Source organism: Gymnoscopelus braueri (assembly GCF_963280865.1).
Source record: "Gymnoscopelus braueri genome assembly, chromosome: 22".
Classification (NCBI taxonomy): domain Eukaryota; kingdom Metazoa; phylum Chordata; class Actinopteri; order Myctophiformes; family Myctophidae; genus Gymnoscopelus; species Gymnoscopelus braueri.
This window is the reverse complement of record NC_137624.1, coordinates 36,323,252-36,395,340: the sequence shown is the minus strand read 5'-3', so window position 1 is coordinate 36,395,340 and position 72,089 is coordinate 36,323,252. Positions and strand designations below refer to the sequence as shown.

Sequence of the window (72,089 nt, the reverse complement as noted above, 5' to 3'; positions counted from 1 at the left end):
TTTTCCAACCAGGGACAAAATCTCTACGGGACGTACTGTAAGGCTTGCTCCTGGGACCCAGGGTTGAAGATCAAAATGTTCTGATACTTTGTCATGTGGAAATACAGTACAACCCATTTCACTGGCATCTATAATCCCTTTCTAACTATGACCTCTAACACTCTTGAGCCTAAAACAAAAAGATCAAAACGGGTGAAGTTATTAGAGAGATTGTAGTGATTGATTGATTGACTGATGTACTTTATTTAGTAAGACATGAGAACAACAGTACGTGGAAGTACAAATTCACAATACAAGGTCTACTAAACTGGAAGACTCATTAAGCACTGAGGGTTGTTTAAGATGAGATCCCCATGCACACAAATCATGATGACATATAAGAGACAGACAGATATACACACTACTATACAGAACGTCATACAATCAGCTTACAGGTTACTGGTATGAAGAGTGAAAAATATGTACAAGAGAAGAAAAAATCACACCCAGTGTGAAGTGGGCGGTGTCTTGCTAGCTAATCACAATACTGAATGTATTGTCCTGAATAGACTGTGATTGGCCAATCACGGTGCAGGGTTAACCAATCATGTACAAAAAATAAATACATTTATTGAAACACTCTTTATGAAAGTCATATTCCGATGGAAGCTCACTTAAAAGAATAATGTGTTTTTTTTAATACCCTTTCCACCCACAATGTGTGATTCACTTAAAAAAAACATAAATGTGTTTTTTTTAAGTGCATAGTCCTATTTATAGGGCTATGCACATGTGTCATGTTTCACTAGCCAATCACAGTCCTGAATAGACTGTGATTGGCCAATCACGGTGCAGGGTTAGGGGGTACACTGGTGGCCAATCACAGCGCAGGATTGGGGGTGCAAATATCCAAACCTCACAAAAATGGGGAGGGGGGGTTGGGGGTAGGTTAAGACTTAGACAGGGGCCATTTTCGAATTGCAGCCTCCTGAAGGTGTATCTTTAGGGCAGTTTTGAAAGTGAGTAGGGTTTTACACTCCTTTACTCCTTTTGGTAAAGGGCATTCCACATTTTTGATGAATAGCATGAGAACGAGTTCATTCCCTTTGTTGAGCCAAATCTGGGTTGAACATGATTCGTGGAGCTGCCTCTGGTGTTATGATCGTGGACTTCGTTAACGTTTTGGAAGTATTTTGACAAATACAGGGGGATCCCAATGTTGTGGTGTATCTTAAAGATCAGAAGTTCATGAGATTTAACCAAGAAAATCCAACAGCTCTTTGAAATTGTCAACCACCATAACAACTACTTACCTCGCTAGTCGCTACATGTAATAGAAAAAATCAGAACAGAATACTGACCTGCTTCAACCCTCTACAGATTACTCTCTTACCTGGAATGATTACTGTAATTGTTCAATAGTGTTGAGGAAGAACTGCTAAGAAGGAGAAATACCCCTTTGTATTTCTCCTCGTCATTCCTGTGTGCTCAGGTGTGTCTCCAGGTGTCCATGCGGAGAAAATTAAGACATTTGGATCATGACCAATCCAACAACATGAGTGACCCTGGGCCTTGCTCCTTGGTCGCACACTGACCAGCACAGTTGGATGTGGTGGGGTGCCACTTTTAGTCCATGGGCCTGGTGAAATCTCGGTACCATTTAAAGAGGAAAAACATCTATTATCATTTTGTTCGTCTGAAATCCAGGAGTGATAAAATACGTGTGATAGCAGTTTCAGAAGAGTAGCCGAGTACCGTTTTAGGGGTATACTCTGAATATGCAAAGCAAAACAACAATTTCCCCCGCTCTTTGTATGTAAATAAGTAAAGAATGCTAAAAGAAAATTCACCAATGCTTTGTTTTATAAATAAAATAAAAAACAGATGACACCAATGGAAAAGGCATATTTTATTCCTGCTATTAGATCAGAGGAAAACATGACACACGAGAAGCCATTGTGGTGATAAGGATTCACATCACCACACATCGGTTTTGCACATATCCCTTACAGCGGTGTTTCCCAAACAGTGTAGGGTCAGGACCCATTTATGGCTTGTGAATAAATATCCCTTTATTTTTCGTTGCCTACATTTTGTTTTTAATCATTTCATTTTTCCCATTTTTTTTTTTTTTAAATCCCCAAAATAATGTCATAAATATAAATAAAAAGTCAATAAATTTGATTTTTTTTTTTTTTAAGCAGTGAAAATAGCCAATCAAAAAGGTCACAGCTTGTATCTGCTATTTTCACTAGTTTGGGTCCTGGGGAGACATCAAATTTCTCTTTTGGGTCTCAAGCTAAAAGGTTTGGGAACCACTGCCTTACAGTGAAGTAAACAACACTCAAAACATGGGGATAAACAAGTACAGTACACTATTATCAAAAACGCAGCCACATTACTAGGGAAAACTTGGGTCTTTCTCTCATTGTTTTTGCTTAATGGTTCTGACATAACCGTATTTCAACTGTGTACTAGTGTCAAAACATAGCATACTGCTGGTGTATGTGTAGTGTTTTATTACGTATATTTAAATGCTGGCTTCTGTGCTTTCAAATGCTTGATAGTGTTTCTTTACATTGGTTCAGATATTTGAGTCCTGCTGCTTTTTACCCTGCAATGCTGTTGGGTGGAAACCTTGCATGTTGCATGTTAAGGAAATTAGGGGTCAAAGAAAGACATCTGGGTTCCAATGAATTCAATGGACTTCCGAGATTAAGTCACAAGATCTAAATAATCTTCATAGGTTAAATATTTATAAAACAGGGTGCCAAATTGATGGCATATTATGGAGATAGGTTTCCACCCGACAGCGACCATGCTACTTGAAAGCTGGAGTGAACGCGTTCATTTCTACTAGATCAGTGGTTCTCAACCCCAGGGGGGTCCCCACGTGATTTGGGGGGGGGGGTCCCCACAGGTGACAGTTAAGTGACCATAATTTTTAATTAAAATTATAATGAAAAGAAAAGAAAAAAAGACCATTACTGCATCAAAAGCAATCAACAAACTATACTATAAAACTGGTCAGACATTGGCCAAATTGCTAAATAATGTAAGAAAGAGGCAAACATTGTGAAAATAGTCGATCTACAAGCTCACAACGCCTCGCAACGGCTATTTCCACAATATTTATCTGTGGAATCGAGTCAAACTGAATGTAATTCAGCCTCAACTCCTACATTCCAAGTGCTTGTCAGGGTGGGGGGGTCGTCAGTTCAAATAGGATTAATTGGGGGCGGGGTCACGTCCTGAAAAGGTTGAGAACCACTGTACTAGATTACTAACCAGTGAACACCAGTCTGAAGATCCACTGATGCAAGAAGAATGTGCAAACAACCATTAACAAAGCATTCCTGTACACAAACCAGATGACAAGGCAAGGCAAGGCAACAAAATAACACAAAGACAAAGGTAACACATCGCTGACTGAGTACTGGCCATCTTATCTGAATGACAAATGCCAAATCATGGCTCTGATGACAATTACATCTAATTTATATGCGTGATAAAAATAACAGATTTCTTTCTAGATTTTCGTCTAGAGATCCCGTCATATAACAAAGTATGAATTAGGCTTTACTCCCTGAATCAAGATACTTTCCCTCAATAAGGCTTGGGCAGAGCATACCACAGTAGAGTTATAAACACAGACATTCAATAGCAAAAAAGCATTAAGGATAGAAAGTTTAAAAAAAAATCAATTTAGTATACTGTAGTAATTAAGCTCACACTCGCATACAAGTGTTAATTGATAATAAGGAAACAAAACATGTCAGTTGAATGCAGAAAAGTGAGATAAAACCCAAGCTCTTCTCATTTGAAAGGTTTTGTTACACCCGGTCCCATTTGGTTTAAGGTTCCGTGTTAGAACCTCTTAACTAAAGATGCAATGAAACTCAAGGAGCAACGGATGCAAATTAAAGTGTATAACAAATAAAATAAAATAAAAGTCTTGATCTTTGGCTGTACTGGATACATTCCCAATAAAAAATGTCTTAAACATACATTTACAGTCATACTGGAAATAACTAATGCCGAAATGTTACAGTGTGTGTGTGTGTGTGTGTGTGTACAGTATAGATACCGTTTATGTATGATTTCATGTATGTGTGAGATTATATAATATAATTTCACAATGCCATTATGTTCTATTCAGATTCCCTGAAAGGCTCATTAGTTAAGAGGATGCCACTCCCACCGTAAAAAAATGACCTATCACCATTGACAGCAGCACAAACATCAAAGGGAAACATAATAAATACAATCGATAGGAATAAAGAAAATTAAAAAGGAAAACAAATACCTTCCTATTAAAACATGCCCATTCAAATTGAGAAACTCCACATTGCGTACCAAACCGTTTCTTTAAGTCGTCGTCTATCTAAATGGATAACACTAGACCAAAACAACAAATACTGTATTCAACAGTTTAAGTAATAAATAAAGTTAGCGACATTGCTACATGACAACAGGTAATGCCTAATTCACGCTCCGTCCGCATGGCGGCGGCACTCCTACCTCCAAGCTCGTAGGTAGGCTATTTTTGGCGAGTGACGCCACCAGGCGAGCAAGTACGAATCAGGCTTAACCCATTCAAACCGGGAACGCATCTGTGTCATTTTAAGATTTCTTTGGCCATTAGAAAAATAGCAGATCTACAAGCTCATAGCGCGGCAATTTTTTTTTTTATCGTGCAAAACTTTGAATGTATATTTTTTTAGAGCAAACATTTGTTAAATGTCTCAACAAATGTCTTAATTTTTCTGAAAAACTATTGCTGCTATATTAGTGGTGCTAAAACGTTTTCATGTCAAGAACCCCACAAAATTATATTTGTTTGCCCGCCGAACCCCATCAAAATGTTTTGTTCCAGGAACCTCCCCCCCCCAGAAGCAAAGATTTGAGTCACAAACGTTCGCTTTAAAAATATATATATTCAAAGATTTAAAACAGCAGATCTACAAGCTCATAGTGCGGCACTCGGTGCCGCGCTATGAGCTTGTATATCTGCTATTTCTTTAATAGCCAAAGTATAAAATAATGGTTTAAGTGGTTACACAGATGCGTCCCCGGTTTCAATAGGTTAAGGAGGATGGAAAGGTGGATGGATGGATGCAGGTATGTAGGTAGACAGACTGACGGAAGGCGGTTAGGAAGGAGGAAACGTCTCTCTCTCTCTGTGACGACTGAAGCAACGAGAGAATAACCCGGTGCAAAGCGGGCGGACGCTTCACTCGGGAACCCCGTCTATCGTCCCCGTCATCTTCTCTTCATCCTCACGTTTGCCGTGGTGCAGTCTGGCGTAGGTCACTGCATCACCCCTGAGGATACGAGAAGTGTGTGTGTGTGTGTGTGTGTGTGTGTGTGAGAGTGTGAGGGGTGGGTTGGGGGTTCAGGAGCAGCGATAGTAAAAAAGAAAGAAAAAGGTTATGTAGAAGGAATAAATAAAATTTGTTAACAATAAAGAGCATGTACGACAGCTTTGGTTAAAACACAATATTAATCATTATGTTATTACTGCGTCCTGCTTTTCACAAGTTAAAATGCATGTTGTAGACCCATTAGGCTTGTTATTAGAACCTCCAAGCATTGCAGGGTATTGCATGTCTTATTAATTGATATAGGGTGTGTTTAGGATAGGAACCCTCATGGGGAAAAGAAAACCAGGAAGACCCAGAAACAGCTGGAAAAGGTCTGTCGAGGCGAGAACTCAGGGAAAAAGGAACATCTTGGAAGGAAGCAGAGAAGATCGCCCCAACACCGAACTAGCTGGAGGAAATTCATAAATGACCTATCATGCTCCCCTAAGAGCAAAAGGGTTTAAGTCAGGTAAGTCAGTGTTTAGGATGAGCCATTATAACATTTTAGAGTGGGGTTTCTGAAGCAGGAGGGGGAATTGAGAGAATGGGAAATTCCAAAATCATTAATTTGTTTGAAAACATTCAAATGTCATGGCACGCACAACTGCTGATTTTCATGATAACCACATGAATCCTGAGGTCCCTATTATGAGCATGTCACATTAGGCCAACATTCGGTGACGATAGGTGATCAATTATACAAAAATAGCAGATCTAAAAGCTCACAACGCGTCGCGATGTGAGCTTGAAGTTCTGCTATTTTCGCTATTTGATGTACAATCAAGGATATACCGTTTAAGTGGTTACGATCTAATTGAATTATTGAATGTGTTTACTTAAGCAGAGCACTTACTTTTTGCCCAGAGAGGCAAGGCCATACAGGACTCCTGTGGAGAAGGCAATGGCATTCCCAAACAAAGTTGTCAAGGAGAAACTCAAGAATATGGGGAACACCGCCATTCTGCAAATGAATGACAGTCAGACAGACGGACAGACAGACAGGAACAGAGCAAAACAATTATGTCAATTCACGTATCATGCTTCAAAAATGAGTCATAACTCACGTAATTTGTCATATTGTGAGAAATGTACAGTCAAATGTGAGTGAGAGGCATGAACCTTGGCCATTGCAAAAGGTGTAGCAGGGTGCAACAGTAAATCGAACTATCGATTTATCGAAAAATGATCAATAATAAAATAAAATCGATTAATAATCAATCCCTATTTTGGGCAAGTCATAGATGAAAAGTAAAATGAATAAATAATACAAATTGTGAAAATAGCAGATCCACAAGCTCATACAGTATCTTTGAACGACACCATTGTGCAAAACAAAGAATTAAGTAACTACATTTAACTTTATTTTTAAGTGCTTCTCGATTATTCGAAAACGTAATCGATAACATCCTTGCTAAGAAAATACTCGATGGTTGCAGCCCTAAAAATGGCGTGTTCTTCTTCTTTCTTACCCACAGTAGAAGATGGCTTTCTGCCAAGGTCTGAGTTTGTCTGCACGTGCTGCTACTGCGTTGGCAAACTCTACGAACTGGCAGCAGAATGGCACCTCACACAGGAACAGCACACAGGCATTTAACCTGCAAACAGGAGAGGACAGGAGAACAACTGTGAACCGTCTTCTGGTGCAAATATCCCAAACGTGCATGTGCACTCAAAACGAGACTGAACATGTGCATGGGCAAATCGTCAGAAACGGTGTACCTCCATATTTCATAATTTTTTATACTCGTCATCTCAGTGTCGCACAAAAGTAACAAAAATAGCAGACCTACAAGTTCAGAACGCGTCGCAGACCAGAATTTGGGATGCGTTGTGAGATTGTATTTTCGCTTTTCTTTGTGTGTGTGTTTCAATGACAAGTCCAAAATAGGGATGCCAGGTTGACAGTGGTAAAGTCAGTCTGTGGGTTTGATAAATGTTTAACCAATGTAAAGTATTAACAATGAGCTTGTGACTAAATAATAACTACATTGGATCCCATTAAAACAAAGCCCCCTCCCCATGGTTTTGGATATACAGTACAAGCAAGGTTTCTGGCCAACAGTGATGAAATATAATGTATAGGACACATTTCTACACATACAATTAGCCTGCATATTAGCATTTGATTGTTGTTCAATGAAATAGACTTGACAATGAAGAACTTACACCATCCACACTCCAGCAGCAATGTTTAAGGGGCTGAAGGTTACACAGTTCCACACTCCCGAGGTGGCACATGCTATGTGGTTTGGATAAAAAATATATATTAGCAATCCTCATCTGAAAAGACTAACAAAAGTTTTGTTCATGTACGGATTGTCATTACAATCAATTTGGCATGAAAAGAAAGGTTGGAATCTTCAGTTATTTTGAAAGATGTGGGGTAGTTTCAATACTTAATAATAACAAAACCCAATGTATAATCAAAACACTGCACTTGAGTCTTTATCTAACACATACCGTATATGATCTAAAACTGTTGAACAGGCCAAAAACCTCATGATTAACAATGGCAATAACCAATCACTAGATGCTGCAACATTCATAGATAAAAGTGTTCCAAAACATTTGTGCTGAAATAGTTTGTAATAAATCAGGTTGCATATGCGAAGAGGAAACAAAACACAACTATGCATTACATTAGCATCCCCTCAACACATGGCCAGGTCTCTCTCTTGTAAAAGAGAGTTCTGATCTCAATGGGATTTCCTAGTAAAATAAAACAAAATATATAAATATAAAAATAATAGAATACAAGCAACGTTACGGTGTCATATGGGAGTCCAGATCATATAGGATATAGCATATATGTATATATATATATATATATATATATATATACATATAGCAAAAATAGAAGATCTACAAGCTCACCATGCGTTGCAACGGGTTGTGAGCTTGTAGATCGGCTATTTTTGTCGAACGTTCCCCCCAGAATAGGTATCAAGTGGTTAACAAAAGTGGCATTTTAAGTTTTAAGCATATTTTGATTATCGCGATAATATCATTAATTGCAATTATTTTTGACACAATAATCGTGACATGTAATTTTCATATCACCCCATCCCTAACAGGGAGAGGCTTTTCCTAGCTCTCGGGCACACAGAAAACTCCTCAGTGTTAATTAATCCATTTGTAACACTAAAGACTGTAAAGATTGGTTACATATTTGTTACAGTAAATACACTGTGACTCATACCATGGATACCAGAGCTCTTGAAACAGAGCAGCTGTGTGAAGCAGAATCTGTATTTCCCACGGGATTAATAAAGGTCTGCCTTGGTGATGTGCTGCCTTTGTCTGACTCTAAATACTGCCAGCGGGGTTCAATTAAAGAACTATGACATGCTTTTCCCATAAAACATCTAGTATCCTTCTCTCGCTCTCTCTGTTCTCATTTTGTCACATCTTGTCACAAGATCTTGTGAGGGTGACTGGCACGCCAGCGTCATAAACATTAAAAAGGCCATGTCACCCATGACTAACCTCCGGAAAAGCCTTTTTTCTATTTACTGTTCAGTGCTGATATCCGGTCTACAGTCCGCCTACTGTATCTGGTCATCTCCACACACACATATACAGTATACATGCACAACCAGACGGTTTCCGCATCCGCTCTAGCCCGGAGATGCACAATTTGCACATTGCAAAGTGAATTGGTCCCAGTCTACATAAGACTAACCCATGACTACTACTACATCAATCACATCTTTATTAGCAGACCCAGGGCCAGAGAAATAAAATAAAATACAAGACCTGAGATAATAATAATAATAATAATAATAATAATAATAATACAAATACACGGATGAGATTAAAATACAAATACGTATTCGACAATACATATTTACAAAACAAATGTTCCCTTTGGCACACCCATAGGGTTAGATTAGAGAGCGCCAACTATGGTGCCATTTACAGTTTAATCTAGAACTTAAAACATAAATAAAATGACTAATAAAAAGTGCTTGAAAAGAAAACACATTTTGACATTCAGGAATAGATGACAAGCCACAAACACAAACTAGCACTCTTCTATAAATGAACAGGCGTGGTTTTAGACCACATAGATAGCAGTCTAATCTTTTAGACTGCGAGGAAAAAAAAGAAAGTGCACTGGGAATTTAATAACAACTGAAATGTCGGAATTTTTTGCACTGTGAATAAAAAACATTATAAATATAAAAATGTATTTAAAAAAACATATCTATATATAAATAAGTTATATATATTTTTTTTTTCTAAACTTTTTTTTCTTTTTGGTCAACTACTACTTACATATTCCTCCCAGAACTCCAGCTATCTTGCAGAGCCATCGGTACCACCATGTCATGCCATCATCATCGATGGCCACAGCAGAGGCAGCAGAGTCGTTGGAGGTGCTCATGGTGATGGTGATGGTGGCTGCAGCAGCCTGACCTAAAGCTAACTGTTAGCAACACTATGGTGGTGGTGGCTGCAGCAGCCTACTGACCTAAAGCTAACTGTTAGCAACACTGTCAATAATTCAGATGTCACACAGAGACAGTGTCAGACACTGTAGTCACAGAGAACCACCCAGAAATAGCTTACTCACTGGGTCTGTGTGAGCTTTACATTAACCTACTTTTCAAGGCACTTTATATTATATTATAATTTGATATATAATACAAATAATAATATATATATATATAATATAACTAATATAATAATATAATATTTATATTATTTTAAAATAATATAAAATAAACGCCTGGCAGTAACGTCGCGAGGTGTTAAGATAAATGCTCTAAAAATAAATAATTAAATCTTTTGTTTTGCTAAACAAAGAGCTGCTGACGTTAGCTAAACAAAGAGCTGCTGTCAGTCCCACCCACCACAGCTGGTACAGTTGTGGCTGCTATGCTAACTGACATTAGCATTAGCAACGCTACCTATTAAACTACAAGCGGTTGTTTTCACTGACCACGACGCGTCGAAGCCGTAAACGTCTCCTCCTGCTCTCGCGCACACAAACATGCCCTGTTGTTACTAAACCACTATTAATATGCTGTTGGCATTAATCCTATTACGAGCGGTATTTGCTTTTGTGGTAGCTAATGCTAAATGCTAACGGCTCGCTTGTTGTTGTCTAGTTGGGAGGTTGGTTGGTTGTGACGTTCTTGTTCCTGTGTGGGAGGAGCTTCGTGCACTACGTCATCGTTTGTTTACATGTGTGAGGTGTGGTGCAGGAGAACAGGGGCACATGGGAGAACTTCTGGTGGAAGAATAAAATACACAGATTTTTTTTCAACGTTTTCAGGCCAAGGACCCCCTAGCTGAGAGAGAGATGAAGCAGGGACCCCCTACTCTATATTGTATGAAATTGTGTTTCAGATTAAAGTTTTTTTTTTTACTTAGTCTGCTATTTTTTCCCTCTACACCTATAGCCTCTTTGCCAAAAATAGCAGATCTGCGAGGCGTTGAGAGCTTGTAGATCTGCTATTTTCGGCTAATGTTCCCCTCAGAAAAGGACTTCTAGGGTTCAAGTGGTTAATGTAAAAAAAATTAAATCCTATCACACAAAGATTTGGCGGACCCCCTATAGTAGCTCTGAGGACCCCCTTGGGGTCCCGGACCCCCTGTTGAAGACCCCTGACTTAAGTAAAAGTATCAATACTACAATATATAAATATAAATACTGAATTCTGATTCAAAATGTACTAAGTAAAAGTACAAAAGTATTGGTATAAAAAATGTACCACAAGTATAAAGTACTCATTATGCAGAATGTGAATGTCCCATTTGGAAATACTGTTTTCAGTGTACAATATTATTGTACACTGAATCATAACAATGCACCTATAACGAAAAAACATCACATGGATGCACCTGGGACGTATCATCAGTGTTGTAGCCTGGGGTCATAGGATGTTTCGGGTCTCGCAACATACACCCTCACCCAGGTGACCCAGCCAGGGTTGATCAAGCCCCGACTTACGTCCCAGGTAGCTACCCACGGTCAGTCCTAAATAGGGAAAGACAGGGCCACTCAATACGCTTGTCCGAAACTACTCTGCCAGGAATGGGGGAGAGCGGAGGCTCTGGCACGTGGAGGGGCTAGGCTCTGTGGATGGCCTCCTGGCCAGGCTCCTCCTCCGTCTCACCAGGTCCAGGACCTGAGCGTTGCACCAGACTCCCCCGCTCCAAACTTTTCATTCTGGTGTGATGGTGTCTTGGCCCGTGGTGGTACTGCAGGCTCCCTTTGCGTCTTGCTTGAATGGTCCTCCTAAAGGCCTCACCGTGGATTTGTTGGGCTTCTTCCTCACGGAAGACACAGACTGGGGCGCCAACCCAAACTGCTCCCGGATGCCGTCTACATTCCGGCTGTCATTATTAATGATTAGAAATGGGTTTTACTTTTACATATCGTCACTATTGGGTAGAAACCAATGTCCACAACTGTTACTTTTCATGAAATGGAAAATAAAAAAAACTGTGTTCTTATGGATTGAATGTAGTTATTTAGTCACAAGCTCTTAATAAAATATATAATACATAAGTTAATTGGTTTAATTATCTATAAAACCAGCAGACACACTTAACCAATTTTGTCCAATCTGTATGATAGAGTATGTTAATACAATATAACTTGTAAGATTGGGGTGGTTGTATGTTGTCCCCCTGCTCTTCTATTGAGACATTTAGATCATGTCAAAGGTCATGTCTCACCTAGACACAGGATCTGACACACATTTTGACCTGATAGTCAAGATTCAATTTATCCCCTGAGCAAGCAGGCACGCTCTATTAGCTCAATGGTAAATATGTCAGCACTTGCGCAGTAAACCGGGTTCAAATCTGGGGTAGAAGAGGAAAGTTACAAAGTGCAGCTTTAACTAAAGCTGTCAAATAATTGCAGAGTAAAAAGTGCAATATTTGCCTCTGAGATGTGGAGTAGAAGTATACAGTACCGAAAAATTGACATACTAAAGTAAAAGTACCTCAAAATAGTACTTACTGTAAGTACATCACTGCTAGTAGGACATAAGGTAAACAAAAAAGAAATTCAGCTTTAACTACTTCTTTACGGGCAAAACATTTTGGTGCTGGGAAAAGTTCATTATAAAACCAAGAGTGCATCAGTCAGCAGAGTTTTCCTCCCTCCTTTTTTATTATTAAATATATTATACAAGTTTATTCATTTATTTACAATCTAACACATTTTCCCCCAATCACTTGCTGCCATTAGTGTATCATCTTGCAGAGTTTTGTGCAGAGTGGATGCCAGCACCTGCTGACCACTTATACAGTAAATAGGTGCATTTCCAAATCTGAGAAAAGGTGTAATTAGTCCAGGGGCCAAGCCAGATTTTGGTACCACCTAAGGTGGCCGTACATTTTTGGTATTTTTGTATTCCTACATGTCTCTAGTTTATATTTTGGTATGATACATCTTCCAATTCAGTAGCTTAATGACAGTAATCACTCTAAACCGGCTAATGTATCCGGTAGGAGACACAAAGTAGAATCTTTGTGTCTCCTACCGGAAATACACCCGGGAATCAAATTATTGCGACAAAAACCAAAATATATCCATGTATTCAAGGCTTCATGGGGTGTGCAATTGATAGAAAATAAATCATTTTTTGGGTGAACTCCTCCGTTAAGTTTCCCAGGGGGACTCTCTACCCATTCAGCTATGACCACCCTAGACCGAAGGAGGGTCAACTTTTACAAGCTTATGGAAAGCAGTCTTTTTGCAAACACCAAAAATCTGAGAAGTTATCAATTGCACACCCCATGAAGCCTTGAATACATGGATATATTTTGTTTTTTGTCGCAATAATTTGATGCCCGGGTGTATTACCGGTAGGAGACACAAAGATTCTACTTTGTGTCTCCTACCGGATACATTAGCCGGTAGGTAGTGATAACTGCCATTAAGCTACTGAATTGGAAGATGTATCATACCAAAATATAAACTAGAGACATGTAGGAATACAAAAATACAAAAACTTTACGGCCACCTCAGGTGGTACCAATTTGTGAAAATATCAGTGTTGGCCCCTGGACTAAATTATTTTTAAGGTTTCTGCCTTTGTACAATCGTACATTTAGCAGCACAGCCGATAATACCTTGAGAGAGATTGTGCAAACTTAATGTGTGAGGCCAGAAAGAAAGTAGATGGGGAATTTCTGCCTAGAGAGGTAGATAGAGTTGGAAAAAAGTCAATTACGGTACTGCTACATCTCAATAATCAACTCTTTTCAGTCCTGTGTATGCCAGGGGACTCCATGGTTCTAATTGTTAGAGTCAAGCCTCCGTCGCGTGATGGCGTCTTACACGGGGGAAAATAGCCGATGTACAAGCTCACTTGTCGATCGCACTGCGACACGTTGTGAGCTTGTAGATCGGAAATGTTTTTGCAAAGACCCAGCAAGCAGCCCCACTTCACTCAGACAGAAGACTGGATCGTAATGGCGTCAGAGTCCTTCGGCTGATCCTCCTCTCCTCCATTACTGGTTGTGGCTTCCTCTTCGTGGTGGGTGTGTGGCACAGCATATAATCCAGACTTTTCCCGGTCACCTGACCAGCCTGCTCGAGCTGGGACACGATCTGCGCCACTCTTTCCATGTACGGTCCGTGCTCACTGCGCAAACGCAGCAGATCCACCTGGATGGAAGACAGAAGTCATCAATTAGCCAGACAGACATTCTTCTCGCCCACCCTGGCCATTCTAGGTAAAATTCACGGTTAAATGTGACTTTTGGGTGCCATGGGTTTTGGAATACCAGTGCTTGCATGGGCAACTTAAAGTTGCATCTTAATCAGTTTTGGGCATCATAGTTGGAGACATTTTAGAAAAAAAAGTAATGAATATTATTATTATTACCATAATCATTATTATTGGTTAAAGATCAATGACCTTTCGGTAGAGTTTTGGGTTGTGTTACCTTGTCGATCAACTTGTTGATTTTACTATTGGGATTCTTAATGTTATACTGTACATTGTCAGAGTCCACTTTTTTTCCGTTTGTTTATGTGCCAATTCTAAAAGAGTGACTTTGAGAGCTGTTTCACCACGCAATGTAAGTCAATGGGGAGAATATTTGAGAATATTTTTGGATGATCTATTTCTAAAGCAACAGAGCAACTATTGAAGATAACGCGCCGACATTTTGAGTTGTATATCATGGCAAGGCAACTAACTACACAACCTAAACTTCTACCAAACCTCTACCAAGTTTCACTTACAACTTCCTGAGAGAATTCAAGCTTCTTCACAAAAGCTGGACTTTTGGGCGATAAGGCTGCATGCAAGACAGAAACACCGTCTCTCACTGCACCCGACATTGCTGAAATCACCACCTATTCAAAAACAAACAAAAACAAACAAAAAGGAGCTATCAACTAATGTTGATTAACAAGACCAGGAGACCTGGTTCTGCCAGACCCAGACTTCACATGACGTGTCAGCCTGTGTCTATGCCCATGTATGGACGAAAGGGGGACAGACTTTTATGGCTGGGGCCTAAGGACAAAGTGACCAAAACCTGTTTTTTGCCCATGTATGGAGAAAACAGGTACAAAACATGCCCATGTATGGACGAAAGGGGGACAGACTTTTATGGCTGGGGCCTAAGGACAAAGTGACCAAAACCTGTTTTTTGCCCATGTATGGAGAAAACAGGTACAAAACATGCCCATGTATGGACGAAAGGGGGACAGACTTTTATGGCTGGGGCCTAAGGACAAAGTGACCATGCCCATGTATGGAGAAAACAGGTACTGTACAAAGCCTCATGTAAGCCATACCCCCTGGGTCCGGCAACCAGACCCCCTGGGTCCGGCAAAAATCAACTAATATTACCATACCATGATGCACCCTTACCTTCAGATTTTGACATACTTTGCCCTCTGTACTTATTATCTGTGAATATAGTGATCGTGCCTGTTCAACATCATTCTGGGGAAGAAAGAAAAACAAAGGGGGGGGGGGCATTTTAGTATTTTATATATCTTCATATATATATGAACACCATGAAAGAGGATGGACCCACCTGTCTAAGTGCTAATGCCACGGAAAAAGAGTAGGCATGTCTGGGGATAAAGAACCCTTTGGATTGTCCCTCCTCTAGTAGAGTAGAGCAAATTCTATAGGTTTCTGGAGAGTTCTGAGAAAAAATGGAAATCAACTCATCAATCAATGGACTGAAACAAAAGATAATACTTAAATATAATTCTTTCACTGGCTGTTCCCAGATAGGACATGGTGAGGCGGTGTCTAGTTATTATGCCACACATAGTTGGAACAAATCCATAATCCATAATATCATACTTTGTCGCACAACGGTGTTTATCGGCGATAATAGCCAACCTACTGTACAAACTCACAAACGCGTCGCTTCACGCCGCGTTTCGAGCCGCGTTTCGAGCTTGTAGATCTGCTACTTTTAATTATTTTGTGTGATGCTGTAGTATGCCCGACAGCAACGATATATAAGCTTCATAGTTTTTTCAGAAAACTGTTAGGATTTAGAAGGCATTCGTAGAATCGGCCTCAGGTCTTAATGGGTTAAAAAGAATCTCAGCCTACCTGTGAAGTATGTTTATTAAAAGGATCCCAGAAGTAGATGTTACCATTTCAGAAAAAAAACAAAACAATTGACATTACTTGATTTACCAGTTTATAGCAGGTGGCGCAGGCCAACATGTACGTGTCCTTGTTGAATAACACACCTTGGTTCTTCATCTCTTTTACGACATCAAGTGCCCCTGCAATGAATAGTGTTCTCTGTATTATACAGCACATAGAATCACATGAAGTATAAATACTGAAGTAATGAAGCACTATTTCTATTATGCACTGTTTGTTCAGTGACCGTTAGCCTCTCACTTACTCTCGTAACATTCTTTTGTGAATAACATGTCTATGGCAATGTTGAAGGAGGTTGGGTCGTTGAAGAATCCTTTCATACTCTGTAATTAATCATATATAATAATACAAATGTATTTGTATAGCAGTTATCTTAACAAATGTTACACAGTGGTTCAACGATACATTGAAAGAGAATAAGCAGACTTAATAAAACACAAGTCATAAAAATACAGTATACAGGGAAGCTAAAACCAAAATAATTACAAATCAGGACAGGACATAAACAAAGGTTAGAAAACAGCAATAAAATGTTGGCATTATCCAGCATCAGCAAACATTAGCAAGTCATTTGTGACCCTGAGGAAAGTGGTAATACTGTGTGTCTGTGTGTGGGAGGCGCGCTCACCTCAGTGTGTACTATGTAAACAAATGGGCCCCTACAATGGATTTTACTGTACATTAAAGCCGCAATCCATAACTTTCATGTCCTATCATGGGATTTAAACCCAGGTTCTACTGTTGGGTTGTAACAAGAGACAGCACCAGCATAGGCTAAATTGCATTTTGACTTTGATGCAATACCAAACATCTAAATAAGATTAGAAAGATTAGACTACTAAAAAAACAAAACGTAGCAGACCTGTCGATCTGAAAATGTCTCTGAACGTTTGCACCCACAATAGGGATGCTAGGCTTCATGTGGTTAAAGTTGCGATGTACCTGATCAGTAAGTGTTGCGGCTGCCATCTCCTCAACTCCCAGCTCATAACACAGTCTCATAAAAAGTGGACCAAACTTAAATTCTCCAAATGCCAGGTTCCGGTTCTCTTCATGATACCTGGTGAAGGGAACATACAGGAAATGTTTGCCCCATAGCAACAAAAGATCCACAGAGAGGCATAGTCTTAAAGTGCCTCCATCCTCATTTCACAAAGTCAAGAAATCTGAATCTCGGCAAGGCTTACTATAGTATGGCGGGATCCATGCCTCTGCTTTTGATCCCCCCTCTGGTCAATCATTTTATGGCTAGCAGGGTTTAATTTTCTTACAAATCGATCCCTGATTATTATCAACCTGTTAGCAGTACTGGCAGTCTCTCTCTCCATCAGTTTGCAGTGTTGTATGCATACCTACCTATAGATGGCGTCTCTTGCTGTCACAACGTCCTCTGCAGACTGACACAAGTGAAGGAGCAGCTTCAGCTCATCTTTCAGAATCAGCTCATTTTTCTGTAGTTTCTGGTTGAATAGCTCAAAATAGTTGCCTGTAAACAAAGGTAACATGTCAGCCTTTCTACTTACAGTTCTTATACATTTTATAACTTAATATAGACACATTTTAATTGCGTCCAAAAGTTGCTGGGTTGCAACGAGTCAACCATCTTTATATAGTTACTGTACCTTTTGATCCAGTGACAAGATGAGCAACAGCAAGTTTCCTTTGTTGAAAGTCTTGTAGTTTGACGACATCTTCTGACAAGAGATGCCTTTTGGCTGGGGAAAAGTTATGGTTAGCCTACAGTAGTTAATGATACGCTGTATGCATAAATACAATAGCTGTGCTATGATGAGTGAAAAATGCAGAAAGCTTGGATACTACTTGTGTTTAAGTCTGGTAGTGGTACTGTGGCCCAGTGGTTCTCAACCTTTTCAGGTCGTGACCCCTCAAAATAATCATATTTGAACTAGAGACCCCCCAAAATAATCATATTTGAACTAGAGACCCCCCAAAATAATCATATTTGAACTGGTGACCAGCCAAAATAATCATATTTGAACTGGAGACCCCGCCACCACCTGAAAAGCAATTGGAATTGTAGGCATTACATTTAGTGATCTTGTAGATCAGCTATTTTCATATTATTAATAGTAATAACAATGAACTTTATTTATATAGCACCTTTTTAAACGAAGTTACATAGTGCTTAACAACTTAAAATCAAACAGTGAATCATAAACAATTACAGCAACAAAAACAACACACAATAACAATAAGAATCAGTGAGAATATATGCATTCATTTCTGCTGTTAGGGGGTTAAAAAGGCTTAAAAATATATATTAAAACATTTGGTTTTTAATTTAGATTGAAAAATGGTTTTGGAGCTAGCAAACCTGAGGTCCAATGGGAGGCTGTTCCAGAGTCTAGGCACTGGCAGCCCTAGCCATGGTTCACATGACGCTTGTATACAAGCGTCATGGTGCCGAGTCCCCCAGGTCTAAAGTTGTGTTCGATTTTTTCACATTGCCATCTCTCACATAAACATAAACGTTCAGATTTCAAATATAAAGTGCTTACCACCGAGCCACGGATGTTACAAGGCGATGCGGACCGCGATGAGTACCCGTATCTCCCGTATTGTTCAATAAAAAGCATTTTAATCCCATCGCCGACCATTTTCTTCAAATTGTCTCAGATACTTTCAACCATGCGACACTAATGGTTGGGAGGTGTATTGCACTCTGATACATTACAAAACAAAAAAAAACAAAAAAAAGAAAATGGCCGGCGATGGGATTAAAATGCTTTTTATTGAACAATACGGGAGATACGGGTACTCATCGCGGTCCGCATCGCCTTGTAACATCCGTGGCTCGGTGGTAAGCACTTTATATTTGAAATCTGAACGTTTATGTTTATGTGAGAGATGGCAATGTGAAAAAATCGAACACAACTTTAGACCAGGGGGACTCGGCACCATGACTGTCATGGTATGACAGTCATGTTTCAGGGCTATGGCAGCCCTAGACACGGATCACACGTCGTGGATGAACTTCAACCTGCACTTTCACCATTTACATCTACATAAACGTTCAAATTAAAAAATAGAAAGTGCTGACCCCATGTTACAATTATATACGGACCCTCAGAAGTACCCGTATCTTCCGTATTGTTCAATAAAAAGCATTTTAATCTGATCGGTGGCCATTTTCTCCTAGAGTTATAACGTATCAGAGTGCAATACACCTCCCAACCGATAGGGTCACGTAGTTGAAAGCATGGTGAAAATACGGAGAAAATCCGTGGCCATGGGGTAAGCGCTTTATATGTGAAATCTGAACGTTTATGTAGATGTACCACGGGCTATAAAGGGAGAAAGTGCAAACACCAGGTTGAAGTTCATCCATGACCATGACACTAGTATCATGGCTATGGACGGTAGGCAGCCCAAAGCTGTTTAAAGTCTCTTGATCCAAGAAGGCTACTATATATACATACCTCCCGTACAACGTTCCAGCCAGCTTGGCTGTACAGATCCACGGAAAAGACCTTTAGAATGATGATGTATGAAGGATCTTAGGGCATATCTGCCCACTCTTCCCAACGCCATTGTGCACGACTGAACCATCACAATGAAAACAAGGGGATACTGTTGTATCTGTTAAGCATACTGTGTTAGAGATCTGTAAATAGACACTAAATATATGCATGGAAATCAAATACAGAATTTGCTTTTATGGCACACATTAAAAAAATTAATAAGATGAAAGGTAGAAATGCTGTTTTGATCATGTAATAAGCTGTACATTATTGGTTTATTCCAATATGGCAGCGCCCTAGAGCGCATGATTTTTTTTAAACCGACGCACCCACCCACCAGACATGTAATTCCCACTTTTAACCAGCAGGCGGTGCAAATGTGTTTTTTGAATTATACATCAGGCAGCAGCAAGTGTATGAGCATGATTGTGTTTGTCACAGTGGTGGAAGAAGTACTAAAATGTTTTACTTAAGTAAAAGTATCAATACTGCAATTTAGAAATACTCTGTTACAACTAAAAGTCCGGAATGAAAACTTGACTTGAGTAAAAGTACAAAAGTATTGGTATCAAAAATTCTAAATATCCTTAAAGTACAAAAGTAAAAGTACTCATTATGCAGAATGTCCCATTTCACAAGTTTTCAAATGTATAAAATGTATAAAAATCTTTTGAAAATAGCTGATCTACATGCTCACAATGCGTGCATTGTGAGCTTGTAGATCATCTATTTGCAAATTGCCGAAATGTATGCAAATGTGCTTTTTGAATTGTATGAGCATGATTGTGTTTGTCATCATAGAATACTTTTATGTTTGTTAGAGAAAATTGTTATATTTTGGACAAAATAGCCAATTTTACATCGAGGTGCCCAGTCTGCCCAGATGTCCCTAGTGCCCAGCCCACCTATGATGACCTGATCTGCCATCAAGCCATTTAGATATCATGTTGTGTATCCTGGTTGCCTTGCACTCTATTTACTTATCTATATTAAAAGGCCTGTCCTATATGTAAAAGCCTGTCTGGCAAGTTTGGCTAGCTTTTAGGAATTTCACCCAAGAAAACATCACAGATGTTGTAGTTTGAACTGTTTGTTGTTTTGTCATTGTAAGCTTAAAGAAACGAAGAAGCAGCTAGGGACAGGTTCCTCAAGTTGGTAGAATATAGCAACTTTTGCCTAGCAGTAAATTACACTACTGAAAGGAGAGCACTGTTATTGACTAAAATATTTCATTTTAAACACAGTGTAAAGATAGTTGCAAGAAAAAAATATTATTAACTAGAAAATGTGCTCCTCGGAGCACAAGTCTCCGCCAGCAGACCCGTGCTATTTTAATAGCACAGGTCGTCTTGGTAGAACGGGTCGTCTTGGTAGAATGCGCGTGGTTTTTGGTGTTCTGCAGGGGCGACTGAATATGTAGTGTCTGCATCTAAAAAATGTTCTTCTTGAAGCAATGTGTCATATGGGAGTCGTCGTAATTGACTGGTTTGTTCAAATGCTTGTCTGTCTTCTTCATCTTCATTGTCTTGAACAGTTTCAGCAGTTGATTGGTGTGTTTGATCTATGTCAGTTTTCTCTAGTGCTACATAATGTATTTGATCAAGGTGGCCAATTGTTACAGTATTAAGACTTCGGCCTTGTTCTGTGTTACTGTTGTAGATGAGTATGCTTTCTTAGCTTTGGCCTTCTGCGCCTTTGCTTGACCAATGTTAGGTGTTCTCAGAGGGACACACACACGCACGGACGGGTGATTTGGACTGGAAGGTACTGTTCCAATCAAGACTGATTGATCCTGTCTTACCTCACTTCAAGAAATGTAAACAACTTTTTGAAGTGACACACCTATTTATAGGATTTTATTTCGTCATGCGTCCCTCTAGCCAATCAAAGGCATTGGTGTCAACATATTGACACGTGTCACGTGGAGCTTGACCAATGTTAGCTTGGCTAACAATGTTTGCTCACACACGGCGGGACGAAGCGAAAACATACTCTCCACCTACGGCGGAGACAATAATATATTTGAAACTATTTCTACAGAGGCTATCTCATACAGAATGTCCCTTCTCCTAGCCTATATGAACTATTCGTTTCAGGGTACATCATATTTATTTTTACTGTTTGTTCATTATCTCCTGTTTGCCATTTTGAAATCAGATGTCAGTTTATCTTGTTACCAGAATGTGTTTTTACTCCATACACAACATGCTGACTGGGCGATCTATACTGAGTCATGTATTAATGTATTCCTCAGCTGTCTTCCACAGCTGTGACTGTGCAGTCTGTTCTCTCTCTCTCTCTCTCTCTCTCTCTCTCTCTCTCTCTCTCTCTCTCTCTCTCTCTCTCTCTCTCTCTCTCTCTCTCTCTGTGTGTGTGTGTGTGTGTGTGTGTGTGTGTGTGTGTGTGTGTGTGTGTGTGTGTGTGTGTGTGTGTGTGTGTGTGTGTGTGTGTGTGTGTGTGTGTGTGTGTGTGTGTGTGCGTGCGTGCGTGTGTGTGTGTGTGTGTGTGTTTCTTCATGTACAGTATGTGTATTTTCCATTGTCCCCTCCTTACAAGTGAAGTCTTTGTCATTTATATAACATATTGCACTGCAGAAAGATGATGTAATCTATACCACTGTTTCCCAAACAGTGGTTTAGACTTTATGAGAAATGTGCAGATACCCTGTATATACACTTACACTTTATGTTGGTTTGTTTACTGTTGAGTGAGAAAACAACGTTGCATAGTTACATTAAGCTAATCATCTGGGGACCTCCCCCCCAAGTAATTGGGGTCCCGACCCCCAGTTTGGGAACCACGGGCCTACTGCATATCGCACAGTGGGTCCTTGAAATTCAAAAGGTTGAGAATGAATCACTGATGTAAGCCTTCACTATGCTATGAGTTAGAGGTACTGTGCTGTCCAGGAGCACATGGAATGATGGATGGATGTAGGGAGGGTCTCCTCTGTTACCATAGCAACACAAGCTCGACCCATTTAGCTGAGCTTTCCTCATGGTCCATCAGATAAGAGTTTTTGAAATGTTACTTTTGTTTTATCTTTCTTTCTTTCTTTTATTGCCACGTTTATACATGACATACCATTACATTGTGTGAAGTTTTCAAAGGGCCCAGACATCCCATGACAAACAACCTGCAGGTTTTATCTGCATCCTCTTTCATGTATCTCTGTGTGGACGGGGTGTTAGGCATTGCTTGGGGTACATCATCATCATTAATAAATGTCCCAACTGAAAATAATAATATGTGATATAGTTACATACGTCTTTCAACAATATACTGTCCATGTCTTTTCTAATTGTCCAGTTTTGTCTTTATACAAAATGAAATGCTGTTCTCAGGGCTCGGGAGCTGGCCAGATAAATGCCTTGTAACGTCCCTGGTTTGTTTCTGGCTGGAGATCTGTGTTATGTCTTTCAGGAATATTCTTCCTCTTCCTTGGTCTCTTGTCCCTGTTTCCCGTCTAAATAAAGTAAATCTGACTAAAGAATCTCTTTCAGTGTCCCAGGGACAACAGTTATCGTTGTTGTGAGAGGTGATATAACTTTATAATTATTAAAACAGTCTTAATTTGGCACAACTGGACCAGTTTTATATCGTTAACCATACAGTTAAGCCCAATTAACCGTATACACCATCGTATGACAAGAGCATAAATTAGACATAGCCTAACTGTTGCTTGACATTATCATGTGTATGCCATGACAGCTCTAAATATGTCCTGTTTGACTGAGTTGGATGAAATCTAAGGGAGCATTCCTTATCATAGCCATGACAAAGTTTTGTGCGTTTTAAGATACCTTCCCTGACAGTAAAGGGCCATTCACACTGAGCACTATAACTAGCTATAAAAGTATTGTTTTAAAAATTGTCCTAAGTCAAGTGGATGGCAGAATTCACACCAACTATATAAAAGAATATTATACAATGGTGAACGATATAGAGGCTATGCGCGTGACATCATCGTACCCGGAAGTTATGCGGGACCGCCTACTGAGTGGCAAAAAACTACTTTCTGGCCTTGACAGCCCATACATCCAAACAGATGTATGGTATCTGATTGTATTAAACAAGTCTCCCGAGCTATCATGATCAAGGGCCGCCATCACCAGGTCCAATATTTCTTCCTCCGTTAGACCCGCCGAAGTCCCCTGAGCTGCCGAGCTGGGCCCTGCTTGACTGTTAAGGGACCTATAGCCTCATCTGAAGGCCCTTGAGCTGCAGAACTGGGCCCGGCTTGACCGTTATGGGGCTGGGCATAGTGCCATCTGAAGGCCCCTGAAGTGTCGGTACCACATAAGCTACTTGTTTGGCTCTTGCCAGCCGCGGATCTCGATTCATGCAAACAACTGCACCCCGGGCGACAAATGACATCACAATGCAATGACATCATACTGTCACAGTGTATTGTCCTATAAAATGAAGTTGACCGATTAACAAAACATCATTCAGCAACTTTTAGCGAGACGGCTTATATCTTATATCCAATTCCCTGGGTAATTACAGTTGGTGACACTGTTTGACGGTGGTGCTGGTGTGTGTAATGTTGCGTTGGACAGTACATCTGAGAGGAGGACCAAAGGAATACTATATTGCTGGAGGACCAAAGGAATACCACCATATTGCTGCTGTCACAGTAAGTCACAAGGTGTACCGCTTTGTAGGGAATGAGAAAAACAGTGATCAGATTGAAGTGCACATCTTCAACACAACATCTTTACTCTGGATGAAGTTGCCTCCAGTGACAGCTAGAAGAGGAGAGCTTCCCCTTGAGGTTCCCTCCTGCCGCCGGGACCACACAGCTGTACTCATAGAAGATATCATCTACATGTGGGGAGGGACTCCTTACTGCAACGTGCTTTATGCATTTGATGTCGACACTCATAGATGGTTGAAGCCCAGGGTTTCTGGAACTGTTCCAGAGGCGAGGAGCTGCCACTCAGCCTGTGTCTTGGAGAAGGTCATGTATGTCCGTGGAGGATTCACCCAAACTGGAGGACACCTGTATGACATCTATAAGTTGGACACCACCACGATGGTCTGGTCTTCAATTAACGCCAGAGGCATGCCACCAGATGTTCCACCAGAACACTTTGCCACCATCATCGGGACAAAGATGTTTGTATTTGGGGTCTATGATGGTTATGGTTTCTACTACACCAGCGTCAGAGTGTTTGACACAGAGACCAACAGCTGGCTGAGCACACCTTCTGCACCGCCTCTCCCCCAAAAACGCCTTTGTCCTTCAGCCTTTGCCTACAATGGAGAGCTGTACATATATGGTGGCAACTGGGGCCAAATGGGGGGGTTAAATGATCTGTGGAAATTCAACCCAGTGACCTTCTCCTGGAAGAAGGTTGAGCTCAAGGGAAACGGCCCTTCTCAGAGTTCTATGTGCTGTTGCACGGTGGGAGATCGTATCATCTTCTTTGGAGGACGCAAAGAGACGCAAAGAGACCATAACGCCACATCTAATGATCTGTACATCTTAGATTTCAGTCCAACACTGAAGACACTATGCAAGCTAGCAGTTATTCAGTACGGTGTGGAGCAGTCAGAACTCCCTCACAACATCAGGTGGGAGCTGGCAGCCATGACTTAAAAACCAGAGGTGGAAAAAGTACTCAAATTCTTTACTTAAGTAAAAGTATCAATACACTAATATAGAAATACTCTGTTACAAGTAAAAGTCTGGAATTAAAAATGTACTTGAGTAAAAGAACAAAAGTATTGGTATCAAAATGTACTTAAAGTACCAAAAGTAAAAGTACTCATTATGCAGAATGTCCCATTTCAGGTTTTCAAAATGTATAAAAATCTTTTGAAAAAAGCCGAGCTTGTAGATCTGTTATTTTCAAATAACCGAAATATAGCCGAAATATATAAATATATAGCTGTACGGAAAGCTTGAATTATCCTCTTTCTATCTGCAAAGTTTTTGTTTCATAAAAATCCACCATAGACATGTTATGAGCTACTTTCTGTCAATAAATTCCGTGCAGGTGATCATTTTTCTAAGTGTTGGAGTTTGGAAGTGCTCGTGAAACAGGTGGTACGCAGGACTGTTGAGTGATTTCCAACGAGCCCTTCCAAACTCCAACGCTCCATGCTGCTCAATGTTTTGCCACTCGGTCTAGATGAGCCGGGCGTGTCCCGGTGGAAAAGTGACGCATGTGCATACTCTCTATTCACCTGTTTCCTAGGCTGTGTGTTTTCCACTTCCTGTCGATTTCATTGGATATCATTGGTCATCTGACCAGTTTCATTGGATTTCATTGGATCAAATCGACAGGAAGTGGAAAACACAGCCTAGGAAACAGGTGAATAGTTATCTTGTCATATTTATAGTTAGTGCTCAGTGTGAATGGCGCTTAACACCTACTATCCTTTTCCTAATAAACATGGAAAAGTTAACAATAAATTACAACTAGCACTCTGTATATTATAGCAAACAATGCAGTTTTCATGAACTTGTACGTTAGCCAGCTGTTATACCTGGTTAATATAATTTGGTAAAAATAGCCAGCTTGTAGACGAGCGATTTTTGGTGACTGATGACTGAACATTGCTAATATTCTAGAGTTCTAGTTTGAGGGAAAAACAAAAGCAAAGACACAAAATAATATTCCATATCAGATTTTTATTGTGGTTGGTTTTGAAGGTTTATTCATTTTTTTTTAGTAGGGGGTCACTTTACATCAAATTTCCCATTAAGGGTAGATGAGGTTTTGCACACAACATCAGAAAAGCACTAAGTCATATTTTCACTTGGAAACTAATCGCTAGAGAGGTTAGATATGAGTTTGGGAAAGGGAAGGGAGGATGCAAGACCACAAGACAAATATACAGTATACCACACACAGCTGCAGACAACCATGATTAACAATCGCCCAAGAGAAAGAGATAAAGAGTGATTAATAAAGATTTATATAGACAGATTGTTGAGATAGAAAAGGGAGAAAGAGAGAGACAGCTTGTAGGTGTGTTATTGATTTTGACGTACATGCTATAGAGATTCTATCGCAGGAAAAAATGGTATATGGCAAAAACCTGATCAAGGCTTTCCAACCAAACTGGCAGTGCTGAGAACAACTGTTATTGGTCCTTGATACTGCAAGCGTGGCTGGAATCCCTTGATCCTATTTCTGCTCCAGAGGATAATTCCATGTCAGTCAGTAGGTGATATTTTTGCTCAGAACTCCTTCTCAACAGAAGGCAGAAACCTGATATAGATAAATGAAATACATGGCCAGTTCCACGAGTAAACTGACCAGTGCATAGTACCAGAACCTGCAACAACTTTGTGTTAACTGCTTGCGTTTGTCAGTTTGGCTGAAGGCGCTGCAAAGTGGCTGGCCTGCTAAAGTTGATCTGTGGGCTCTCTGCGTTGTCACCCGTTTGCGTCACGTAGGTTTTAAAGTGTATTCTCTCTTCAATACAAAGCAGTCAGTCAGTCAGTCTGCTTCTTCTGTTCTACTGGTTTTCTGAATGCTTAATTTACTCTCCATCGCACAATCGTTTCTGCATGGCGAAAATAGACGATCTGCAAGATCACCACGCATTGTACCGCAGCGCATTGTGAGCTTGTAGATCATCTATTTTTGGCACACGGCACCATCGCATGAAAAAGTATAACTCAAGCTTTCCAGATATATAAGAATGTTAAGGGAGAGACAGAATAAAATGGACGATGTTACTAGCAGACTGCTTGTACTTTTAACTAATACAATGCCATGGACAACAATAGCTGGAATTAGCACACAATGCTGCAGTACAGCTCGTGGTTGCTGAAATGCTATACTTAGTCAAGTTACTTAGTCAATGCTTAATATAGTTTCTCAAGCCTATAATTGTGGAGTCCACATGGTAATTCTGAGCAAATTTGATTTCCTTTAAAAAAAAAGAAAAGAAGAGAAGAGAAGAGAAGAGAGAAGAAGCAATCCAGCATCACATTGCTCATGCGCATTTCTTCCAACCATTCACCCTGCCACAAAGCTATTTATAATTATAGTACAGTGCTTTAGAAAACAAGAAGCCATAGTAAAATATTCTGCTTGGGAAAATGCTAGTGGCCTCATAGCTCAGCAATTATACACAAAAAACATGGCGTTAAAAAGATCAGATCTGGCACATGGCTACACAGTTGAAAAGGAGTGTTCATTTAACTCTGAAAGTGTAAAAAATGAGCCTGTTGTTCGTGGGAGGGAAGCCAGGCGAGGAGCGGCCATCACTGTCACTGCACCAAAGACTCCTACAGGCTGCATGGGGCAGTGCATGCCAGTCAGCACAGGGCATGTTGAGCAGTGGTGGTTCCCAAACAATGGGTCGGGACCCAGTTTCGGGTCACGCGACCAATATTTTAAAAATAAAATGTAATAATTTGAGAGATTTTCCCCAAAAAATAATTCTCTAAATTCTTTCAAACATTAGAAGAAAAAAAAACTGTCCGATCTTTTTTTCTAATTTCTGAAAGAATTTAGAGAAAAATGTATTCGAACAAAGAATGAATTTTAAAAAAGCATAAATAAATACAACATTTGAGAATTGGGGGGCAACTAAGCAAGTAATTGGTAACTCTAAAGAATTACATTAAATACAAATAAACCTGTAAGGATCCATTTGTACACTTTCAGAGATAAATTAACATTTCCTTTCCTGTGTAATTGCGAGTTCTGAAACAACTCTGAAGCAACAAATTAAAACAAAACTAGAAAGTTATCTTCTACAGTATAAGTTTGTTTTAAATCAAGCCTAACCTTTGGAAATAATAAATACATTTCACAGATGTGATACAGGCAAAATCCTACCCTCATAGCTACAAGCTATCTCGGTAGCGGAGCATAATAAATTAACATATTAATCAACAGTCATACACTATAAAAAAAGACCAGAAACAACATAACTCGCACACACACACACACACACACACACGCGCACACACACACACACACACACCCACACGCATACACACACACACACACAAATAAATAAAAACTGTTTCCCATTAGAAAGCACATTGCCTTGCACATAATATGAAGTCAGACGGCCATAATGTTTCATGATAATAAGTTAAAGTATCCCATCGATTTAATTGAATTTCCCACCGCTCAACCATACGTGTACATCCCGCTGGCATTCATAATATTAAGCATGGCATCTCTTACACGGTGCTTTGTTTATTACGTTCTAATTAGGTCTAAGCGTACGTACGTGACTGCTATACTGCCTGCTAGATTAAGTGCATCAATTCTTTTTACATTCATTTAGACTCTAAGGCAATAACAGATAAACAGGTTAGTTGTGATCCTTTGGTGTGAATATTAAGGATCATCCAAACATATTTACGGTGTTTATTATTAAATGTTTTAGTTTTGGAGTTCAGATTCATTGTTGTTTACACACTAACAAACATTTTGATATTCATTCCATAGAGTCCATGTCCAGTCTACGTGGGAATAGATGGAAGTAACTCGATTTAGGGCCTTAAGTTAAGTGTGCCAGCGCTAGTATAACCAGATCAGTGTTAGCAATACAAGATTATGAGGCCAGGATCATGTTTTAGTTTTCATTTAGTCCCCCCCCAATACAATCCATTTACATCCAAAACATCTGATTCCACCATCAGGAGATGGTCTTATTTGATTCTCTTCTGATGTCTTTATTATCGTATTATATAGTTAATTCATAGGCCAAACTAAAGAGAATAGGCTGTCCTCATTCAAGTTTATCTATTTGTATACTTTGCTCTGAAATAGTATACATTTTCTAAGCATATACGTTTATCACATGTCCCTTCTAGTTTTGCATTATGCTGTATGAATCATAATTAACATCAGGAATAACGGTTCACTTTCACCTGTTCTTTGCAGTGGTTCTCAAAGTAGGGTCCAAGGACCCTCTGGGGGTCCTTGAGGGGGTTCCAGATAGACCTTTACAGGTCCGTAACTCTGAGAGTGGACAAATGGTGTTTTGCCAATGACCGTTACCATACCTTCTTCTGATTGGTTGAAATGAAAGAACAGGAACTGGCTGTTTTTCTACCCCTTTTTTTTTCGCCGACAAAGTACAGTTTTTGTCTGCGACGGAGGTGTGCCGCCTGAAGCCGACTTGAGCCAAGCGAGTCGCCGTGCCGAACGTTGCGAAGTCTGCTTCAGCCGACTCAACGCCGTTCGAGTTATGTCCCGATAGGAACGGAATCATAAATCATGTTTTAGGGGTGAGCGTTCAGCAAACAACTGCCAATCAAAGTGACCACTAGCCAATCACAGCGCGTATTTTCCGGGACTTGTCAAAACACTGTCGTAGATTTGTATACACGCCTCTCAAGAGTTATGGGGGTCTGTCTGTACACTCTCAAGAGTTATGGGGGTCCTTGAAATTAAACCGTTTTGAGAACCACTGGGTTTAAAGGGATCCCTTAACGCTGGACAGAGTTCTTACAGCTCTATCTTACACGCTGGGAAGGACTCGTCCTGCATCACCACAGTGCTGCTGCTGGCCAGCACCATGATGTTCAGCTCCTGCTGCTTGTCGTGGGTCTCCTGGTACCACTCTCTCATCACGTCAGAGTCATGGGTTGGAATGAGGGTCACCTGTGTACGAGGGAGAGGGGGTGGAAAACACACAGGTGTAAGTGAAACGTTTGTTCAAGATCAGTGGTGTAAAGTAACTAAGTACATTTACTCAAGTACTGTAGCCTACTTACAGGTAAGTACAATTTGGAGGTAGTTTTACTTTACTGGAGTATTTCCAATCGTCTATACTTTTACTTCTACATCTCAAAGGCAAATATTGTACTTTTACTCCGTTACAATTATTTGAAAACTTTAGTTACTAGTTACTTTGCAGATATACATTATTACATTATAAAACATACATTAACCACTTTAGTCCTATTTTATACCTCGGCTATTTGAAAATGGACGATCTACAAGCTCACGACGCGGCGCATCGCGACGCGTTGTGAGCTTGTAGATCTGCTATTTTCAAACATTTCAGTACTTTTACTTTTGGGACTTTAAGTACATTTTGATACCAATACTTTTGTGCTTTATTTAAGTACATTTTGAACACCAGACTTTTGCTTGTAACAGAGTACCTCTACATTTCAGTATTGATACTTTTACTTAAGTAAAACATTTGAGTACTTTCTCCACCACTGCTGACAAAGATATTTGTTCTGCAATGTCGTTCCTACGACACGCCTCGCTACTCGGCTTTTGCGGTCCGGTCCCCTGGGCTTTGGAACGCCCTCCCTGAGGATCTGAGGCGAGCACAATCTGTGCTTCCTGTGTGTTAAGTGTTTCTCTTAGGTCTATCTGCCTTTAATTGGCACCTCTACTGCTGTATACAGTTCATGCTGTTGACAATGTGTTGTTTATTGCTTGGTTGTCTGCTGTTTTGAACATGTCTGTAACATTGTTTAGAAAAGCGCCATACAAATAAATCCATTATCATTATAAATGATGCTGTGCTTTCACATGCATGTGCTACTGTACATTCTTGCTAACGTACACATTTTTTTGAATCAAAATAAAATTGTTCCTCGTTATCCACCTACACTGAACATTCTGTGCATCTCAAAATGAATGCCAAAACTTAACTAATTCCGAGCGCTGCTTTTATTTTTACATTGTGCTCCATTCCTGGCAATTAACACATCAACATCTGTCAATAATCGGACGATCATGTACATTTTAAATTGTGGGAAGCCAAATTCATGAACACGATTAAAATTCAATTGATTGTGCAGGCCTATAATTATTCATAAAGAATAGGTTGTGGCTCCTGAACCGGCATCGGCACACACGCTCTGAATCCATGTTTGAGGTCACACAGTGTCATTGGCTAATCGGCCTCCCAGATCTTTACTCTGACCTTTTAACCGCACCAACCCATACCTAAACATACCATCTCTAACCCAATGCCGAAAACACAACAATTTAACTTTATACCTAAACTTAATATCTCTAACCTAATGCCTAAACATAACCTTTTCTAACCTTAAGTCATACCTAAACGGAACTATCTCTAACCTAATGCCTAAACACAATCATTATTTAACCTCATACCAAAACTCAACCGTCTCTAACCTTACTGCATAAACAAGACCTTTATTGGCCTATACTGCGGGTGCTTGGTGGCTCAGCCAGAAAGTGCACAGACCATTATGCTCCTTGTGAGCATTATGACCCGGGCACAAACATTATTAACTTTCTAGCTAACCATCTCCAACCCAATGCCTAAATACAGTACAGCCAGTTGTTCGTATTGTTGTTGTTATTATTGTTGCTATGCATCTCTCTCTCTCTCTCTCTCTCTCTCTCTCTCTCTGATGACTGCCCACGGCAGAGCCAGGTTCTGCTCAACATTTATTCCTGTTAACGAGAAGGTTTTCCTTGCTGCTGTCGCTAAGTGCTTACTCATGGGCGAATTGTTGGGTCCCTGTAAGAGTGCTAATGGTCTTGGCCTGTTCTGTATGCGTCTTGAGGCAACTTGCTTTGATATCATTTGGCACTACATCATTTAAAAATGACTTGACTTATACTTAAAACATAACCAACTCTAACATAATTCCCAGACAATACCTAAACCTAATTTACTGTTACTGTACATCACAAGACCTCAAAAACAGCTCTGCTTGGCACTGGCTGTTTTGTGCAGTGAATCGTGGATATGGTTCTGCCAGTTCAGAAGCCACTACATAAAGTTTTATCACAGCGTGACATATTAGATCACATCGCATCATATTGGCAAACATTTATTTAGGATAAAGGAATAATATTTCATGTAACCGAAACACCACAGGCGATGGCAAGATGTTTTATCACACCATCACGTCATGGAAGTGATAATATGGATTGTCCCGACGTCAAAGAAAAACCCATAAACAGTGAAACTGAAAACTCAGCCAACAATAGTCTGCCTAAATTATTCAGATGAAACTCTATCATCATGATGAAACTCTATAACGCCAAAACAAATCTGCCCGTTATGCTTTGTGAATAAACCATAGACTATTTTGTGTAATTTTACATTCAAAATAACAACAAAAATGGAAGCAGACAAAATGTGTTTCTTGCCAAAGAAACAAAAAGAAACATGGCGCTGATTATTATAACTGGCTTACAGTGGTGTAAAGTAACTAAGTATATGTACTCAAGTACTGTAGTTAAGTACAATTTTGAGGTATTTCTACTTTACTGGAGTATTTCCAATTTTCGGTCCTTTTACTTCTACTCCACTACATCACAGAGCCAAATATTGTACTTTTGCTCCACTACAATTATTTGAAAACTAGCTACCAGTTATTTTGTAGATTTCGATTATTATTACAAAACCACTTCAGCCCTATATACATTTCGGACATTTGAAAATAGCCGATCTACAAGCTCACAATGCGTCGCTATATGACGCATTGTGAGCTTGTAGATCTGCTATTTTCAAAAGATTTTCATGCATTTTATACATTTAAAATCTTTGTGAAATGGGACATTCTGCATAATGAGTACTTTCTACTTTTGGTACTTTAAGTACATTTTGCTCAAGCACATTTTGAATTCCAGACTTACTTGTAACAGAGTATTTCTACATTGCAGTATTGATATTTTTACTGAAGTAAAAAAATCGAGTACTTTATCCACCACTGCTGGCTTATCGGAACCACCTCACCTGTGTGTTGTTTCCCCACTGGGCCTTTCCTTCCAGCAGAGCATCCAGGACAGCCTTGCTGGGCTCCTGGGCGGTCTGGTCGTTGCCACTGACCACGTAGTAGGAGGACCGCACCCGTTTGAAGAACTCTGCGTCCACATTTTTGGCGCTGCAGTGATTGGGGATGTAAACCAGGTCCATGTACATAGGAGGGCAGTTGGGCACGGACGCACCGCCGGATGCCTTTCCACTGCCTGAACCTAAGGCACAAAGAAATACAAAAATAATAACATAATGGAATTGTTTATTTAACCCATTTAGACCTGAGGCAGATTCTGTCTTCTGAACAGCTTCCTGAAAATACTTATGTTGATGTTGCTGCTTAAACCTTTTCATGTCAAGGACCCCCAAATTATAATGTATTTGACCCCCATCTGAAAATATTTTGTTCCAGGGACCCCCAGAAGCGAAGATTACAGTAAAACATGTCTGCTTTAAAAAATGAAAATATCCAAAAATGTGCACAAATGTTCATGACTTTTCAAAAATACCAGATCTACAAGCTCATAGCGCGGCACAAAGTGACGCGCTATGAGCTTGTATATCTGCTATTTTTTAATAGCCAAAGTATAAAATAACAGTTAAAGTGGTTAAAATCTAAAAATCCCACAGATGCTTTCCCGGTTTTTAATGGGTTAATGCACTGGTTCTCAACGTCGGGTCGGGGACCAACAGGGGTCCAAATGGATCCCTTAGGGGTCTGTGACTGAGAGTGTACAAATGGAAGCAAATGGTCCATTTGGTTCCATTTGTACACTCTCAGAGTTATTAACACTGAGGATTGTACAGTATAGATTGGGGTTACAGTATAGTTTAGGTCAGTGATTCTCACCCTTTATACTGTAATTGCAATGACCCTCAGTTTAATATGAAACGGACCACCATTTGATAACATTTTCATCTCCGGGACCCGAATCTACGCGGTGAAATCCTCAGTGTTAATTTAACTCTGAGAGTGTACAAATGGAACCAGATGGACCCATATGGGTCCATCTGGTTCCATTTGTACACTCTCAGAGTTACAGTACCCTACATTGAGAAGCAGCGATTTTAATGTATTTTATAGCAGTGGTTCTCAAACCTTTTCACGTCAAGGACCCCCAAAATGATATATATTTGGCCTCGGACCCCCATCTCAAAATATGTTGTTCCAGGGACCCCCCCAGAAGCCATGGTTGGAGTTACAAATGTTTGCTTTAAAAATATATATATTCAAATATTTGCAAACATTTTCATGTTTTTTCAAAACTAGCAGATCTACAAGCTCGGTGCAGCGCTACGTGCTTGTAGATCTGCTAGTTTTGAATAGCCAAAGTATTAAATATGGTTAAAGTGGTTCAAATGATTGTGAAGCTATATTAACACATTTTGCTGGAGACCCCCTGGTATCCCCCCCCCACACACTTTGAGAACCAATGTTTAACAGAAATCTATACATAATCATGAAACTTCATTGGACGCAAAGCTCACCCGAAGTGGCACTCTTCACACCCCTGGAGGCGGAGGTATTGGTTGCGTTCTTTGCGTCTTTCCCTTCTCCCACGCTCTTCTTCGGGGAGGAGGCGGTCTTCGAATCCTTGACTTTGGACAGTCCCCCCTTTCTGGCCGGCGAGGAGGCCTTCTTGGTGAGCTTCTTCTTCTTGGTGAGCTTCTCCGCTGCGTCGGCTTTGGCGTCCTGGTTCTTCTCCTCGGCCTTCAGGGCCTCCGGGTCCACCATGCAGGCGTCGGGCTGGGCCGCAGGCGGGGCGGGGTCCCTTGCCGCCATGGGAGGAGGATCCGGATGCCTGTAGGTCAGGGTTCTGTCCGTGGGAAGGGTCTCGGAGTCGTCCTCGGAGTCGATGTTGGCGTCGGCGGTGATGGAGGGGCACTCCTCCGTCCCCGGGGGAACGTCGGAGTCCGTCTGGGTGGGCGCCGACTCGCTGATGGAGGTGGGCGGGGTCTCGTCGCACTGCTTGGCGGGCAGCTTGCCCCCGGGAGGCGGGGGTCCTCCCGCGGACTTGGTCAGAAGCTTCTCTTCGTCCAAAGGATTCTCCGCGTTCATGAAGTACTCGAGCGGGCTGGGGTTGATGAAAGACGGGGACAGCTCTGTCTTAGGGTGACGGTACTCACACGAGGAGACCAGACAGAGGTCCACGTCTGTCCTAGACTGGGGAGAGGGGCTTTTCTTGGATGAGTCAGGGTGCCTGGAGTCTGGTAGATTGGAGGAGAGAGGCAGATATGATGGGGATGGAATATTACGGCCGGTAGGGGATTTGGCCTGAATAGGAGAACCCTCACATTTAAAAGGATTAGTCTCCCGAGCTGGGGAAAGTGCCTCTCCGTTAGATGGGGAAGGTGAATGGGAGAAACCTTTTGGAGGTGAGGGTGACTTATCGTATTTTTGCTGTGGGTCAGATTTATTTGCATTATCCTCCACAGACAGCAGTGTTGGGCTGGCCTCAGTTTTATCTTGGGGACCTCCTAACACTGGTGATGCGTCACCGGAACGTGAAGGGGATGACATCTTTGGAGGTGAGGGTGACTGATCATATTTCTGCTGTGTGTCAAATTTCTTTGAATAATCCTCCACAGACAACAAGGTTGGGCTTCCATCAGTTTTAGTTTGGGGACCTCCTACCACCGGTGATGAGTCAGTGGAGACAGGGGAGTGGGTCATGGAGGCCATTTTTGGTGTGACTGGAGACTTCTCTGCCAGCTGCGCTACGCCTGGTGACATCGCTGCCATGTGGCAGGGCGTGGTAACAGAGGGAGTGGACTGGGATCCATCGGAAGGGGAAGCAGAGGCTGCACGGCCTGAGTCGCTCTCTTTAAATAGAATTGAACTATGCAGGGCAGCTGGTGTTTTAATTTCGCTTCCTTCTGAGGGGCTGTAGTCCACTTCAGTGGGGCCGTTCTCAGTAGCACGTATGCTGGTTCCCAGAGACGGGTGCTCTGGCGACTGCTTACTGAAGTCAAGAGCTAAGGAATGGTCAGGGGACTCCTGTCCAAACTCTAGGGACATGGTTGATTGCTCTGGGGATTTTGTGTCCTGGCTCTCTGGCCTGTTTTTTGTCTTTGGTGAGATATCTGGGGAGATGGACATGGGCCTGGGGCTGTCCTCTTTGGATGGGGACCCCTCGACCTCATGGAAGGTGGTCGGGGTCTGAGCCACAGAGACAGAAAAGGAGTCATCCACCTCTGTTGAGTGAGGAGAGCCCACCTCGGCATGTAGGGAACGGGAGTCTGTTGCGGGCTCTGGGAAGGAGTTGGTAGCTAGAGAGACAGTGGATGCTGCTGAGGCTAGATGTGAGAATGTGTCCTCTGCTACTGCCTCCTCCAATGGGGTGCCTGACTTGTCGGATGTGGTGCCCTCTGATATTGACATTTTACTTTCTTCTTTGAAACCGGCAAAAGGATTTGTGTCTGGTTCATGCTTTGTTACTGATGCACAGGACAAAACCAAATTACCGTTTTCTCCATTCGTCTTGTGATCGAAAACAAAAGGTGACCCTTCTTTCTTTGTTGGGGATTCTGCACAAGGTGCAGTGGGGCTTTTGGGAGGGGACCCCATCTTCGCCCTAGGGAAGGAAGGCCCATCTACCGGGCTCACTCTGCTCGAATGGTCCTCTTTATCACTTGTGACCTCTACAATTGTGGGACCTTCATTTCCCTCTGTCACAGATGGCATAGCCCCAGCTTTCTCTTCCACTGGGGATTGATAGTAGGGCGTGTGACCAGAGGATCGGGGCGAGTTTCCCCCGTCTAATGCCCTGTCAATTGGGCTGTGGGGGGAATCGGCTGATACCATGGCTGCTCCTGCCAGTGTTGTGCACAGTTCTATTGGTGCAGCAAAAAGTGACGGAGCCTCAAAAGTCCTCTTGTGATCTCCTGAGGGAGAACGAACAAGGGGTGTCGTGGTGGAAAAGGAGCTGAGTCTGGTTGTGTCATGGACATTTGTTTTAGATGTCTCCTGATCGAACTCCAGGTCCCCCACTGTCTCGCCTGGCCCTGGGGGAAACGCCTTGCAGAATTTATCCTCCTCTAGTGACGAAGGGGGAGATATTGTGGAAGCAGAGTGCTGGTAGTCTCCGCCCTCTGTGAGAGCACTTTTTGAGTGGTCTGACTCAGGACCATCCTGGAGTGGAGAGAGACGCTTCCGCATGTCAAACTCCCTGACAAGGTCCTGGGAGGGAGAGTCAGTGTCATCATTGGTGGTTTCATCACTAATGTCCTTGGGAGTCAACATCTCATCTATCGGTGTAGGCACACTGGAGATCTCCATAGTGGAATGGGTGTGTCCAGAGGTAGCGGTGAACTCTTCAGGTGGCTCGTCTCGATTCTCATCATCCGAGGCAGTTTCACCCTCAAAGCCAACTGGGAACATTTCATCATGAATAGATGCAGCTGGAGAAACAGGTGAGGACACTTTCAATGCGGTCGATACCATCAGAGCATTTCTCTCTATCTCCCTTTCATCAATGGTCTTATCAGCTGTGTGTTCATTAGCCTTGTCATCAATGTCTGCACCTGCTTCTTCATCATGTTCAGATTTGACCTCAATGCCCCTTTGTACCTCCTCTTTATCTTCAATGTTGGCAGGTTTATGTTTGTCTAACTCTATTTTCTGCATCTCATAAACCTCTTCTGACTCGCCCTTTGCCTTCTGTGGCTCATAAACCTCTTCCGTCTCTCCCTTTTCTTCATAATCGCCTCCCTCTAATGTCTCCTCCAGTCCAGTGCCCTCATCCTCAAACTTTTCACTTCCACTTCCGCTCAGTTTTGCCTTCTCTGGTTCATCTGGAGTCTCCTCGCCTTCTCCTTCAGCCTCTGTGGTTGTTATTCCCTCGTCCACAGACTCTCCCGCCTCAGGTGACTCTTTGGTCTGCATTATTTCTTCACAGATCATCTCGGTTTCTTGCTGCGGGGTTTGTTGCACTGTGGCCTCATCCTCCACCAACTCCTCAGCCCTGAGCTCCTCAAAGTCCTTGGTGAGATCTTCTGGTGAGGACATGAGAGATCTCTCTGCTTCTAGAGCCACAGCAACAGCACCTGCAACAGCACCTGCGACAGCACTTGCGCCGGCTGCCAATTTAACTTCATTCACCTTTGTGTCCTTCTTTGTTGCTTTTGGCTTCCCCTTTTCTCTTAATTTCAAAGGACTTCCTGTATCTTTTTTTGAGGCATCATCCTTTTTCAAAGGCTTTGGTTTTGGTGCCATTTTCCTCTCCTCTCCAACAGTCTTTTTTATGTTAGAGGTCTTTTTCACTTCTTTCTTCTCTTCCTTCTTTTCCTTCATCGGAGATTCTTTCTTGATATCCCTTTTGATGTCCTTTTTAATGTCTTCTTTCTTCACTCTCTCATCCTTTTTGCTTTCCTTTTTGGGTGTAAGCTTTTCATCTTTCTTTGTTACTTCATTTTTCTTTTCCACAGATTTTTTGGGTTCCTTCTTAGTAACATTGTCCTTTTGAATCTTGGGTTTGATGTCAGACTTCTTTTTCTCTGGAGTCTCATTTTGTGAAGCTTGCTCCACTTTCGTCTTGGTTTCCTTTTCTGATGCCTTTGCCTTTTTAATTGGGGCCTTTTCTTTTTTCTCTACCTTTTGAGTTTTTTCTTGGGATAATTCTGCATCCGTCTTTTCCGGGACTTCCTCCTTTGATTCCTTTCTGAAGCTTTTGCTCGGTGATGCCTTGGGGGTAGACTTGAGGCTCTCCTTGCTGTCTGTTCTCTGTCTCAGTTTAACCTGCTTAAGGCCCGCAGGGGCCGGGGCCATATTGGGAGACATGGACTTCTGGGTGACGACTGCCTGCTTCAAGAAGTCCAGGTGCTTTAGCTTTTCCAAACCTTCGAGGACGTGATGTTGCGTGGCATTTCCAGGAAAGAGAACACGCACTACCTTCTCCGAGGGGTTCGCAGGGTGCCACACAATGAGAGAGGAGATGGACGCCAAGAACGAGACGGGGAACTCGGATTCTTTTCCATTTGGCAGCAGAATGGAGGCTTTGTCCTCGTCACTGCCCGTCCACTGTTTCATAAAGTGCTGCAGCTCCTTGCTGTTCTTTGATGGATTAAGCACGTACATCTCTAGTTTTCCTACACCCATTTTCTGGAAAAGTATGATAGGCTCTATTGTGTTTCCAACGGGTCTTTGCAAAGACTCTATCCTTAGATTTAGCTTGGTGAGGAACTGCTGCGTGAACGCCGCCTCCTCAACATTCCTCCGCACCCTGTAGTTAGGGTCAGGGCTACTCAGGCTTTCAGGGAGGTTCACGAACACAACTCCGATGTCTGGCGAAATCTGGTTCTTCACCCAGTCCCCGTTGACTCCGTTGGAGCCCTGCGACTGCTCCTCCTCCATCTCTGCGATCTTCCTCAGCAACATGCTGTTGATGCCCGGCAGGTTGTCGTCGCCGATGTGGGTCAAGAGGATGGAATCCACCCGGTCCAGGTGTCTCACCAGCTTCCAGAAGCACGACTTCCTGTCCGAGCCGCCGTTAATCAGCATGTTGAACCCGTTCACCGCAAAGAGAGCGGAGTCACCGCGGCCACCGGGGAAAATATAGCAGCATGGCTTTGACAGCTTCAGAAAACCGCCGGAGGTGGGTGGTTCCAGCATGTCAAATGGGGATGGGATCTCCACCGATTCTGATAGGTACTCCGTAAACTCGGAGAGGCCCTCCATTTCTGGGAGTATGAGAGTGGAGTTAAGTTTCATGTTGATGAAATCCTGCAGGTTGTGTTTGTCCAAGTTAGAGTTTTTCCAGTCGCCTTGTTCAGGGCAGGAGAGGGTAAGATTAGCCTTGTTCGCTGGATGAATGGTGCTGAGCAATTCACCAATCTAGGAATGGGAAAAAATGCAATATCAAGTTTATGTTTAATGGAAAAATACAGCAACCAGTAACAACATGTAATAAATACAACGTCTAATGCTGGGTAACAATTGTGAGAATGTGTTGAACATTGAAGCCTGATTTATACATCGTCGCACGCTAGTGTTGCGCGTTGAAAATAGCAGATCTACAAGCTCACATGTCGCATCGCAATGTGTTGTGCATTTGTAGATCGGCTGTTTTTCAGTGCGTGACACCATCGTACGACGGACTATAAAAATGAAGCACAAGAAATCACGACTCACCTCTTGGTCGGTGAAAATGTCTATGAAGTTGAAGAAAGAAAAGGATCCAGACTGAAGAATGAGCTCCCCGGTGTTTTCAAAGCATTGTCCAGAGAGGACCAGCAGCTTGTGTCTGGCAGTGTCTGAGATCATCAAACGAGCCTTGAAATTAAAAGAGAACGAAAGCCCATTTATTATTAAAGCCTGTTCTCTGGTATGTTAGTTACAGTTAACAACAAGCGGTCAACACAACAGATCAGGACAAAAAGACATTCATTCAGACACAGCAATGGATATCATTTTCTAATGTTAGTTACAACTTCTGTTTATGGAGAATAAATACTATTTGTTTGTCTGGGACCAATCAGTCCTGGGACTAATGTCGCAGAAATGTCTTGTGCACACTGTCAGTAGGCCAAGGAAGTAGATTCATGCATTGCTTTTCCACGTATTGATTCTATGCATTGGAGGTCAATGGCGGTCAGAACAAGCTGAAACCTTGGAGTCATTCATATACGTCATAGATCAGTGGTTCTCAACCAGTGGTCCGGGGACCACTGCAGTGGTCCTTGGGGGGGGAACATAGCGTCACAATCATTTTAACCACTTAGCTTTGGCTATTCAAAAATAGCAGATGTACAAGCTCATAGCGCGGCACCGAGTGCCGCGCTATGAGCTTGTAGATCTGCTATTTTTGAAAAATCTTGAAAATGTGTGCATAGCTTTGAATATCCCTGGCACAAAACATTTTCAGATGGGGGTCCGCGGCCAAATGTATATCAATTTAGGGGTCCCCAGCATGAAAAAGGTTGAAAACCACTGTCATAGGTGACGGACGTCACAGACTGGCCTCACAAAACCCAAGATCAACCAGGAAGTCACACCGTTATCACATTAACCGTCTCATTAAATATGCATTTAAAGTATCCCCACATTCACTTCAGTCAAGTCCATTAGTTAATTAGCCGAGTCACTCTGTCTCCTCTAAACCCTTTTTCTTCTCTCTCTCTCCGTTTCTTTCTCTCTCGCCCTCTATTGCTGATGTTCATTCTCCCAGCGTTTTCTTCCACTTCAATGTCATCTAGTCTGTTCCGGGCTGCTGGCCAGGTCAAACCTGCAGCGCTGTGAGCTGTTATATATGCACAGCTTGACCGCAGATACAGCTGGGTTGGTGTTAAAGCAAAATGGTGACAGGCACGGGTAACAAAGAAAATGAAAACCCCAACCCAATCTCTCGACCAATTTCATCCTGGCATCGCTATTTTGGGCATGTCTTTGTACTGTAGGTGAAAATGTTGTGAAAAAATCTATCAGCTATATCAGTGGTTCTCAACCAGTGGTCCGGGGACCACTACCTTGAGGGGGTTCCAGGGGGTCCCCAGCCAAATTAATAGTTAGGAACCAAATTGACCCTTATGTGTCTGTAACTCTGAGAGCGTACAAATGGTTCCATTTGTACGCTCTCACAGTTAAATGAACACTGATGATGATGATACAGTGTAGATTGGGACCCCAAGAAATCTAAATGGTTCAGTCCCTGACATATCTTTTCCAGTGGGGGTCCGTGGGCTAATATGTGTCAATTTGGGGGTCCTTGACATGAAAAAGGTTGAAAACCACTGAGCTATATGATCAGCAACTTGTCATACAACGAAATATATAGGATTTAAGTGGATAATATATCTGGAGTCTATCAAAGGTTACAAAAACACTGGTTTATGGAAACTTAAGACGGTGTCTAATAATGGCGTGGTTTCCTTGTGGATCTCTGACGTCATGTTGATAAGATTATGAAATCACAGAATCTGTAAATAACTCTAAACACTAGAGTTTCTTGTTCCTTTTATGAACATATATGGACATCCCTGATGTCATTAGTATATGCCCATATATGGGCATGTGACAGGGTTATGTCTGAGTCATAGTGACGGTCTGCCGGCCGGCCTCTTATTTATGTCTGAGTCATAGGTCCTCCTGCCCGCCCCCCCCGTCCTCCCCATTAGCCGATTTTAACACAAATCAAATATTGACATTATGTGGAAAAAAATTTGGGCAGCTGGCAGCAGTGGTGTAAAGTAACTAAGTACATTTACTCAAGTACTGTGCTTTAAATGTTTAGTTTTTTTTTTTTACTTTACTGGAGTACTTCCAATTTTCAGTACTTTTACTTCTACTCCACTACATCTCAGAGGCAAATATTGTGCTTTTACTCCACTACAAATATTTGAAAACTTTATTTACTAGTTGTAGTTACCCTATTTTATACCTAGGCTATTTGAAAATAGCAGATCTACAAGCTCACAACGTGTCGTGAGCTTGTAGATCTGCTATTTTCAAGCATTTTAGTACTTTTACTTTTGGTAGTTTAAGTACATTTAATTACCAATACCTTTGTACTTTTTACTCAATTAAAATTTTAATTCCGGACTTTTACTTGTAACAGAGTATTTCTGCAATGCAGCATTGATACTTTTACTTGAGTAAGAAATGTGAGTACTTTTTCCACCACTGGGCTGGCAGCGTGCACAAGAAACTCTGCAGTCTGTGTTCTTTCAGAGCTTCTAATTTTTCACATCTTCTTGTCTCGTCTGGCAGGCACTCTAAGCAGCAGCTTGTATTACCAAGGCTGCATAGTTCTGCTGATTAAGTTGTTTCAAGCTGTCGTCCTTTTCAAGTAATGAGTCACATGCATGCTTATTTAAGACCCGTGATTGACTGTGTCTCTGGGAGGAGGAGAGATGAGAGCGCGAGCAACGGAACATCACAGTGGAACGACCTCGAAACCCACTGTCAAACTGACAACCAATCTGAGGTTCTTTTAACCCATTAAGACCGAGGAAGAATCTGTGTCATTTTAAGATTTCTTTGGCCATTCAAAAATAGCAGATCTAAAAGGTCGTAGCGCTGCACCGAGTGCCGCGCTATGAGCTTTTTGAAAAATCATGAAAATGTGTGCAAATCTTTGAATATTTATATATTTTTTACTCAAATCTTTGCTTCTGGGGGGTCCCTGGATCAACATATTTTGAGATGGGGGTCCACGGCCAAATACATATCATTTTGGGGGTCTTTGACATGAACATTTTTTGAGGACCACTGATATTACATAACACATAATTGTTTTTAAAAAAACTGTTAGGATTTAGAAGACATTTGTAGAAGCAAAGATTTGAGTTACAAATGTTTGCTCTTAAAAAATATATATACAAAGATTTGCACAAATCTTCAAGATTTTTCAAAAATAGCAGATCTACAAGCTCGTAGCACGGCACTCTGTGCCGCGCTATGAGCTTGTATATCTGCAATTTTTGTAATAGCCAAAGAAATCTAAAAATTACACAGATTATTTCCCGGTCTAAAAGGGTTAAGCAGCAGACAAAAGCATGTCTATTAGAAAAGGTTCCCCTATAGAGGGTCATTAGCCTAGGGAAAGGTAAGGGAGTGTATTGCATTATGTTATTGTCATGTGTTTTGTATTGTAATGTATATTTTTTTACTTATTGACCGTTAAATGTGAGAGGACCTCAAACGGAAATAAGTCTCAGGACTTTCTTGTGTAATCCTTGAACTTGCTGTAACTACGTCTTTTTTGGCTTTTCAAATAAATCAGATAAAAAAATGGAGGAAAGAGATTTCTACTAGAACGATAACTCTGAGACAGCGTTTTTTTTTTACCTCCGTGCTGACGGCGTCTTCTGATGGGTTGATAAGCACCACGGTCTCCAGGACGGTGCTTTTGTGGTGAAGAATCCTCTGGCCTGTAAGGACGACAACAAAAACAACAAAAAAGATTAAGCAAAGACTTCCGTACAACTATATCACAAATGTTCTCTTTGCACTCCATTTTGGCTATAGCAGTGGTTCTCAACTTGAGGGCCGGGACCCCTAGGGGGGACCCCACATGATTTTGGGGGGGGCCCCAGATGACAGTAAAGTGACAATTTAAGGACTTTTAAGACCTTTTTAATACCACAAAAAAGAAAGAAAGAAAAGAAAAAAGACCATTACTGCATCAAAAGTAATCAACAGACTACTATGCTATAAAAACTGGTCAAACATTGGCCAAATTGTCAAATAATATAAGAAAGAGACAAAAAAATCACACCCTGTGTGAAGTGGGCGGTGTCTTGCTATCTAATCACAATACTGAATGGAGTCAACCAATCATGTACAAAAGATAAATACATTTATTGAAACACTCTTTATGATGGACGAAACCATAACTTGAAAAAAACCAATTTTTGGTTTTTTTCAAGTTATGGTTTCTTATATAGGGCCAATCACAGTCCTGAATAGACTGTGATTGGCCAATCACAGCGCAGGATAATTGTACAAATTTCCTGGGCCCAGATCACAGCGCAGGAAAATGTACATTTTTCCAAATCTCACTTATAGGGGCGGTTTCACCGCCCAAAAAATCACACCCAGTGTGAAGTGGGCGGTGTGGTCATCACAGTGGTCATCACAGTGATGGAAGCTCACTTTAAAAAAAAAGTAGTTTTTTTTAAGTGCATAGTCCTATTTATAGGTTATTCATTTCATCATGTGTCTCGCTAGCCAATCACAGTACAGCTAGGGGTGTACTAATGCTAGGGGTGTACTAATTATGAGCCAATCACAGTACAGCGAAGGGTGTACTAATGAGGTGTCCCAACCCCACTTATAGGGGCGGCTACACCGCCCAAAAATTGAAAATAGCCGAACTACAAGCTCACAACGCCTCGCATTGCGAGGCGTTGTGAGCTTGTAGATCTGCTATTTTATCTGTAGTACAGAGTCAAACTAAATGTAATGCCTCAACTCCTACAATTCAAAGTGCTTGTCAGGGTGGGGGGGGTCCCCAGTTCAAACATGATTATTTGTGGGGGTCGTGGCCTGAAAAGGTTGAGAACCAGTGGACTATAGGGTTCATACTCTGATTTTGCACTTGTTAGTCGCTCTGGAAAGGAGCATCTGCTAAATGCCTAAATTGTGCGCGTATGTGAGTGCATAGGCTATGCACTGGATCTAATCTGAGCAGCCGAGGATGATTTTTCTTGTTTCCTGTCAAGTTGATCTGGCTTTTCTGACCACCCGATGACCTTTCCTCTCCATCATGCTGGATCTGCACATCCAATTATCGCCCCACCGTGACCTGACATCCACTGGCCCCCACCAGGGCCTGCATGCTCCGTCATGCTGTGTCACCTATACCCGTCCTGGTAATGGATGAGGCTACATCATTACAGAAAAGGAGAAAAGGTGCGGTTCATGTGATCTTTCTCTACAAGATGCAATTTGGATGGATGCACTTTACAATATATTTAAAGGGATAGTTCACCCCCAAAAGGATTTTTTTTCCGATTAGTCACCCCACGGAGACCTGAATTCATGTCCGGCATGACCGGCAGCGGTTCCGGTAGGAGACACAAAGAGTCTCCTTTGTGTCTCCTACCGGAACCGCTGCCTACCGGCAGAGAGAGAGAGAGAGAGAGAGAGAGAATTTGAAATGTGTCTGAATTGCAGTGATAATAATAATAATAATAAATGCTGTCCTGTTTTCTTTTTACCGGCCAGGATGTCCGCAGGGAATAATATTTTCTGGTCTTTGAAAATGGCCCAAAACCGGTAATTACCGGCCTAACACGGCCATCGAGATACCGTTAGCTTTAATTTCACCGCAACAGAAAATACACACAATGCAGCATGGCCCATAACACTGTGGTATTTTCTGTGAGACTAACAAACAAACAACAAACGACCAGCTCAAACTGTCAGGACTGCAGGATGTAAACATTCATCACAGTGACAGTCCAATTTGTATATTTATTCAACCTTCAACCAGACGACAATAATATAACATGCAATGCTCAGAGAAAGCACAATTACAGAATCATTTGATTTCTCTGGTATTGTAGAGTAAACACCGGAATGAAAGTTACAATATTCACTAACAGTTCTCTCTCTCTCTCTCTCTCCGTGTGTGTGTGTGTGTGTGTGTGTGTGTGATGTTGTTTCTGGTCTTTTTTCATAGTGTATGACTGTTGATTATAATATGTTAATTTATATGCTTTTTTTTCTCGGGGGATGACACAACAGTACATTTCTGCCTGCCTGTTTGTCTGTCTGTATGCTGGGCCAATTTCTCCATACATATTTATATAGCCGACAGTTTCTCATGATGAAGGTGTAGCCATTAACCCTGTAGGCTCTTCCCAGAGGAGGCTGTCATTCCCCATGGAAGAACTGAATTGGCTTTGACAGTGTAGTGCCAGTGCACTGAGGCAGTTATGATTCAAGATATTTACCACAGACCGTTTACAATAACAACAAGGCATTTCAAGTGCAAACTCTGCCTCTCTAGTCTATCTATACACTATACTTATAACTTGACCTGCTGGGTGTTCATTCTGTGGAGTTTAATAACATCATCAATGGCATCACACTTGACCCCACTCTGTACAAACTGGACTGCCACGGCAGCAATCTTAAAACTCTGTGCTTTTCTTAGAAAAGGCCTCGAGGAAACAGCTTTTAGTATGACCTCAAACGAGGTCAAAGCATTTTTCCGCCTGCTAATATCACAGTTATTAGAGGTAGAGTGGTATTATGTTGATGGAAGTGAAATTTATGTTGAGTTTTTTGGTATCTGACCTATTAAAAAGGACAGAATGTGAGAATATGGAATCATAGTGATGGCTATTGGAACACGCTTTAGTCTGGCAATCACCTTGGATCAATATAAAACCTCTCACCAGTAACTAAGCCCCTGTTTTATACTTTCAAAACCGTTCTGCCAAGGTTCAGCCGATCTACAAGCTAACAACACCATGTCGCATCATGTAGTCCAGTGCTTCTCAACCCTTTCAGGCCGTGACCCCCCAAAATAATCATATTGGAACTGGGGACCCCTCAAAATAATCATATTTGAACTGGGGACCCCTCAAAATAATCATATTTGAACTGGGGACCCCTCAAAATAATCGTATTTTAACTGGGGACCCCTCAAAATAATCGTATTTGAGTTGAGACAATACATTTAGTTTGACTCTGTTCCACAGATAAATATTGTGAAAATAGCCGATCTACAAGCTCACAACGCCTCGCAAAGCGAGGCGTTGTGAGCTTGTAGATCGGCTATCTTCACAATATTTTCCTCTTTCTTATAATATTTGACAATTTGTCCAATGGTTGACCAGTTTTTATAGTACATGTATACTGTAGTTTGTTGATCACTTTTGATGTAATAATGGTCTTTTCCTCCTATTAAAAAGGTCTTAAAAGTCCTTCAATTGTCACTTCACTGTGATCTGGAGACCCCCCAAAAGTCACGTGGGGACCCCCAGGTTGAGAACCACTGGTGTAGTCGAGTAGCCAGACGATCAGAGATCTTCGCCTGCCGACACATCGGGGGGGAAATCTCATCTCATTGGATGTGCTTTGGACGCCGGAGAAAAACCAGCGCTAACAAACCTACTGTATGTTCATCTACTGCTTTGATGTCCAATCCTGATATCATTCCAATATGAAGGGACCGTAAAGTAGAGTTGTTTCCGATACCAATACCTGTATCGTATCGATTTTGACATTTTTGGGGGGGAGGAATTTTCCTTTTATAATGTCATGCTCAAAATAGCAGCGCCAGGTTGAAAGAGGTTAAATCCCTGCATGGCATAGCTCTCTCTCCCTCTCTCTCTCCCTCTCTCTCTGTGGGAGGCGAGCAAATGTCATATTTGCTCCCATCACTGAGAGCTGTCCTAGACGTCAGACATAACACCACCACGCACGCACTAGCTGAAAATATACTGAACCACCCTTTAATAGTGGCGCAATAAACAGCCAAAAGAACAGTATATTTTTTACAAGTGTGGCTCTGCAAGAGGCTCGCTGTCTATGTCTAGATCTGTGCGTGTGCGTGCCCGTCTGTCTGTCTGTCTGTTCAGAGATCATTTCCCATCTTGTATGCACGCTGTCGCTGTCAGGACACCACAGAAGTACCTCCACAAATATGCTCCTTACTTTCATTTTGTAATGGGAACTAACTATGGCGCTGGGATTGGGCTGGAAGGAACCATGCCCAAATATGGAGTCATCATACGTCACAGATACATCATAGATGTGTCATAGACCGACGTCATAGATGACTGATGTCCAGTGGTGGAAAGTAACTAAGTACATTTACTTAAGTACTGTACTTAAGTACAATTCTGAGGTATTTGTACTTTACTTGAGTATTTCCAATTTCCAATACTTTTACTTCTACTCCACTACATCTCAGAGGCAAATATTGTACTTTTACTCCACTACAATTATTTGAAAAGGTTAGTTACTAGTTACTTTTCAGATATAAATTATGACATTATAAAACATACTGTACATTAACAACTTTAGCCCTATTTTATACCTAGGCTATTTGAAAATAGCAGATCTACAAGCTCACAACGCGTCGCATCGCGACGCGTTGTGAGCTGTAGATCTGCTATTTTCAAATATTTAGTAATTTTACTTTTGGTACTTTAAGTACATTTTGATGCCAATACTTTTGTACTTTTACTCAAGTAAATGTTGAATTCTGGACTTTTACTTGTAACAGAGTATTTTTATATTGCAGTATTGGTACTTTTACTTAAGTAAAGAATTTGAGTACTTTTTCCACCACTGCTGATGTCACAGGCTGGACACATGAAGTCCAAGATCCACATAGGAGTCACACTGTTTCTATGCACTGTAGATACAGAGACGAGATCCACATATTTCACAAATTATTTTTCAACAGAAGTAATAATGTTCATAAATGAGTAGATGATGAATGCTTATTTATTTACTGTATAAAGAGCTCTCAGCTCTTTGTGTTGCCGTGTTTCTCCCTCATGATGTTCAGCTGACCCTGAACGTTTTCGATGTCACTTGACCCTGTCTCCAATGTACAAAACCAACACTGCCAAGGGAAGTTCCCAGTGGTGGAAAGTAACTAAGCTAATTTACTAAAAATTTTGAGGTACTTTTACTTTACTTACAGTATGTCCATTTTTCAATGCTTTATACTTCTACTCCATTACATCTCAGAGGCAAATGTTGTAGTTTTTACTCCACACTACAATTATTTGAAAACTTTCATTACAAATGATATAGATTAGTATTATTACAAAACCTACATTAACCAATCAAGCCCTTTTTTATACTTTGTCTATTCGAAAATACCCAATCTAGGAGCTCACAACATGTCACAATGTGATGTGATGCGTTGTGAGTTTGTAGATTAGCTGTTTTCAAAAGATCTAGACACATTTTAAAACTCTCTGGGGTAAAACAAACAAACTAAAAAACTTGTGCAATGGGACATTCTCTATAAATTATTAGTTTTCTTTTTGGTAATTTAAGTACAATTTGCCAATAACTTTTTACACCTTTACTCGAGTAAAATCTTGAATACAGGACTTTCACAACATGTTACATCAGAGTATTTCTACATTTTAGTAGCCTATTGCTACTTTTACTTAAACGGAGTCCCTCAGGGCTCTATGCTAGTGTATTCTGTTTTCGCTCTACATTAAATATCTACGCTGAAAATAGCAGATCTACAAGCTTACAACACGTCGCACGCGACGCGTTGTAAGCTTGTAGATCAGCTATTTTCTGCGAAGGTTTTCCCTCAGAATATGGATCCTGGGGTTTAAGTGGTTAAAGGACGACTTCACCCATTTTCAACCCATCTTCATATAATTGGTCCTCACTAATGCTCAATGCTTTAAGTAAAAAAAGCAAACGAGTACTTTTTCCACCACTGGCAGGCAGCTCCACTGGAAGCACAGAAGGAGGCATCCTGGAGCAGAGACAACTGGGTACTAAAAATACCAGCAGGTCCCTGTGCCTGATGCCACTGCTGTCAACCCGGCTGACATTTTCATTTATTCAGCCACCTGTGTGTCATCGCACTAATAATGTCACACACTATAATGTTGATTGGTGATTCCGTTACCCTGATTAAACTGCCTGCCTGCGCCAAATAAAACCTACTGCCTGAGGATTCTCAATTATCATGAATACGATATCATATTCTATAAACTGCATATTAGGAAAATGACTCACACAGACGCACGAATACACGCGCACACGCGCGCACACACACACACACACACACACACACACACACACACACACACACACACACACACACACACACACACACACACACACACACACACACACACACACACACACACACACACACACACACACACACACACACACACACACACACACACACACACACACACACACACACACACACACACACACACACACACACACACACACCACACACACACACGAAATGTGATCTGTCATTCTTAATCGCTATTGATCATTACCTGGAGTCACGTCCTGAACCATTCCACAGGGGAGGGGGTGCGCATAGATTTGTGGTTTCAAGATGGGACATTTTAATTCTCTAGCTGCCTCTTATAGGCTATAGTGTGCCGTCTGCAGAGGAGAGAGGATGGGCAGGAGAAACTATAATATGCCCCCCGGAAGATAATATAGCCATCTATACGACACAGGGAGTCTCAGCTTCTTTCCCTTGACCCATCTTTCCTCTCTCTTCTATAGCTCTCCTTTGCTCTGTTTTCCCATCATGATGTGTGTGGCCTGGCGCTTACCATGGCCCACAGAGGAGTCCTAACTCACTGTGATGTATGGCATATCATCTGTCAAGCAGACAGGTAATTGCATTCTTCCTCCCTTCTATCCTTCTGTGTACTAACAGGTAAAGTAAACAGAAGGAACATCAACTGCTTGCCTTGTATTTTCTATTTTTCCCACAAGAACACAGTAAAATGATTAGTGTCTATTTAACCCCCCGCAAAAATAAATTAACAACTTTACTGTGTATTTTCTAGTGAGCAACACACTAAACCTCAGCCCCATATCACTTCACTCTCCATATATCCTTTGTTGATGTATCTTGGTTCCTTTTCTCATATTTAGTTTTTTCTGTTCGTTTTTTCTCAACCACAAAATGTTAAGAATGTGATTTAGATAGCATGTTGTTTAGACAGATGCTAGGTTTATTGTTGACCCGGTATCCAAGCTTCTATGAGGCAAGTGATTATTTACCTTTTTCATTATTATTATTGACTAGGGCTTACTCTGTTTATTCCAATTTTGCATTTAGCATTTTAACATTTAAATGACCAGCCTAAGTTAAAGAATTGCTTAAATGTTTTATATCATCCTAGGTACACACGTCCACTGATTTCATTAGACAATGCTGTTTTAGAAACACGGCTTTCTAACAGCGATGATCTACATAAACACTGACAGCCTGTCAGTGTTTTACCATACATCTGAGGCTGTCAGTGACAGCCTCAGATGTATGGTAATGTACAATTTACCATTTAGGCATTTAGCAGACGCTTAATCCAGAGTGACTTACAGTAAAGTAAGGTAAACACGAGGCAATACATCAAATGCATAGAAATAGTAGGATCATAGGTAAGCCAAGAACCTATCATCAGTCTAAACAGTATAATATCAAACAATAAATAATCTGTACATTGAAACTATATACACACACTATAACAGCATGGTTCTCAAACGTTTTCATGTGAAGGACCCCCAAATCGATATGTATTTGGGCCGCGGACCCCCATCTGAAAATGTTTTGTGCTAGGGACTCGCAGGAAAGAGAAGATTTGTGTTAAAAAAAATCTAAATGATTAAAAATCGTTCAAAACCTTTTTTAGATTTTTCCACGTTTTCAAAAATTGCAGATGCACAAGCTTGTATATGTGCTATTTTTTGAATATCCAACGTATAAGTGGCTAAAATGATTGTGATGCTATTAACTAATTTTGCTGGGGACCCCCTGGGCCCTCCCCGAGGACCGAGGTTTACAAATGAACCTGGCATCTGTCTGCATGACATGCTATTTAAATGACATGTTAACCTTTGCATAAGCCTGCAAGGTCGTCAAGTGCTACGGGCTAAGGTGGAGTCTCAAGAGGTGAGTCTTCAGATGTAAAGCACAATGTGCTGTGGTGCTGTCTTTGATCCATCCATTAAGACCGGGAACGCATCTGTGTAATTTTAAGATTTCTTGGGCTATTCAAAAATAGCAGATATACAAGCTATGATGCTTGTAGATCTGCTATTTTAGAAAAATCATGAAAATGTGCGCATATCTTCACAAATGTCTTCTAAAACAGTTTTTTGAAAAAAACGTATGTTGTTATATCAGTGGTTCTCAAACTTTTTCATGTCAAGGACCCCCAAAATGATATGTATTTGGCCGCGGACCCCCATCCATAAATATGTTGTTCCAGGGACCCCCAGAAGCACAGATCGGAGATGAAAATGTTCGCTTTAAAACATGTATACGGTATATATTCAATTGATTTTTCAAAAAATAGCAGATCTGCAAGCTCATAGCGCGGCACTCGGTGCATTGACTCTGCTTTTGATATCACACCTCTCTTTCATTTTTATGGCCAGTGGGGATAAATGTAATCCCTGATTCTGGTCAGACTGAATTACATAAATGCATTTCCTTTTGGGAAACATGGACTTTCTGATATGTTTGATAATATCACAATGTAACAATTTAATACAAAAGTATGTTGTTAACCACATTACCTCTGGAGTCTAATACTTTGGGCAAATTCGTCAACATTGATCAAAATGTTTTATAATAAAATATATAGCAAAAAATCTAGCAGATCTACAAGCTCACATATTTTATTGGCTATGTTAACTATTTGTCCTATGAAGAGGTTTAAAGTGGTTAAGACAATGTCCCCCGCTCTGTTTAGTTTTTTTTGTTTTGTTTTTACAAATCAAACCCTGGGGAAGAGATAGGATTCCACCATACCCCTGATTAAGCAATTCATGTATGATTTAAGTTGCAGAGATGGAGGAAAACAGTGAGAGAGCTGAGAAAGCAGTAGAGTATAGCAGCAATCCAGGGCGTGGAAGTGATAGTGAAGAATGATTGCTGCTTATTTAGCACTCAAGAGTCTCTCAAGTTTCACTTTCTGATGCAAGCTTAAAGGAAATTTTGTTGTGAAGAAGCTGCAGAAAGTGTATTCGTATTTTAAATTGGTGCCTTATGGCCAAATAAATAAGAAAATGCAGACATAATGATAAAAACAAGATGAGTGTGGCTTGTGGATCTGGAGCTTGAGGGCATTCAGCTAAGATATATTCATCTATAAATTTGACTCCATATCTGGGCTATGTTTTCGACCAACCATCATTCACTTCCAAGCCTCCCTAGTAGATGTACAATTGCACAATGTAATTGTCGGGCAGAAACCTCCATATTTCAACTTTTTTCTTTATATTTCTTTCATAAATCGATGCCCTAGTTCATCATACAATTGCACAAAGGTAGTGAAAATAGCAGATTTGTATAAGCTATATATATAAAATATAGCCTGGATTATGGTGTTATTGTGGCCCACAATAATTTGGGTCATTGTCGCTGCAGCCACCTGGCGACAATCAGGTGACAGATGTGGATTGTATGGAATTCAGCACCAGCGCTGGTAGTTGTGTGTGTGTGTGTGTGTGTGTGTGTGTGTGCGTGTGCGTGTGCGTGTGCGTGTGCGTGTGCGTGTGTGTGTGTGTGTGTGTGTGTGTGTGTGTGTGTGTGTGTGTGTGTGTGTGTGTGTGTGTGTGTGTGTGTGTGTGTGTGTGTGTGTGTGTGGGGGGGTGTGTGTGTGTGTGTATGTGTGTGTGTGTGTGTGTGTGGGGGGGGGGGCTTTGCAGCTTGTCCATGACAGAAAGAAGTAGGTTAAGGTTAGTGAAACGGAGCAGACAGACAGAAAACGCTACTTAGGTTGGTGAGTTTGCTTTCTTAGCTTGCTGATTTTGACAGAGTATAGTTCATAAATTGTACAACTACTGTGCAAATGTGCTCTGATTGATATAATGTAATCTTTGAATTTGAAACAAGTAGCTTTATGTTGTAGTTATTTTGTCTTCCTGAGGCTAAGGCAGGGTTAAATCAATGCATTTTATTTCACGAAGGTCAGCCACATATATGCCTACATACTGTATGTAACTTTTAGTCTGCCTATACATTTACTGTGTTGCATTATTATGTGTGCATTAGCGGTTTGCGGTCAGTGCATCAGCTTGTGCGTAAAAACATTGTCCTCCACGGACAAGTATAAACGTTGGTCAAGTAATAGCCTTACTGATGTTCCCTTCCATAATAAAATAAAAGTAAAATATCAAAAAAATATACGACACATACTTCCTCTGCCTACTGGAAACGTGCACAAGACATTTGACGCAGATCGGCCCAGCGGTTTGCGAGATTAGCTACACAGACACACAGACACACAGACACACAGACTCTATAGATAGCTTTAAAGCACAGCTCAAGACCTACAGTATTTCTTCACTTTTGCTTTTAGTTGATTTTTAAATCTCTGTGTTGTTATTCATGTCCTCACTGTTTTGCCTGATTCACTTCACTGCCTTTTTGCTATCATTTTAATGTTGTTTTATGCCTTTGCTTTTCTTTTTTTTTGCTTTATTGTTAAATTATTTTTACTTTTTCTGTAAAACTCTTGTGCTTTATTCTTGCTCTGTAAAGTTCTTTGAGCTGCATTTCATGTCATGAAAGGTGCTATACAAATAAAGCTTATTATTATTATTCGTAGACAACTGGCCTCCTACGGAGCCACGCCATAATAATAATATAAAATAATAATGGATTACATTTATATACAGCACTTATCTTGATCCCCAAAGTGCTTCACAGTGAATGGGGGAACTGACCTCATCCACCACCAATATGACCTGAGTCATGCACGGCAAGGCAGCCATTTTGCACCAAACTGTTCACCACACATCAGTTTGAGGTGGAGAGAGAGGGAGGGAGGGAGGGAGGGAGGAGGGGAGGGGTTGGAATCATCAAGCCAATTACACTGAGAGATGATTAGTTGGCCAGATGGAGGTAGCCAGGTTGGAACTGTTTGGCAAGACAGCAGGGGACACCAGGGATCCCCTATATACAGTACTACACCTGCTCTGCTGTCCATGCATCTATATCTCTATTAACTACCGTATGTCTCCTTCCCCGTCTTCTTCATCTCAGCTCAGTTGACTGTCACAATTTTTACATAATCGCCTGATCGCAACTATTTGAGCTTGTCGCAGTTATTTTTGCATTAATCATTAGAATCGTTTTTCATTCATCTGTATAAAAACAGCCGGATAAAATGAACATTTGTTCATTATAATTCCATCATTATGTCCATGTCGTTGTTATGAACATTAGGGGAAAGTACATATAGCCTGGGCATTGTATTTAAGTTATTTGTCATATCTGCCCTGCATGTGCAATTTATGTTTACAAAGCATAAAAGTCAAGCAGAAACGCATTTTAATTTAAGTGCTCCAATGTTCAATGCCTAAAACACAATTAAATCACTAATTGCAATTATTTGTATGACAATTAATCAACTAAAATGCCATGATCGTGGCAGTCCTAGTTGCCTTCAGTCTCGCTCTCTCTTCTACCTCATCCTCCATGGCCTCTTTCTCTCTCTCTCTCTCTAGCTTTCCCTTTGAATCGTCCTTCTCTTCCGTGTCTCTCTCTCTCGCTCTCTCTATCTCTCTCTCTCTCTCTCTCCACACCCTTTCTTCTTTCCCCGTCCTTTGTGTTCTCCTCCTACCGCTCTTTTCAGGGACAGAGACGGAACCGTCGGGGGAATTCTAAGATCTGCTAATTACCTACATCTCTGTGCTGCATCTATGCTGCGTCGCAGGGCAACAACCACCACCACGCACAGGAGGAGGAGAACAGGAGGAGGAAGGAGCGGAGGAGGAGGAGGAGGAGGAGGAGGAGAGAGTACAAACAGGGTGGGGTGACAGCCAGGCATGATGTGGATTTGGTCTAATGAACCTGATTTCACATGCAGGTTTGCTGTGGTATGTAAAATGCTGTCGCTGTCAGGCAGAAACCTTGTATAATGTTTTTTAATTCTTTTTTTTCTCATAAATGAATGCCCTATTTTATACTTAGCAACTAGTGTCAAACAAAAGTAGCAAAAACAACGTTGAAGATTGGCTATTCTGGCAACAAAAAAAAATCACCTATAATGACATGCCCAAAATAGGAACGCCACGTTGAAAATGGTTATGTCTGTCTGTGGGATTTATAGATATAAATGAAAAGTATGAGCAAAATAATATCTACATTGGAACACAGGTTATTTTTTTCCATTAACGGAAAAGTAACGGTTTTGGCCATACAAGGTTTTGGCCCCACGGCTACAATATGCAAACAGAGGAATCATACTAGATCATGTTTCATGTGAGAAAAGGCAATGGACCATGAATCTAAAATCTATAAGGACAGATTCTCCTTCTTTGGTCTTTCAAAGACAATGCTTCATCGACTGTGCTTTAGAAATTGTTTACTGCATCCAGCAGCAGTAATAACTCAAAGACAGTGTACAGTAGGTAGATCTTCCTGCACCTGATACAAGAATGTGTGAGAGTAATGCTAATATATATACACACACATTTAAAAATATATAAAACACACACACACACACACACACACACACACACACACACACACACACACACACACACACACACACACACACACACACACACACACACACACACACACACACACACACACACACACACACACACACACACACACACACACACACACACACACACACAGTAAGCTCTGGAGGTCAGACAATGCAAACTGGACAATGTCACTCTCCTTATCTGGCCTAAATGTCATATAATGGATTTTTTTTCAATTTGCATCAATTCCCTCTTTCATCTCTGTAAATTCTGAAAGGAAGCAAGGCAACAAGATGGGGTAATAATAACAAAGTGGCTTTCCTGTGGCCAGTCTGTGAGGTCAGTGATCTTTCTATGACATCATCTGTGACGTATGACAAGTTTTCAGCCCGATCTGAGCCGCATTGACTTCCAATATAAAATATTTAAAAAATAATATAAAACATATGTTGGGGGGAAAAAGTGGCACTGGGAGCTGATCGGTCCAGAGGTTTGGGGGACACTCACACAGACAGACAGACAGACAGACATACAGACAGACAGACCTATATCTAGACGGCTCACCTCCTGCAGAGCACTTATTTTGAGATAGAAATGACCAGAAAAAATCCAAAAGATGAACTCCAGCTGTTGCCATCGGGCAGGAGACTGACTAGCCAAGACGAAAGGGTACAAGAAAGAATTCATGCCCTCTGCTGAGGCTATTTTAACTGAGTACCACGCACGCACGCACACACACACACACACACACACACACACACACACACACACACAGCTGCTGTTGCTGCTATTGGAAAGTGTTTTATGTACTACTCATATATTTTAGCTGCGTTTTTATCTACAGCAAAGCCGACAGGCAGGGAGTTGGAGATGATGTTTTCACCCCATCCATCTATCCTTCTGTTTACTGTCTGTTTTACACTGTGTTGCCAGTCAATTTTATGCAAATTTAATGGACAATAAAGTTGCCTTATTTATCTCATCTTATCCAGTGGTGGAAAAAGTAAAAAAAAAATGTTTACTTAAGTAAAAGTATCAATACTGCAATGTAGAAGTACTCTGTTAGAAGTAAAAGTCCAGAATTAAAAATGTACTTGAGTGAAAGCACAAAAGCATTGGTATCAAAATGTACTTAAAGTACCAAAAGTAAAAGTACTCATTATGCAGAATGTCCCATTTCACAAGTTTGCAAATGGATAAAATGGATGCCTCTGAGATGTAGTGGAGTAGAAGTAAAAGTACAGAAAATGGGAAATACTCCAGTTAAGTAAAAGTACCTCAAAATTGTTCTTAAGTAGAGTACTTGAGTAAATGTACTTAGTTACTTTACACCACTGATGTTACTTTACCCCCACGGATCTTATCTCATCTACAGTACAAACGGTGGCTATGAGACATGGCGTTTCTATTGACGGCCTGAGTCATCAGCATTGAATGAAGAAGCCCTGCTGTCTATAACCAATATGGAACCCGGCCAGGCAGGAGACCTGTGTGAGATCAAGGTCATACTTCCCCCCCTGACTCACCACATGTCCTGCTGTAGATCCATTCCGTCCCCCTATATAGGGTCCATTCTTTACCTTGCTAAAAATCACTGCCCATAGGGGCAGGGTTGCCAGGTCTGCTTATAATAATTTCCCTGCAAGATTTTATTTGAAAATAGCCGATCTACAAGCTCACAACGCGTCGCATCGCGACGCGTTGTGAGCTTGTAGATCTGCTATTTTCAAATAGCTGATGTATATGTTAAAGTGCTCATGTGGCCCATAGTCACTTCTTTTGGGCTGGTTTTCCTAGACCTGGTTGCTTGTTTCTCTCACAGAATCTGGCAACACTGCATAGGGGCATTAGAAGCTGATAGCCAACAACAGGGCACATCCGGAGATAAGGTAATAAAGCACCACGCAGTGCTTAGTGTAGGTCTGTAGGGAGTTCTGGTGGTATATACAGCTGACTATGATCTGGCATTGTATGCTATTATACTGTATGAGGTAAGATTTATTTTTTTAAGGCTTTATTTATGAGGTATTAAAAATGGACAACGCTGCAGCTGTTAATTTGTTCACGGAAGGCAGAAGCACTTTCTTTACACACGGTAAATATAAGTGCTTATATTAAGAGCCGGAGAGAACGAGGCAAACAGGTGCTCACCGGAGACGTAATAGTCAAAAACTCCTGGATCAGACGGGATAAAACATCAGATAAAAAAATGGGACCAGGGCCCTGATGAAGACCGTTTTTGGTTGAAATATGTTGGTTTAAATAAAGGCTGTTTTAACCTCGAGTGCCCGGATCTTCCATTTTTTAACGTATAAGAGCCTATCAATGAAATCCTTGGTGTTCATTTATCCATTTGTAACTCTGAGAGGGTACAATTTGGTTGTATTTATACCCTCTCAGAGTTAAATGAACGCTCAGGATTAAAGGGAGTAGTTCACCCAAAAAAAAGCTTATTTTCTATCAATTACACACCCCATGAAGCCTTGAAGTCATGGAGATTGTTTAGTTTTTGTCGCATTCCTAAGCCAATAATTTGATGACCTGCGGAGTCTCCGGTAGGAGACACAATGGAGACTCTTTGAGACTCCGCTGCTCATCTAATTATTGGCTTAGGAATGCGACAAAAACCAAAAAAATCTCCATGAATTCAAGGCTTCATGGGGTGTGTAATTGATAGAAAATGTGTTATTTTTTTGGTGAACTGCTCCTTTAACAGTGTATAGACTTGGTTTCTCTTCCGGTTTTTGTCTGTCTTTAGGGCCGCCACGATCACGAAAATAGTTGAATTGTGAAAGGCCAGTGTGTCTTACCTTTGACATCAGCAGAGAAACGAGCCGAGTGTCGGGACACAAAGAGCTTGAGTTCCTGGTCCAGGTTACAGTCAATGAGGTTGGTATCCCATGAACGGATTCCTGGATGGTATGAGAAAAGAAGAGGAGAGACAAATCAATAAAAGAGAAAGAACAACAAGGAGGGGTAGCCTGACATGGCCAGACTAATATCACTGCCTAGATATTAGTCTGGAATCTCTGTGTGGAGCCTGCATTTCCAAGGGGCGGATTAAAAAAATGTCTCCGTTGATAAACCTGCCCCATATTTGCATACTGGTTCCTGATTGGTGCCCCACAACTTCGGGGGCAGCGAAATCCAATCACAACCGAGCGGGGACAGACTAATCTGCCGAGTGTAGTGTAGTTTTTGCACTGGCAGATTCGTCTGGTTTCCACGCTAAAGGAGGGGGAATGGCAACATGAACAAGTTCATTTTGTCTTTTCATCCATATAATTGCTGTCTGGGAAATAATCGATATTCTTCCGACTAAATTCATATCAAAACCGTTTGGAACAGGTCTAAACGTTCATACATTAATCATACATTTTTCATTATAAATCCCACACACCTGCTTGAGCCTGGTCAATAGACTCCTTGCCATTCAATAAGGCCCTGACCGAACAAGTACGTGTTCTATTTTGACATGAGAGGAAATCGATACTCAGAAATATGTCTTTTAGTCGTTTCTGATTCGTCCTGCATGGGCCAGGCCCACCACCAGCCTTTCTGAGATGAGTGATGCTTATCACCCTGCTATTTATTCCACAAAAGAAATCATGCCCAGAACAGCTTTCTGTTAAGTATGTTGCGGGGATTAAATGTGAAAGGAGAAAGAAAACCTGCAATTGTGCGGGAAACCTCAATGTTTTTTTCCCCCCTGCAGGTGAATTTGCATTGAGTGAAAGTTCTTACTTTGTGCGCTGTATGCACATTTCATTTTAGACATAGCAGCAACCACTGTATATGCACACGACGGGCGTCCATATTGTTTCCCCCAGCCCTGGTTTCTAAATAGTGTTTTTGGCCAGACTCTAAGCTACTCTAAAAGCGCGATGAAACCATGGGCTGATTTCGTAGGTTATTTTCCTGTTCAGGTTAAAAACTATACAGCAGCGTAAAAACAAAGTAGGCTAAAGGCTGACCTGATGTAAGCAACGCAGCTGCAGCTAATGAAGTTCATAAATGGAATGTTTAAGATGTAGGTGTTGTGATGAATCTGCAATCATTGACCAGTGACACACCCATGGCTTTGGGGCCTGGGCACAGCTAAATCTATCACACTATTATGCATGTTATTGGCTGCAACTGCATTGTTCACTAGCCTAGCCTACATCAAACCATTCCTGTAACATAACTTGTCTTGTCTTTTTAATATTGTATTATTATTTTACATTGCATGTTTTATTTTTTGTATATATCTGACTGTGTTGACTCTCTGTATAGCTCAGGGAGCTTTGTTGTTATACATTGTGGACAGGTATTTTGTATGGGGTATGGACACTTAGTTGATATGTATAATTTTTTTTCTTTTCGTGATGGCCAAATAGGAACAATAATGGCTGATCTATGCATCTGTTGACTCTGACATAGACGGTTAATTCCAATTACAAATTGGGGCGTTGTCCCCGGGTGTCTTCATTCAGTGATTTGTGAACTCTGCCCTCTGTTGTCTCTTTATATACCTGTCTTCTCACTCAGCTCAGGATACCTGACGAAGGCCACATAGGCCGAAACGTTAACGTTGTTATTTATTGACCGCTCTGTTATTAAATTATGTTGGGAGCATGTGTGCGGACCTTCTCCTTTTGTTCACTAGCCTAGCTGCTATTATTTTTAACCCAAACTGGAAAACAAACCACAAAATCTGCCCACGGGTCCATTTGGTTCCATTTGTACACTCTCAGAACTAAATTAACCCAATCTAGGATTTGACATCGTAGATTGGGATTCCATAGATAAAACTCATGTCAAATGGGGGGGTCCGTGGCCTAACGCATATCAAACTGGGGGTCCTTGAAATTAAAAGGGTTGAGAATCACTGTAGAGATCACAAATTGGGATTTTGAATTGAGATTTAATATTAACCTTAAATAGTATTTCAGAAAACACAAGTCAATCTTTACCATGTGATCCTGTTTTCTGATACTGAGGCATGCATGGTACAGTAGTTATAGGCCTATTAAAAAATAGTCCAAGCCTAAAACAAAGGGCGTGGCAAGTAGAAGTGCCCATCACACAACAATCCAGAAAATTTGCTATGCATTTCATGTAGGCTACAGTTATTTCACTGTATGCTCTGGTTCCAAATAGTGGTGAAAGGTTTGGAAGACATGCAATGAAGAAAATGGGGCTCTACAAGACTATGACTTGTTGCTTATAGATGATGATTAGGCTATAGTTTATGATTATTTACAGCATATTCAGGGTTAGGGGGCAACAATGGCAGGCATCACACATAAATACATCATATGTGACGATATGGTAATATCGATTCTTAACAAATAAATCATGGAAAGTCCTACACAATAACCTGAATACGATATGACTGAAAGCGATCTGTAAATGCAAAGGGTTAAAATTCCTTTCAAATTCCCTTCTTTTCATCAAAATCTGCAACATGTTACTTCAGTGGCCTACTTCTAATTAAAAAAGAAACCATCCACTCAAGCAAAAAAATCAAATATAACACTTACTTGGGCATCAACAAGTTTGCATGATATTTTTATTTTTTTAGATTATTAGTGAATATAGGGCAGGGAAGTAAACGAACTGTTCCTCCATAAAAGAAAGGCTATTTTATGGGCTACCAAATATTCCTTCTATTGTGTAGTTTAGGCCTACAGCAGCCTAGCCTTCGAGGTTTACAGAGATGTCACCCACTACGTCACAATTTTCCAGTCAAACAAAATAGCCTTAAGCTGGCATGCACAATCCTTATGTCTTGTGTCAAACAACCTGTAGTTTATTATAGGCTACACTTGTTGGGCACAGACACCAGTGTTGCCAGATTTTGTGAGAGAAATAAGCAACCAGGTCTATGAAAACAGGCCCAAGAGAAGCGACTAGGCCACATGTGCAGCACGTCGGCTATTTGACAATAGCATATCTACAAGCTCACAAAGCGTCGCAACTACACTTTAGAAACAAGGCCAAAAAAACGCAACCACCAATATTTACAAGCAACTTTACAGAAAAGGAAGCCCAACGTCGCTTATAATAAGCGGACATGGCAACACTGACAGACACACTGCTCTCTGGCTCTACGTGAATAGCGTTCCTTACGTACTTTCCGTAGGGACCGCAGTGCGGACCGAGCCACGCCCACTAGCCGGCATCGGATGAGAGACAGCTAGACAGCTGGATGCAGGATGATGATGGTGATGGACACATAATGATGATGATGCGCCCTGAAAATAGCAGATCTACAAGCTCACAACGCATCGCATGTGAGCTTGTAGATCAGCAATTTTCCAGTTAAATATATAATAAATTAAACATAATGGGCTGGGTATTAGGCTATATTCTGAAACCATAGGGTACTAATAGAGGTATCATCATTTGAAACACAAATAGCTTTAATTGTATTAAATTATATTATTGATATTATCATTATTATATTATTATGTTATACTATTTTCACTGAAATATATAAATTAATTTAAGCATAATGGGCTGGGTATTATACCCTATTCTAAAACCATATACTATACAATAGAGGTAACATCATTTGAAACACACATATTGGGGAATAGGCTACATTCTTCAGACGAATTCAGGACAAAACGCACTTTTGCTATAATTATTGTGAAACAGAAAACGTAAAAGGATTCTTTCTTTCCCCCTGAAACAATAGCCCCCCTACCAGCCCCCTAGACCCGACCCTTCCCAGTTCCCACCCTCCACTACTACTGGCAGGTGTTTTACAGGGAAAAGCCCAATTATTCATCTTGGAACGCGGCCAAAGAAAGGCAGAGCTCCGGCCTGTAAGTGTATTGACGCATAGATAAAAATAAATGCTGAATCATTCTTGTCAGCTTTTATCATAGAGGACTTATCCACGTGTCTGGGAATGAATGGATGACAACATTGGCCTAAAGGCTATTATTCCAATATATGAACAAACAAACAAAAACAAAAACAAATGGTGACTGTTTGGTGATCATTTAGGTGCTCATAGAAACGGGGGAATTATAAGGTCTCTGGTGCAGCTGCATCTATTCTAGAGGCTATAGAGCTGCCTCTTTAAAGACAAACCAGAATTGATGACATAGGCCTAATAATAAAGGGAGGGGCTGATCTCAGATCAATAATAGCTCCTGTGTGGCAACAAAGTATCCAATATCTCCAAAACGTGTCCATTAAGAGATCTTATCCATTAACGGGCGCTGCACGTTTAAATGGGCACAGCTTGACAGAAAACGAGTGATGATCAATTAACTGAATGTTAAAAAACGTTGGAGCTAGGCAGTTTGTGAGCTTGTAGATCTGCTATTGTCTGTACGACAGAGCAGGCTACAGAATACAACATTAAAGGAGTAGTTCACCCAAAAAATTACTTATTTTCTATCAATTGCACACCCCAGTAAGCCTTGAATTCATGGAGATTTTTTGGGGTTTTGTCGCATTCCTGAGCCAATAACTTGATGACCGGGTCATCGGTCATTAGGGGACTCAGTGACCCGCCGGTCATTAAATTATTAGCTTAAAAATGCGACAAAAACAAAGAAATCTCTATTGATTCAAGTCTTCATAGGGTGTGTTTTGATAGAATAAGTCATGTTTTTTGGGGGTGAACTACTCCTTTAACTTCAACGCAGCTTCACCATATAAAACGCTACATTGTAGACAGAGTTGTTTGCGCCTGGTGTCTGATGTTGTCGCCACCTGTCTGAACCGTTACAATGTAACCGTTACTCCATCCATTCCATTCCAGCCTGAGCCTCTTCTTCTCTCTCAGCCAGCCTACCTTTCTCAATGTCCGCAATGGCACACTTTAGGTGCTCCTCCGCCACGATCTCCCCGATCACCACCAGCAGGTAGAATTTACTGTCGACAAAGTGCTGCGAGAGGCTGGAGGACGTCGGGGACGCCATGGCGTTGCTGTTGGTGCCCGATGTTAACGTTTCCATCATCATCAGATCTGCTGCTGCGGAGGATTCTACGAGAGTCGCCATCCTCTATGTCTGTGTTCCAACCACCACGCACGGCCCCACACACACGCGCGCGCTCACACACACACGCGCACTCTCACACACTCCCTGGGTTAGTCAGTGTTTCGGGGAGGTGTTGGATCTCCTCCAGACATGGGCTACAGTACTGATAGGAGTGGCTCAGTGGCCCCAGCCCTTTTATACCCGCAGACTGTGTGTCATAGACTCATATTCAGTAACCGGGGAGAAGGAGAAGGAGAAGAAGAAGAAGAAGAAGAAGAGGGTGGAATTCGCACACTCACAGCTGATGTCATCCCTGAGCGAACTCAAAGCTATACTGGAACAAAAAAGAAAGAAAGAAATAATAATAATATTTTTTTTTATTTCAGAGCAACTTTCAGAGCAACAGATTTGTTTTTAATTATCTTATAATTTTTTTTAATTGCTCTGTTTTTATATATTTTTTTACACAATAATCATTGTGAAAAAAATATGTACAAACAGAGCAACTGAATTAATAGTCAGGGGATAAGGAGCTAGGCTACTGTATGCTACTGTAGCCCAGTGGTTCAACCTTTTCAGGCTGTGACCCCCCCAAAATAATCATATTTGAACTGGGGACCCCCCCCCCCCATCCTGATAAGCACTTGGAATTGTAGGAGTTGAGGCATTCAATTTAGTTTGACTTATGGTTCCACATACGTATTGTGTATAAAATAGCCGATCTACAAGCTCAAGCCAGTAGAGGGGACCACCCTCCCCCAAAATCATGTGGGGACCCGAGCCACAGCTTGAGAACCACTGCTGCAGCCTATACCCCCCCCCCCCCATTTTAACTATGTACAATAGCTATTAGCTTATATTCCTCCTGTGGAATCTTTATTACCCTTTTTCTTCTTCTATGCTTTGAGGAATAGACAGCAAGACTTTGCTGTCATTCTTATTTTTGTTTTTGTGTCCCACTGTCCCTTCTATGTTTTTTATTCCTTGATTCACTGTGTATATATATTTTCATGTATGCTTTGCTTGTTTTTTGTTCTGTGAAGCACTTTGTGAACTTGTTTTTGACAAGTATATAAATAAGGTTTATTATGATTTATCACAGTTTATCACAGGGCATGAATACACTAAAATATTGTTTGTTTTATAAAGGGACTGTTATTAAAAGCAACAATAGGAAACAGCTGCACTTGTTTGTGCGGGAGTCCCATTTCATATAATCAAATCAGGAAAGTCAGGAAACAGGGAAATTTACCCCTCACTTGATAGTGACCATATTTCAATCTTTGCTCTAATTGCCTTATACTGTTCTCGATCTGATCTATTAACCACTTGAACCAGAGTCCCTATCTTGGGGTAAACACTTGGCAAAAATAGTAGATCTACAAGCTCACCTCAGGCTGCAAGCTCACCTATTTAATTAAAAGGTAGGGTAGTGATATTTTTTGGTCAAAACAAAAAGGGGTTTCCAAGCACTATATTCTGATAGTATTCATTGCTATAGAGTGTATGTTCAGTAACAGGGGCCCCCATCTCTCCAGCTGTTGAGTAAACAGAAAATAAATATTCAGGTGGGTTGCACATTTTCAACCAATGAGGAAAGAGTACACATTTATCAGCTTCAATTTTATAGAGTTCCAGTTAAACATTTTGTCTGCTCATTTCTTTGTGTCATCACTCCCAATTTCACTTGTTTATCCTGTAGACCATGATGGGTCTTCAACAGGGGGTCTGGGACCCCTAGGGGGTCCTCAGAGTTACTACATGAGGGGGGGGGGGTGCCGAATCTTTGTGCATTTGAATTAATCACTTGAACCCTAGCCTGAGGAGACCTTCGGCCGAAGATAGCCGATCTACACGCTGTAGATAGGCTTGGCAAAGAGGTTTAGTGTAGCAGGGGGAAAAAGAGCAGACCAGAGTGAAAGGTAAAATTTACTAAGTATTGACGGTTTAAATGGTTAAATGTCTGAGATAAACATGAATCCAACATATTAATAGATAAGATCACGTGTAAACAAACATGTCTATGAAGTCTGTTTATTAAAAAGCTGGAGATAGAACAAATGAAGATATACATACAGAAAGCACATGTGAAAGCAGATGTGCAAATGATATTTTGAACGCTAGCATCATTATTCTTCACATTAGCATCAGATGTAGGTCAACGAAGTATATAGGGTTTAAGTGTTATTCTCTCATCATTAAAGAAACCAAAATGTTTCGAAACATGTATCAGAACAGAACACAGTCGAGTGTTAAAGACAGGAGGAATGACAAATGAAAGGAAAAAACATGACAGGAAGAGGATGGTGCGTGCGTGCGTGCGTGCGTGCGTGCGTGCGTGCGTGCGTGCGTGCGTGCGTGCGTGCGTGCGTGCGTGCGTGCACACATGCGTGCGTGCAGTGTGTGCATGTAATGTGAAGTCCAGAACACACACACACCCACACACACACACACACACACACACACACACACACACACACACACACACACACACACCCACACACAATTTACAAAGGGGTTTCCCTCTGACAAGCCTCACTAATGTGATTCCGTCTCATGGACAGGGTCACACAAGGTGCATTATTGACTTAAAAACCTCATTCCTGAGGGACCAGCCAGCCAGGGGCCCCACCCGGCTGCACCTTACTGATGAATATTTCAGGGGTTCTCAAAGAGGGGGTTCCAGGGGCACTTGAGGGGGTTGTATAGGGGGTCCCATGCAGCAATAGTATAATATAGCATGAAAATCTGTTTAACCGCTTTAACTCTATATTATATTTGGAACTATTGAAGCAAAGTCAGCTTCCCGATGATCTGCAGGAAAAGGATCGTTGAAGCTGTCTTTATGTCAGTGTTGGATTACGGTGATGTAATTTATAGAAATGCTGCCCCTACTACTCTTTTACCCCTAGACACAGTTTATCACTCAGCACTTAGATTCATTACTGGTGAAAGCTACAGCACCCATCATTGTATCCTCTACGACAGGGTAGGTTGGTCCTCCCTCTCTGAGACGAGAAATACGCACTGGTACCAGTTTATTTTTAAGGCTATTGATGGGAAGTTACCACCATACCTCACATTGCTATTAGAGTGGAGGGGAAAAAGCACTTACCAGACCCGCTCAAGCGACTGGCTTACACTTGAGGTTCCACCTGTTCAGTCTGAACTGGGGAAATCTGCTTTCTGCTTTGATGCTCCTATTAGGCTGTTTCATGGAACGCTCTACAACTCACGCTACAAATGAATGCCCGAATATCCTATGAACAATTTAATCACCTGCTCTTAAATCTCCCTATACCTCACCATGTAATTGTTTTAAATGTTCTGTTCTGTTATGGTTTTATTTTGTGTTGTTTTTGTGTTTTATATATCTGTATGTGCCTTAATTGTTGATTTTTGTGTATGTAATCTCGACAGCATTGCAAATGAGGGTAAACCTCAATGCTCTTTTCGAGAATAAATAAAGGTTTCAATCAATCAAAACATAATTTTGAATAATCTTGCATATTCTGAACAACACAAATCTTGTATTGGGGTCCCTGGCACAAAATATTTTCAGATGGGGGGGACCGCGGCCGAATACATGATCAATTTGGGAGGTAGAACCACTGGTTTAGACAAGAGATGTGCTGGGCAGGGCTTGGGTGGGTCATGTGTTGTTGTGAAGGCCTCTAGAGGCCTTCCTTGGATGATACAGCATAATCAAACATTCATCACTCACAGCTGGGGAAGAAAGGAGGGACGCATTAAATATACAAAAGGCTGCAGCCATCACTCTGCAGAAACTGACGTGATTTTGATGTCGGTGCTTAAATGTACGTCTGAGCTCTATGAATATAATGGTACAGTACAAGGGTCCATTGTGTGTGTGTGTGTGTGTGTGTGTGTGTGTGTGTGTGTGTGTGTGTGTGTGTGTGTGTGTGTGTGTGTGTGTGTGTGTGTGTGTGTGTGTGTGTGTGTGTGTGTGTGTGTGTGTGTGTGTGTGCGCGTGCGAATCACAGCAAATTTTCATATTTATAAGGAGGCCCACTGTTAATAGACTTTAACCCTGGAGGGTATGAGGGTAATGTCCATGCCCCTGAATTAAATACATGCAACTCCTTTTGGGAAATGTAGACTTGTTTGATATGTTGGATATTTATGCTTGGTAATACACAGTTTAACAATTTACTTAAAAAATAATAAAGTATTTTAACCTAAGCCTAGAGTCCCTATTTTGGGTACATTTTCAGAATCTGCCCACACTTTACATTCAAAAGTAGCAAAAATTGCAGATCTTCAAGCTCACAACGCATTGTGATGCAATGCGTTTTGCTCTTGTAGATAGGCTATTTTCACTATTTGTCATACAAAGAAGTGTACGTGTAGCATAATGCCCTCTTTTTCTTTTTCCCCCCCTACAAATTGAACCCTGCCTTAACCAAAAAGGAAGACAGATGTTTTGGGGAAGTGGTTGTGTCATCCCACCTTCCATCTCACTTACAGTAGGCCTACATAAATTGAATAGCAGAACAGTGTTTTTTTTGATTGATTGAATATTTTATTAGACAGAAATGCAAACAGCGCGAGTACAGTAATACACTTAGTCTAAAAGGATCACACAAAAAAGTCCAGCGGACTTGTTTCCTTTGAGGTCCTATATTCAATTCATCAACATAGCATAAAAAATAACACCAAAATACAATATCATCACAAATATAAACTATATGTACAGAGTAGAAAATGGGGGGAAATAGGGGTAGGGGGGGACACCTTTCTAAGGAGAAGCGGTAATTACCTCCTCCTTTGGCCTCCTGAAAGGTGGATTTTCAGGCCTGTTTTAAAGGATGCCAGTGATCCACATTTTTTAAGGAATGGGGTCGGGGCATTCCACACTTGGGTGGCAGTGCTGTAGAAGGAGAATTTACCCATGTTTGTTTTATATGTGGTTGTTACCAGATCGTTGTTGTCGTTCCCTCTAGTATTGTGGCTGTGGGTGTCGCTCACTATTAAAAAAAAAGTGAGATATGCCGGTATTGAGGACATTGAGGGCAAAGTCGCATTTACCATCTTGAAAGCTAATCCCATTTGTAATTGCTGAACCCTGTCTTCTACCCCGAGCCATCCTAGGCTAGCAAAATGTGTTGGAAAAAGGTGGGTCAAGGACCCCAGGCCAAGAAGTCGAATCAATTTGTTTTGGGAGGTTTGGGAGGTCTTAGTGACATTGAGATGTTGGAAAACCAGGAGGTGCAAGCATAGTCAAAGTGGCATTGAATGAGGGCTCCAGCAAGAGTCCTGAGAGCACTTTTGTTGACAAAAGAGGAAATTCTGCGCAAAGATCTTGTTCTTTGATTAACTTTTTTGATCACCTTTGATGCCATGCTATCACCTGTCAGTTTGTTGTCAAGGATACAGCACAAATATGTAACCTCTTCTTTGCTATGTCATCAACTTTGACCTTGAAATCATTTGCATAAACCTTACTGAGGGAATTTTTGGACCCAAAAAGAATGGTTTCTGTTTTACCAAGGTGTTATGTATGCAAAATTTGTTATCGGAAAGCCAAATACGGATTTTGTTGAGTTCAGAGCTGAGAGCTTCCTCAACCTGCATTTTGTCCTCGCCCGAGACCAGGAGTGCTGAGTCGTCAAGCAGCGAACAAGAACAATTTGCATTTACAGGCAGCATTCATGTCGTTAATGTACAGAAGGAACAGTAACGGCCCTAGTATGCTTACTTGGGGAACCGCGCAGTTCACTGGGAGGGAAGAGGACATGGTTCCCAATGATGTCAACCACTTGTTCTCTTCCCACAAGGTAGGATTTCATCCAGTTTAATGATGTGCTATCAAAACCGATCGCCTTCAGTTTATTCAGAATTGAGTCAGATTCATTCTAACCCTTGCACTACTTCATTCACAAGAGCCTCATCACAATAGAGATAAAGCCTGTATCTCAACCTATACAAAGAGATGAGACAAATGTATTGGGATGGACAGTGACAACTTTAATCAAAAAACAAAATAAAATGTATTTATTGGGGATTTTCCATAGCGTAACTAGAACATAATTTGTTGTTCATGTTCTGAGTGAGATGGCACAGGTTTTAAGTCCTTGAAGGTGTACATATTAATTACTTAAAATAATCAAAGTGGAAATGCAATAACAGACACTGTTGTCCAGACCAATTTATAAAGTTCACGGTTGGAGAGTACCCAGTCAACCAACAACACAGCTTATGTGTTTTTAGTACGTGCTACCAAAACAAAGTACTGTAAATGCTACACAGTAAACCCATAGGTAACGTCTATCTAAATAACATATCTAAATAGTTTAGTGCAGATGCAAATGGAGTGCTATGGGGATGAGGTGGAGGTTAAATGCCTAGATAGGTGAGTTGGAAGGACATTTGATATGAGAAGGTTCATGTTGATGATTTGTTCGGAGACAGCCAGCTGCCCTGACTCAACATGGGGTCACACAATTGAGATGCTATCATCATGGCGCCACATAGAGTGGTTAGAGGGAGAGAGAGAGAGAAGGTCTGTGGGTAAATAGGCTTGTTGTTTAACAGCACTCCTGCAGTAATTATGAGTTTCCGCCGGTGAAGGACAGAACAGACAACACAGGCTCCCATTATTACTGTGTAAGATAAATCTGATATTTTCATCAAGTGTTCGTCCCGGAATAGGGACGATGGGGTTCAAGTGTTAAAGGAGCTACACCATGAATTTAAAAAAAATATTTGATATTTAATATATGGTGTATGTCCCTCAAACCTTTTTCAAAAGGTTTGAGCCTAAATCATCACTCAGATATACTCATCCCAAGTCAATTGTCTCTGGCTTATACAGCACTTTCAGCTGCAATACCAAAACGTCCTCTTGTGCAGGGGGGGGCTACTGAGCAATTCTGTCTGTTAATAAAAAAAAATATTACAAAAAAAATAAAAAATAAATAAAAAAGGGAAAAATTCTGCATAAAAAGAAGCATCTAAGAAAAATACAAAATCGAAAAAAAAACACTTTGAACATTTTTGAACAATTCCACATTTGGTCTCTCCTGCATTCTAATCAGAAACACCAAGTGTTTGAGGTGCCTGTTTCACCCACTTCCGGGGGGCGGAGCCAAAATCCGAGCCCGAAGTATTTGTTCGTAGACCCCCACTTAGGGGGGGTAGAAAAAGTTTCGGAGCGATTCGGGCACTTTTCATTTAACATTGGGTTTGCCATCATTAATGTTTGTGACATCATAAACATTTCCATTCTGAGATCGCCTGTTCAGACACGCCCATTCTGGAAATCCATGAAATGAGAAGGAATGACTGAAGTTTTTAAA

At 41.1% G+C, this 72,089-nt stretch overlaps 3 protein-coding genes across 6 annotated transcripts; all 3 read right to left on the bottom strand.

Annotated features, from left to right (window-relative positions):
• Nucleotides 1-1,875: 1,875 nt before the first annotated feature.
• On the bottom strand, nt 1,876-10,450 carry LOC308077928 (calcium channel flower homolog). Of its 2 annotated transcripts, none has more exons than XM_080418937.1 (5): nt 9,621-10,450; nt 7,509-7,581; nt 6,812-6,937; nt 6,196-6,303; nt 1,876-5,860 (listed from the first exon to the last, which is right to left on the bottom strand). In XM_080418937.1, exons 1-5 carry the CDS (start codon nt 9,727-9,729, stop codon nt 5,824-5,826), a joined length of 453 nt encoding a protein of 150 aa, XP_080275063.1. In that variant the 5' UTR covers nt 9,730-10,450; the 3' UTR covers nt 1,876-5,823. The 2 variants fall into 2 exon arrangements, with proteins under 2 accessions (XP_080275063.1, XP_080275062.1); XM_080418936.1 differs by having other exon boundaries at nt 1,876-5,303.
• A 2,023-nt stretch (nt 10,451-12,473) lies between these two features.
• ptcd2 (pentatricopeptide repeat domain 2) lies at nt 12,474-17,441 on the bottom strand. Of its 3 annotated transcripts, XM_080419678.1 has the most exons (8): nt 17,318-17,441; nt 16,904-17,021; nt 16,206-16,284; nt 15,989-16,080; nt 15,366-15,479; nt 15,197-15,271; nt 14,560-14,673; nt 12,474-13,977 (listed from the first exon to the last, which is right to left on the bottom strand). In XM_080419678.1, the coding sequence occupies exons 2-8, from the start codon at nt 16,961-16,963 to the stop codon at nt 13,756-13,758; spliced, it is 756 nt and encodes a 251-aa protein (XP_080275804.1). In that variant the 5' UTR covers nt 16,964-17,021; nt 17,318-17,441; the 3' UTR covers nt 12,474-13,755. The 3 variants fall into 3 exon arrangements, with proteins under 3 accessions (XP_080275804.1, XP_080275806.1, XP_080275805.1); XM_080419680.1 differs by lacking the exon at nt 15,366-15,479; XM_080419679.1 differs by lacking the exon at nt 17,318-17,441 and having other exon boundaries at nt 16,206-16,282; nt 16,904-16,978.
• An 11,788-nt stretch (nt 17,442-29,229) lies between these two features.
• On the bottom strand, nt 29,230-64,801 carry map1b (microtubule-associated protein 1B). The gene is made up of 8 exons (XM_080420016.1): nt 64,584-64,801; nt 59,596-59,697; nt 43,922-44,004; nt 40,268-40,408; nt 35,638-39,970; nt 34,627-35,490; nt 33,118-33,356; nt 29,230-30,038 (listed from the first exon to the last, which is right to left on the bottom strand). The coding sequence occupies exons 1-8, from the start codon at nt 64,789-64,791 to the stop codon at nt 29,883-29,885; spliced, it is 6,126 nt and encodes a 2,041-aa protein (XP_080276142.1). The 5' UTR covers nt 64,792-64,801; the 3' UTR covers nt 29,230-29,882.
• Between the last annotated feature and the right edge of the window lie 7,288 nt (nt 64,802-72,089).

Coding starts and splice junctions, on each gene's coding strand:
- LOC308077928 (XM_080418936.1), bottom strand. CDS start 9,729: ATGAGCACCTCCAACGACTCTGCTGCCTCTGCTGTGGCCATCGATGAT. Junction 7,582..9,620: donor TGGAGTTCTGGGAGGAATAT/GTAAGTAGTAGT, acceptor CAAACCACATAG/CATGTGCCACCTCGGGAGTG. Junction 5,304..6,195: donor CTTGCCTCTCTGGGCAAAAA/GTAAGTGCTCTG, acceptor TCGTATCCTCAG/GGGTGATGCAGTGACCTACG.
- ptcd2 (XM_080419678.1), bottom strand. CDS start 16,963: ATGAGACTGTGTTATGAGCTGGGAGTTGAGGAGATGGCAGCCGCAACA. Junction 16,285..16,903: donor CCGCAACACTTACTGATCAG/GTACATCGCAAC, acceptor GATTAATTACAG/AGTATGAAAGGATTCTTCAA. Junction 13,978..14,559: donor TTGAATTCTCTCAGGAAGTT/GTAAGTGAAACT, acceptor TCTTCCATCCAG/GTGGATCTGCTGCGTTTGCG.
- map1b (XM_080420016.1), bottom strand. CDS start 64,791: ATGGCGACTCTCGTAGAATCCTCCGCAGCAGCAGATCTGATGATGATG. Junction 39,971..40,267: donor ACATTTTCACCGACCAAGAG/GTGAGTCGTGAT, acceptor TCCCATTCCTAG/ATTGGTGAATTGCTCAGCAC. Junction 35,491..35,637: donor GTCATCCCCTTCACGTTCCG/GTGACGCATCAC, acceptor TCTCCCATTCAC/CTTCCCCATCTAACGGAGAG.